Source organism: Apodemus sylvaticus, chromosome 18 (assembly GCF_947179515.1).
Source record: "Apodemus sylvaticus chromosome 18, mApoSyl1.1, whole genome shotgun sequence".
In the NCBI taxonomy this organism is placed as follows: domain Eukaryota; kingdom Metazoa; phylum Chordata; class Mammalia; order Rodentia; family Muridae; genus Apodemus; species Apodemus sylvaticus.
In genome coordinates, this window is record NC_067489.1 from 42,747,320 (window position 1) to 42,811,661 (window position 64,342).

The 64,342-nt window shown below is 42.8% G+C and overlaps 2 protein-coding genes across 2 annotated transcripts in view; both read right to left on the reverse strand.

Moving 5' to 3' along the window:
- Positions 1-4,378, reverse strand: part of LOC127668628 (cytochrome P450 4V2) — a 26,934-nt gene extending 22,556 nt beyond the window's left edge. The window contains exon 1 of the mRNA XM_052162309.1: positions 3,803-4,378. Coding sequence (XP_052018269.1) covers positions 3,803-4,016 — 214 coding nt within the window. The 5' untranslated portion in view covers positions 4,017-4,378. The remainder of the gene's footprint in view (positions 1-3,802) is intronic.
- Positions 4,379-7,130: 2,752 nt separating this feature from the next.
- Fam149a (family with sequence similarity 149 member A) lies at positions 7,131-56,230 on the reverse strand. The gene is made up of 14 exons (XM_052162482.1): positions 55,497-56,230; positions 28,798-28,905; positions 28,425-28,563; positions 27,107-27,249; positions 25,322-25,465; positions 24,112-24,282; positions 22,715-22,905; positions 22,200-22,354; positions 17,886-17,998; positions 17,362-17,565; positions 12,706-12,829; positions 11,508-11,636; positions 11,336-11,414; positions 7,131-9,747 (listed from the first exon to the last, which is right to left on the reverse strand). Exons 1-14 carry the CDS (start codon positions 56,102-56,104, stop codon positions 9,674-9,676), a joined length of 2,382 nt encoding a protein of 793 aa, XP_052018442.1. The 5' UTR covers positions 56,105-56,230; the 3' UTR covers positions 7,131-9,673.
- Between the last annotated feature and the right edge of the window lie 8,112 nt (positions 56,231-64,342).

Here is a 64,342-nt window from a genome sequence, read left to right on the forward strand (position 1 = left end):
ATCAAATCATTAGTTTCAAAGCATTCTGGTTTACATTAGCGTTTTGCCTGCCTTGGTCTGATGTGATGGAGAGACAGTGGCTGTTGAATCTGTGGTTGGAAGGAATCAGATCCAAAAGTTGAGCCCCATTGGGAAAGTTGGTTATTTAACAGAGGACTGGACAGTGTCAGAGTTTAGATGCCAACTGGAGTCCTGAGAGTGAGGTCGCCCAGGCCTGAATCTGGACGTTAGCCATGCCATAAAAGGCGTGGCCTCTTGTATAAGGGACCGTGTCACTCAGACCAGAGGTTGTATTTTAGGTTCTGCTGACCGGCCCAATTTTGCTCGGCTCAATGCTGAGTACAAAGGCTCAATAAATGCTTAGTTGGCAATTAAAAGGCTTATTGTAAACAAGTACATCTTAGCTGGAGATCTAGAAATCTGGTTATTTTAATCCTAAAGTAACCGCAAATGTTATTTCTCTAGACAAAATGAGTAAGAAAAACAGTAAACCTCTTAGCTCGGAGTGCTCTTAGCGACTTCCCAAGCCAGTCAGTTTCACAACTGAAAGATGGGCAACAACGGTCCTCATCCTCCAGTCCAGTGCTTGTCGACCGACTAAGTGATCCCTCTGTGAGGGGTCGCTCATTTTAAGGAATCCCAGCAGCTCAAAGTTCCTCTCAAGTGGTCTTAGTCGTTAAAGACTTCTACACAATAGAAGACTTTCCGAGGTAAGGTTGGAGGGTGTTCTAAGGCCAAGACCACTGCAAATAGAATTTTGATCTCAAACATTTATAATCCCAAATGAGGAAAATCAGAAAAGACCAAAATATCTAAAATATAATATCCTGAAAATAAAATTACAGAAAGATAATTTGTGAAAATGTTATGAAAGACAGTTCCTTAAAAATATGGAAAGTGATTTACTGGAAAAACTATAGAAATAAAATTTAAAAAAATAAAATAAAACAAACACTAGAATGCTTCAGAGGACACTTTGTGCAATAAAATAAAGCAATAATAACACATGGTTTTACAAGCAAAATACACAGACATATTAATGAGGATCATGAACAGATTAAAAGTGTTCATAAAGAAATGTTTCAGAACTAAAATATATAAACACGTATCACTATCAGTGTAATTGTGTGCACTTCGTTGAATCATTGCTAGTGTCCAAAGTGTCATGGCGACAGCAGACAACAGGAATGTGATGGTGACATAGAATTCCCACAGTGAGGAAATGCAGATGCCCAGAGAACTGAGGCCTCTAAGTTGTCGTTTGTGGGTGCAGATCTCTTCATTCTTTGAGGGTGCTTCAATGTTCTTACACATATGAACACACAAACACATACATACATATGTACATACATACACACACATTCACACACATACACACATACACACATATATACACAGACTCACACATACATATACATATACACATATACATACACACATTCACACATAACACACATATATACACACATACACACATATACATACATACACAAACATATACACATACACATACATAAACACACACACATTTGTGAACACATTTATATATAAATATACATACATACATACATACATGCATACACACACACACACACATACATACACCACATACATACATACACATACAGTCAAGGATATACAGTGACCCCATCTCGAAAACCAAGCAAACAAGAAACAAACACACACACACACTCACACATACACACACACATACATACATACATATATACTCAAACACACACATTTCACACATATACATGCATGAACATACACACACACACACCTACACACACCATAGACAATGCTTCTTCAAAAGGCAACCTTGGGATAATGTATTTGTGCTGCGACACATGTGCAAAGACAATGTCTAAGCTGAATTAGAAGCCTTGAGTCTTTGAGCAGTCTAGCCTGCAGAAGCAGCAGCAGCTATGGAAACCGAAATCCTTGCATAGAAAACTGAGGAGGAGGAAGAGGAGGCCAGAAAGGCTAGGGTCCTGCCTAAGCAGTAAAGCCTGAAAGCCGGCAGGCCCGGACTTCTGACAACCAAGGGAGCTGAGGAAAATCTCAGAGGCACCAGTTTGCCTTCTGCGTTGTGCCATCGGTACTCAGGGTGCTGGGATTCTGCTCATGCTGAAGACAAGTTTTTTCTTCTCTGGGCTACTCAGATTCACTAACCTCCTTTGAAAAACTCTTTACCAACACACTCAAAATAATGCCTCACCAGGTCTTGAGATAGCTCATTTTCAGCCAGAGACACTGAACTGTTTCCTGAGACTCTGGTTTTCTACAGAAATCCCCCTTTTATTCACTGATGGACAGTTTGGGTTTTGTATTTTGTCTTCCGTGATTTTCACAGAGGAATGGTTAGGATAGAATCTCAAGTATCCGAGTGAAAGGGGGAGGTGAGCTTTCTTTTGAGTATTAGCCAGCTAAAAAGCATGGGTGTTACCAGCATGGTTTTAACATACATGAATGTGTTGTTGGATTACTTCTCATAAGTCACACGGATTGTTAGGTGAAGACAGCTTGATTGGACTTCTGCTAGATAGTATTTATTTTCCCATGATGTTCCATGCTGTTCAGGTTAAGTTGTTGTGACAGGTTTTGTCCGAGGTCACAGAAGTGATAATAAAGGATCTTAAGAAAATGTAATTGTCCCAGCATAGAGGAGTGCTAGGGCAGTGAGCCAGGAGTAGGTGGCGGGGAGGGGGGACACCCTCGTAGAAGCATGGGGGGAAGGGGGGATGGGATGGGGATTTGTGGAGGGGAAACCGGGAAGAGGGAAAACATTTGAAATGTAAATAAGTAAAATAACCAATAAAAAAAATTTTAAAAAATAAGATGAAATGCAACTATATTTTTAAAAAAGATTTAAAATTGATGGTCAGCCTGTAAAACAACTATTAATAGTTAATCTGGAGAGAAGAAAAGGTAGGTTCTGGAAAAAGTTCTTTTAAAATGGGCCATCTGCAAGACTCTTCTCAGTTCTGGCTGTCCCAGCTTATACAGCCATGAAAATTAAGTGTTAAGACTGAACACACTATATTTAATAGGGAACCACAGACAGCAGCACTACTTTTAATGACTTTCTGACTTAAGGTATTTTTTTTAAAGCAATAGAACAAAAATTTTCCGCATAAACCATATCTTTAAAAATTATTTCAAGTTTTAAAAAATACAAAAAAAAACCCAAACAAACAAAAACATCAACATCAACATCAATAAAAAAAAAAACCTTTACAATAAGTAAAGTTTTTGAAATTAGCCATACAAATTTACCTCAAGGCCCTGACAGTAGAGTCTGCTTTAGTGGCCTTGAAAAACTTCCTCAGAAGGATCGAAATACAAAGGTCAAGGGGATTTTAACTGCATATTTATCATGTTTTACTCAGAAATGTTGCAATCTGTTTTATACACACATGTTATATACATGTTATATACACACATGTACGTTTGCTATGTTCGTTATAGGATGGGAGGCACAAAGCAATTTGAGAGGCACCAGAGCGGGGGAAACCGGAATTGGGAGAATCAGGAATCTATTGGGGGTGAAGGGTAGCAGAGTGGAAACCGGAATTGGGAGAATCAGGAATCTATTCCCGGGTGTGTGGGGTGGGGGCTAGGGGGTTGAAGGATTTCTTCTTTCTCCTAGCAGGTCTGAGGGGTGTGAGGATCTCAACTGTGGCAGGACACATTTGGGAGGGAGGGGGAGCCATCCTTTAAACAGGCTTCTTAGACTGAGGAGGAGCTTAGGAGCCTTAGGGTCTAAGTAGACATTTCCTCTTACAAACACAACACGTACCTGTGTTGCCGGGCTTCATTAACAGCGCGTGTCCTACCAAGGGGTAGGCGCGGGCCACCGATGGGATTGGCCGCATCTGCTGCCATTTCCGAACATAGCTTACCAACATCTGCAGGACGTTGAGCAGGATAGTGGCACCGGCCACGGAGATTGCGCTCGCTGCACCCCAAAGCAAGAGCTTCTGCCCGCTGAGCCCTAACCACAGCCACAACATCTCTCTGACTCCCCTCTTCACTCTAGGCTGCCAGAGAGAAGGTGGCGATCAGCCGCTGGGGGTGCGGTGGAGGGAGGTCTTTCTCCAATTCAGGGGACAAGTTCGGGAACTCGGGATGTAGGAGTTCGGGGCTCAAGAGAGAAGAACCCCACCCCAACCCCACGCCGGGCCACACCAGGTCCTCTCAGGTCTTCCTGCTCTGGAGCCGGGTGAATCTGGAGCCGCCACTGCCAGGCCCTGGGGACAAACTTTCCGAGGCTGGCAGAGAAAGCGCCCGCAGGTTTGTTGCGATGCCCTGCAGGAGTCTGCGTAATGTGCACTATGCGCTAGCCTCTGGGGAGCAAGGCGAAAGCGAAAGACCGGAACAACTTCTGAGCCCTGAAGTTCAAAAATGCACGTGAAAGCTCTCGGTGTGGAAAGATGACGAGGGCAGAGGAAGTCGAATTTAGGGTAGCTTCGGGATGGAGAAGAAACGAGAAATTCACATCACCAGTTCCGACACCCTGCTAATGTGGGCTGTTAAGGATTTTGCAACTCCCTTGCTGTGTGTGGAAGGATTATGGATCTCGTAAGCGGTCTGTTTAAAAACTTCAAGTGAAGAGTCCTCGATGTCGAAAGGGCAGTCTTTGGAATTCTAAATTCACTAGCTCTTGCTCAAACGTGCATCAATTGCTGTCCTAAGGCTGGGCAGGCTGCCCAGGGACATGGGACACACTGTGGCGTCTGCTGCAGGGTCAGGCACAGCAACCACCTTCCCATGACCTAGACATTTAGGATAGCCACATATCCAGTGAGTGTCAGCTGACAGACTGAGTCACTAGAGCTAGAGGAGATTGCAGTCTAGCACTTCCCTAAGCACTCTCTGATCAAAGAACGCCAGAACTTGAGAGAACAAGGGTGGGGGTTGGGGTGAGGGTGGGGGTGGGGATGGGAGTGGGGGTGGGGTTTTCAGAAGAGGGCACAAGAAGGCTTGCTATGAGAAGGGTTAGAAACAATAATCATGGTGTATAATCAAAAGGAAGCTAAAACTGCCAAGCCTGCAGAAGGGAAAGGCCAGAGAGAAGGCACTAGAGAGGCTATTTTCTAGCTACCCATAGAGGTGTCCACCCTGAATACTAGCCCATGTTCTACACCCAATTCTCCTTACCAAAGGGCAGGACTAGAAGTGCCCTTGCCCACTGCACACTAGGTAGAGTGCTGAGAAAGCAGAAATCCAAAGTTGTCTTGGATTCCCACTTTCCTGAGTTATTTTTTTTTACAGAGACTGCATGGTTTGCCCACAAACACCTGTGTGGTGCCTTCTGTGACCTGGGGGAAATGCACCCAGGGCTTTCCTCAGTTGAATTTAAAAAAAAATACATTTTTTAAATCTGTCTGTGAGCATGGAGATCAGAGGACCACCACAACAAGCCACCATGTGGGTTTGGGGGACCAAACTCAGGTGGTCAGGTTTGGTGGCATGCTCTTTGGCCAGCTGAGCTGTGTTGCCTGCCCCTGCAGTTACTTTTTTAAAAAGAGCCATCAGTGTGTATTGTCTTGAAAAGTCGTTCATAAAACATTAACTGAAAGAGCAAAAGAAAACAAATAACAAAGCAAAATATACATTGTTACATTAACATTCCGTGAGTATTCAAAGTAGCATGTTACGTAGTGTATGTATCCATACACTAGTGTAGAACATTAATGTTTCACAAAACATAGTAATATAAATGTTTCCTATGCTGTGAATAATTATGAATATTCCTCCTCTTAGATATCTTTTGACTCAATTATTTCCATTCCATATATATGCCTATGAGCAGATATGCTCAATGATATGATAGTATATATTTTGCCTTAAAATTGCCTGTTTTCAAGAATTAGTTTACTGTATTAATTAAATTCCATGGTATATAATGCACATATACCAATATATCATGAGGATGCATAAATATAATGGAAGAAAACTTTTCTTTGCAACTACACTTGGCAGGTAATAGAGGGAGAAAACATAGAGTTGGTTTGCTGTTTTTTTTTTTTCTTCTGCATTATTGAATCCCTTTCAGACATCCTTAAGAAATATCATGTTTACTTCTGTGGTTTGGGATGTCTCGTGGGCTTTAGTTTCCTCCCCTCTAAAGGGAGTCCTAAAAGGACTCAGGCTGAGCTGTGGGCTCAATTACAGCTATAAAAGCAGAAGATCTGCTTCTGTGTGATTTGATGCTAATCTCTGCGGACAAAGAAGAGTTGTAAGATAAACCCATCTCTTCAAAAACAAGTTGGGGCGTGTCTCAGTAAGGAACAAAAAGGGATGCAGATAAAGGCAAGCTTCCAAACATGGAAAGGCGTGAGCTCTACCACACTTTCAGGGCCCCTCTGAAGAGCACTGGCTATTTTCAGGGAGGCAGTTCAAGGTAATTTCTGTATTTAGTGTAGAACAGACAGGGACTGGACGCCAAGCTGAGGAGCTTTGTCCGTGTTGCATAAAGAGCACAGGTGTTGAAGATCTGTCCTAAGGGTAGAGAAAGTAGTTAAGTTGTAGATGAGCAAAATAGATATCTCCCTTCCTCCTGTTCTCTCCCACTGTCTACCTACTACCTGTCCACTATGAGTTTGCTGGGGAAAAGTCTCCTGTCTGCTTGGAAATAATTAAATAATCTGGGAATGGTGGCATACATGTACAACTTCAGCATTGGGGCCATGGAGGTGGGTGTGTCAGGAGTTCAGAGCCATTGTCACCTGTGTGGAGAATGTGAAGCCAGCCTGCGATTTCACAAAGCCCTGACCCAGGCACCTGGCGCTGCTGGCACATGCCTTTAATCCTAGCACTCTGGAGACAGAAGCTGGAGAATCTGGGTTCAAAGACAGCCTCATCCACAGAGTGAATTCTAGAGCTGCCAGGGCTGCTCTGAGAAGCCCTATCTCAAAACAAAACAAAACAAAACAAGAAAGAAAAGAAAGAGAGGAAGGAAAGAAGGAAGAAATGTTTATGTGTTTGAAACTACAACAATGAGAGACAGTTGCAGAACTCATTTAAAATTGGAATGTAAGGATGATTTTATAAATTCAATGAAATTCTTAAAAACTCTTTTAACATTTTATATTTTATTAAAAATGAAATGATTAAAACTCCTGAACAATCATCCATCTTTATAAGAAACAATGATAGTAAAAATATACTGCAATCATTTATGGCATTAGAAATGAAACTCTCAATTAGTAAAGACATTCCATCCAAGTTTAGAGCAACACAAATATAAAGACGCATGATTCTTCATATGTCTATATCTATCTATATCTATTTAGACAGATTTTTTACAAATCTAGACATTTTCCATTAAATTGTATATTTTCTTTAATTGCTTTTAAAATCCCCTTGTCCTTTCTTTGGCTTGGGACAAATTAAAGGTATTTTAGTTCATGGAGTTGCTAACCTGTATTTGAATGTTTTTTCCTCAGAAGCAATTTTCCATTTTCCATTTTTACCAGACAGCTTACGATGGAAGTAGACTATTGTAAAATCATATCCCTGGATATTTTCCTTTTCAGTCTATACAGCATCACCATCACACACACATAATTTGCTAATGTGCACATCCCATTTCACCTATAAATGAAATACCTTTAACACAGGAATGAAAATAAGTTTCGGGAGAAGGCTGACTTTAGATTAAGCAAGTCCTCTGAGGTTTTAGATGCCATCAAACAGTATTTTGTTTTCCACTCAAAATGCCCAGATGATTAAAACCTGTACCTGTTTCCTATTTTTAATTTGCTACTTTGCTGATAATGAAAAATACATTTCCAGCTGAAAACCTCTGAAGGCAAACATAGCAAAGTTGCCGTTAACCGTGACTCTTTGCAAAGAATAATAATTTATCTCAGAGTCGCTACCTTATTGTTAGCCACCTCACTTTTCAGACTTTGGGTTGAGGAAGAAGCCACCGGATGGCTCCTAGGAATTGGTATGAAGTGAGCTGATTGGATGTGAGAGCCCAGTAGGTAGCTCTCTTAGCAATGGTGGACCGCAGAGCAGCCAGGCAGGCTGGTGAGCAGGACGAAAGCGGCTCTATCCAGAAGCTGAGAGCGGCTGTGCAAAGACTGATGCTCTGAAATGCTTCCACAGCTTATGATGAGAAATAGTTCAGAGAAAGCCCCAAACGCTTTGGCGTGAGAAACTGATCCCTAGGCACATTCCCTAGGTAAAGAGAGGTACATTCCTCAGAGTGACCAACTGGAACGGAGTATCAATACAGCAACTTGACCACTGTCCATTAGCCAGCGTGTCCCTAGCATGTCCCTAGCGTGTCCCTGGCGTGTCCCTAGCATGTCCCACCACTGCAGAAACTGGAGTAGAGAGAGTGAAGAAGAAACTGTCAGGTGGAACAAAGGTTTGAAGTCACGTCTGATTTCTCATTCTATGTGAAAGAGAAGGTCTAGCTCTTCTCCACACAGAGAGCTCAATTTCCAAACATCTCTACGTAGGCAATGATCCTCACTTCCTATAACAAGAAATGTCCTGAAAACAATTTATCATATGTTTAAGTGTTATATACATACATGTATATAGTAAAATTTCACTTTAGATTAATAAGATTCATATTGATATAACTAGCTGATAAAAAGGGGAAAGTATGCTGATTTGCGATATTTGTATATGAGAACGAATCAGGAGTAAGTACCAGGTCTGGCCTCCAGCTGACATTTCTTTGTCTTCTTCACTTCTCTGACTGATATAGGAGTCAGGTTGGACATATGGTCAGAAGAATCCAGAGTAGGGGAAGGGCAGAGGGTGGAGGGAGCTCCTGCCTTCAGCAGGGGTTCAGGGAGGCTGTGTTGAAGAAGTCATGTCAGAGCAGAGATAGGTTGGGAAGACGTAAGTAAGGATGCTAGTGTTACAATTTCCTCCGTCCAGTTGTCAAACAAGTCAACCTAAATGCCTATGTTGGAACCACATGCAAAGGATTTTAATTATGTTTATATTTACATTCAAATGTGGGATACTTTTAGGGTACTGTCTAAATTTGACAACGAAAACTAGTTTACTGTTGCATCTTAACATGATTGGCTTACAAGACATTTCTCAGATATTCACGACTAATCAGTCTATAACAAAGGTATGAGAAATCTTGCCATTATGAAACCCACCACTTTATGCACTAGATATGCAGTAATTATTTTAAAGTCAGCACAATGAATAGAAGAACTGGAATCATTTTTTTTTCAAATGAACAAATTGTCTCAGATATGACTGCTATTTAGCTTTGATGGAATTATTAAGAGACTGAGACCAAAATGTACCATGATGGGATAGAGTTAAAAATGGCATCTTCGTAGGGAATGCACTCCTATTATCTGTGTGCAAACACTAATTATAAAGATGGAATTTAAGGGTGTATTAGTGTCTTTTAGGAAAAGCAGGAGAGCCCAAGGAACTTCAGGCGTGCTTCCCATAAGGCTTAGGGAGTTCAGCTTTTATTCTCTTTACAATGCTTTACAAGTCTTCACAACTAAGTTACTTATTCTCCTGTGTTCCTCTCAGGTATTCTGCCATCTCCTGCTTCCAGAGAGATGACTGTAGACAGCAGCTAATACTTGTTCCTCTGCTTTTCACATGATAAATGGCATGGCCAGGGCTTCAGAGCTTCTAACAAGTCCGTAGTTCTGGAGCAGCGACATCACGAGGCCACTTGGAACCTCTTTCTTGCAGTCAGGGTTGCCCTCTGATAAGACTTAGGCAGATACTGTGAACCTGAAACAGGAGACACACGGGTATTTGTGTTCAAAGATTAAAACTCAGTCTCTAAAGAAGGCTGGTCTGTCTGTTCCTTGTGACAATGCTTTGAAAAAATAAAAATAGTTTATTTAATGTCACATTTGCATGAACTACAAAGTCCTATGCAAACATCAGCTTGTAGAATCCTGACTAAGGGGAAGGTATCCCTCCCTCAACCAAGCCCAGGTGCTGTTGCCCTCTCCCGTAGCTGAGGGGTTTGCAGAAACTTTGTCCACAGAGGTCTGTGTCTAGAGCTCAGGAAGATTGAAAGAGTGGTCCCTCTGAACTGGAGCAGTGGTGTCGGCCATGACAGATATATTTCATTCTTGGAGATAGTTATCTCCATTTATTTTCCTACCACAGAACAAACTGAAAGGTAAGACAGGAGCTCCCAATGGTCTTTGTTCTGGAAGTGGAGTAAATAAGGAAGCCACAAAATAAAATAAAATAAAATAAAATAAAATAAAATAAAATAAACCCTTGGAAGTACAGAAACGTGTCCCTTAGGAACCTCTGGTCTCGTGTCTGGAAATGCAAAAGACCTTTAAGCACCAATGAAGATAATGATAAAGAAAAATGCTGATTTAATGTTTGAAAGATTAGCCAAGCATATTTAAAATTAACCCAGAGCCCAGATCTCTCTTTATCTCAACCTCTCTGTGCCCTAAAAACCATTAGACACGTGTGCTTGGTGCGGTGCAATCTACACATCCAAAGGAGGCTAATTCGATCTTCCATCATCAGCAGAACCAGCCATCCAAGGCGCTGGGGCCATCCCTGATCTTCCTCAGCTTGTGGCAACAGGATGGAAATAGAATAGATCTGTACATCACATTGCTACGCTCCCTCTGAGGACAGAAATGTGGGTCCCTTTAAAAACCAAACCATCACCTTTTTTTTTAATCCCCACTAGAACTGTCTTTGGCCACTAGGCACACTAGGCACGGAAAAGGTTTTACTTTGATGTAAAACCCTGCACTGCAAACCAGTTAACAGGTCTATTCATTTTCTCAAGCACTGTCACATTAGCTCTTCAAAGAGGATCCAGAATAAGGGCTTCATTTAAAATCCGAGGAAGAGACAGCGGCCTCTCAGAAGACAGCTGCTATTTTGCTCCTTTGCTTTAGGGGAATGAGGTCTTGGTTAATTAAGAGCACTTCTTCTTTTGCCACTTGGGCCTCAGCAGCGGGCAGGTGATGGAGGTGATGGTGTGGTGTGGTGCTTGAACTTAGTCCAGCCATGGGACACATGCACCTGCCTGTTCTTCCTATGTGGTCAAAGCAGGGCCTTAAAGTCTCACAAAGAGCATCATTGCTTCTCTCTCTCTCTCTCTCTCTCTCTCTCTCTCTCTCTCTGTGTGTGTGTGTGTGTGTATGTGTGTGTGTGTGTATTCATGTTGTCCCCCTCCTACTCCTTGCCCCTCTTCCTTGACACCCTCACTGTGTCACCCAGGGCGCTCCCCATCTTTCCATCCTCCTGCCTCAGCCTCTTGAGTGCGAGGATGGCTGCAGTGTGCCGCCACACCCAGCTTCTGCTCTTGCCTTTACACGTGAAAGTTGCTCACCTGTCAAAATACTCTGACCCGTCCAAGTGTGAGCAACAAACTCAACGGGCGTCAGGGCGCCTTTTCTCGGCGTATCTGACTGTCGGGAGAAAGAGAGAAAGGATAAGAGGGGTGAACTGTATTGCTTTCCATTTTCATTTAAAATTGCAATCAGAACGGATGCAGAACCTACCCGGAATGTATGTGTTGTGCTGGGCCTTGAAAGCTGTTCCAGGATGATGGTCCTTTCTCGGAGGGGTGACCGTTCGCTGCTGTCAGGCATTGCGCTGAGCACACGGCTTTGTGGGTGCCGTCCCCTGTACTAAGTGGGAGATAATAGGTTCTTTTTAAGAAGAAACACAATCCTTACGACAACACAAAGAGACCTATAAATGTTTCAACCCTTCATTCATGTATTCGGTCACACAACTCGTTTGAACATTTTCATCCACACATTGCTACTGGTTGCTATGGAAACACCTAAACCCAAGTCTGTGTGTGGAGTGTGTATTCACATCACTACATTTAATAAAACTGTAATACAATAGGAGGTGAATGAGATCCAGAGAAATAGTGCATTTTTGAAGCATCAGACTTGTTTATGGGACAGTTACCATCACGGATGACTTTATCCTAGGAGTAAACAGTTTAGTTCCATAGCTCTTGCTTTCTGGAAGGGTTCTATGGATGCTTAAGGTGCGTGAGAGAAAAACATTGTTTTCTCCCTCTCTGCCTTATGTTCCTACAAGCAGGTCCCTTCTGTCCTCCATATACAAATTTCCTATATCAGAGTAAGTGAGGGGTCACTGTAAGCCTGGGAGAGCTCTGGAATACACACTGCCAATCCCCAGGCCCGCAATTGCATGGCTGAGCTGGGCTTGGGCTCTGCCCCGTGCGAGCACAGAAAGGATTAGCTATGAAGCTAATGAAGCTAATGAAGCAGGCGATATAAAGATCATCATTTACTGAGCTCTTAATTTGTGCCAGGCATTTAAAGTTTATGAATGCGTCTGACGCTTATAAGGACTCCTGGATAAGGGAACTGGCTGTTGCTCTTCTAAAGAAGAAAGGGCTAAGATTCAGGGCCCCTGAAGTGACTTGTCAAATCTCAGGCTCTGTGTGGCTACTCTGAAGCCCAGAGCTGCCTGCCTCTTGCCCTTTGTCCTCTTCAGTTTGCACCTGGACTTTCTAGTTTAGATCAAGCCGAGGTCTCACTTTACAAAACAAGGCCTCAGTCTCCTCACTCCCTCCAGCATCTCACAGGCCACTTTATTTCTGAAAGCCTGTTGAACACAGCTAACTAGCTCACCCTCACATAGGACTCCAGATGTGCTAAGATGTTTTCCCACAGACTATATAAATGGTTGCAATTATAACGCAATTCATCTTACAGAAACAGGACGGGGTCCAGAGGCTGCTGTGTTGGGCTCCCCAGACTCAGAGCCTATTGGGGGTAACCGGCTCCGGGAGGTTTGCACTGCTGCCGGGGAAGGCAGGCGGTCAAGGGCAGTTTGCCTGTAAACACAACAACATACAACTGAACACGGGAGAACATAGACAGGAAGGGCGCAATCTGAGCTCCTGAGTGAAACTGTCTAAAACAGTACTCAGGACAGCAGCTGTGTTGCCCGTCAGAGATGAAGCAAGGGAAAAAGCTCCCCTCACGCTGACCTAAGTGGATAGTGGTGATATCAGCCTCATCTACGGAGCGCCCAGCAATGCTGGGTGGTGTGCAGGCTCCTCCTCCAGGGCCTGACAAGTTAACACAGCGCAAAGCGAGATGTATGCAACACAGTGGGATCCGGCATTTGGCAAAGTGCTTTGGTAGATCCTGAACACAGACCCTGACATCTGCAAAGCCCCGTTTAAGATACTAAAGAACAATGTGGGATTTTCGACAAAAAAACAAAAACACTTGATGGGAGAATGCCAGCTACCAGGAAGAAGCGAGACCTGCTCTCTACATTTTTTTTCATTGATTTGATGCTGGGATGTGAAAGGGATGCTTTTGCTTTGAATCTTACATGCTGGCTGCAAAGTTTATTTGTTGGAGGGTTGAGAGGAAATCCTAATTAAGCAAACAGCAATGGCGGAAAAACATAGCTATCTGACATCAGTATTCAGAAGTCTGCCATTTTTTTCTTGCATAAAAAATAGGTAAACAACTTGAATTGATTTATTCATTTAGTAATAAAATGATGACCCCTGTAGTATGGCCTATTTTTGACCAGTAGAGGTCACAGAAAAAGACAGAGGTGCCTGTATACCAATGGAACTATAAACAGGCACGGCCATTCTAAAAAGAATTCTACCAAAAATATGAATATTAAAAATATTCATAGCTTTAAACCTGACGGTTTTGCTTCTAGACAGTTCTAGTAGAAAACAATTTAGGAATGTTCTTACTAAGAGTGATAAAAAATTATTATATAGATAATACAGATGGGAAAGTCTAGTAATAGAAAATACTGAATAACTATATAACCATATGATTATTTTCTTGGTCATTAAAATCAGTCTTTCAAAAATTTATACTGTGGGAAATACAGGTGCTATCATGTCAGATAAAAAATATGATGAAGTGATGCATTATATGACAGATGACTTTAGTGTAAAGGATAAATAGAAAAGAACCTGTGTAAGCCTACATGAGGTTCATAGGACATTTATCAACACTTAAGACTCAAGTGATCCTTAATTTATATTCTTTTTCTTAAATGATTTATTTTTATTTTCAGTTATATTTATTTGTATGCCTCCAATGTGTGTGTGTGTGTGTGTGTGTGTGTGAGTGAGAGAGAGGGGGGGGGTCAGATCCCCTGTCGCTTGTGAGCTGACGCTGCCCTCTGGGATAGCAGCAGGCACTCTTAACTGCTGAGCAGTCTCTTCAGCCTTGCTATTTGTATTTTTGATGCTGCTGCTATGGTCAACAACTTTTTTGGTATTTCAAGAAGCATTGGATGGTAGCAGTTTAATAAATGGTGAAGACGGGCTAAGGATATAGCTTAGTGACAGAGATCTTGAATGAGGCCCTGGATTCAATTACCAGCATCAAAACAACCATGATTATACAGAGAGAGAGAGAGAGAGAGAGAGAGAGAGAGAGAGAGAGAGAGAGAGAGAGAGAGAGAGAGAAACACACAGAGAGAAACAGAGAGACAGAGAGACAGAGAAAGACAGAGAGACAGAGAAAATATAAATAGATACAAAGTGTTGGCAGTAAGGGGAAGCAATATTGGATGTTTATGGGTAAAAATACAGTTCAGAATTAAGATAAGGGAAGGGGTGGTAAATAATTACATATAACCAAAGGGGAGGTCTCCCTAAAGGGGCAAAACTTGGGCTTACATAAGAAACACTGCTGTACATGCAGCTAGGCAGGCTCTGTGGCATTAACACTCCATAGGGGATCAATGAAGGGCAATGATCTAAAAGGACTCATTAGAAACAACAGAAAGAGTAACGCTACACAGACTCACACTCAGAGGCAGAGGTCAAGGCAGAGAGAACATAGGACGTGGGGGTCTGGAGTTATCTCAGTAGGAAACAGAGATGGGTTTGGGTCTAAGTCAGAGGGTGACTCTCAGACTGGAGGACACACGTGGAGCTGAGGGTGCAACACTCACATAGGCAGGGTATAAAGAATGCAGAGGGGTGGCCATTCTGAGAAAGGAGGGGGGGGGCATAAATGAATGCACACAGCCAATAGACCCAAACTGCCCAAGGCTGACATACAAAGAGCTGAAGGTACTTCCGTGGTGTAAATAAAATGCCCACAGGCTCATATAGTTGAATGTTTGGTCCCCAGTGGGCAGAATCATTAAGAGGTGTGGCCTCATTGGAGGAGGTGTGTCACAGGGGGCGGGCTCTGAGGTTTCAAAAGCCTATGGCATTCCTAGTTAGCTCCGTGATCTCTCTCTCTCTCTCTCTCTCTCTCTCTCTCTCTCTCTCTCTCTCTCTCTCTCTCTTTTATTTATTTACTTATTTTTATTCGATATATTCTTTATTTACATTTCAAATGATTTCCCCTTTCCTGGATGCCCCCTCCCCAAAAGTCCCATAAGCCCTCTTCCCTCTGCCCGTTCCCCAATCAACCCCCTCCCACTGTCCTGGTAATCCCATACAATGCTGCATCAAGCCTTTCCAGGACCAGGGCCCTCTCCTTCCTTGCTTCTTGGGAATGATTTGATATATGAGGTGTGTCTTAGGTATTCATAGCTCCTGGGCTAATATCTGCTTATCAGTGAGTGCATCCCATGTGTGTTCTTTTGTGAATGAGTTACCTCACTTAGGATGATTATTTTCCTGTTCTACCAACTTGCCTAAGAATTTCATGAATTCATTGTTTTTAATAGCTGAGTAGTATTCCATAGTGTAAAAATACCACATTTTCTGTATCCATTCCTCCACTGAGGAACATCTGGATTCTTTCCAGCTTCTGGCTATTATAAATAGGGCTGCTATGAACATAGTGGAGCATGTGTCCTTATTACACGCTGGGGAATCCTCTGGGTATATGCCCAGGAGTGGTATAGTAGCGCCCTCCAGTAAGTAGTATCATGCCCAGTTTTCTGAGGAACCGCCGGGCTGATTTCCAGAGTGGTTGTGCTTATGGACCAGGTGTAAGAAAGCTCTCAGTTACTGCCCCAGCACCATACCTGCCTGCCTGTCTCCTGCCATGACTGTCTTGGACTCCAGCCCTCTGGAGCCATGAGCCCTAATAAATGTTTTCTTTTATAAGTTGCCTTGGTATGATATCTCTTCATGGCAACAGAAAAGTAACTAGGGCGGGTACCGTGGACACTTTCTGCAGAGTTCAACTGATCAAGTGGCTCTTGCCCCCAGCTCCCACAGGGACCAGGGCTGGTTCTCTACAGTCTCTGGCTTGTCGGTAGAGCCTGTGGCACTTGGTCCAGGAAGTGAACTCCAAGCTAGGGCTCCAGTTTGGGGGCCCCAAGCTGAGCTTCCTGGTGCCCTGATGTTTGGTAGAAAAGACAGAATAAACTGTAGCACAGTTTCCTTGGATGTTAGATTTTTAGATAATCAACACACAGCTATTATTATTAAGGTATTTCCTGACAAACGAGAAGGTCGGCAGAACGTTCCTTGCAGCTCCGTGCTGAAGGGAGAAACAGACAACTTTCTCGTTAGCCTCTAATGTTATTTCCTGTGTAAAAGCTTTCTGTTCTAAAGAGAGTGAAAAACACTTCTTTAAACTTTAAAAACAAAATTTACTTTCTTTCAAATTTATGAATGTTTGTTTTGCCTGCAGGTATCAAATGCCTGCAGTACCTATGGCGGCCAGAAGAGGGCGTCAGGTCACTTGGAACTGGAGCCATAGTGTAAGTAACTAAGGCGCCCTGTGGGTGATGGAAGTGGAAGCTCTGTCCTCTGGAAGGGCAGCCAGTGCTCTGAACCACTGAGCTACTTCTCCAGGCCCTGCATCGTATCGTATCGTATCGTATCGTATCGTATCGTATCGTATCGTATCGTATCGTATTTGTTAAGCATTTTATGTAACCCAGGTGTAGCTTAATGACAGGGATGCTTTGAGCAACGCACCCCCAGGACATCCTGTCATTGCGTAAACACCACATTGTGGATCTCCACAAGCAGCTCTGATGCCAGGGTTCAATGCAATCGTTACGTGACCACTGTCACATATACGCTCTGTAATCTGGAGCATTGTTGTCCAATGCATGATTGTGTATTGCTTTGCTTAAACCTTTCAATAAGAAAGTGTTTTGTAATTTAGAAGCATTAATTATCAGTCTACAGATGGGGCCACTAAATTTAATGTAAGCTCACCCCACCTTCAAGTTTAATTTCCCTAGTTGCCTAAGCTGCAGCCATTTGAGTTTCTTCCCGCAGCGTAGGTAACTTTCTCTTACCTGCACTGCAGAAGCAAAATCAAACAAATGAACCCATTAGGAAAATCTGGTGTGAAGTCTATCGGAAGGTCCTTTCTCCAGAACCGTTAACCCTAAGCAACAAGCACCCCTGGCCTCTGCAGCCTTTAGACTGCCGAGAAAGAAACAAAGACTTACAGTTTGGTTCCTCTCAGAATCTCATCACTGTAGACAGTGGGGGTTTTCAGCCTCTGTGCATCTGAAGCAATTGAAGGCAGTCTCCTATGCACTGGTGTCTTCTTGGCAGAAGTCCGTGGACCCCGGGCGTCTAGAATTCGGCCGAGCCTGTGCCGCGAAGATGCTCCGACCCCTCCCCCAGGCAGCCTCTCATCTTGCTCATTTCTGGGGGAAGGAAAAATCCGGTTAGTTACTCGTTCCTAAGTCTCCTGGAGTAGGAGACACGTGACACCCGGATTCTACTCTCTCTGGGGAATATGTTGAAGGAGTGGACATCTCTATTGCTGTGTCCGTGAAAAGCGGAAGGGATAAGGGTTGGTAATCCAATAATAGCGCTCGAGGGATGAAGAACTCACATCTCTGCTCCTGTTTCCTTGTCTCTTCTAACCTGGTCCACAGCGGTGGTAATTCTGTGGCTGATAATATGATAGTAGAAGAATCTGTTTCTGCCCTCGCACGCCGGGTAATTCTTCCTTAATACTTACTGTGTTCTATCTGTGGTGTAAGTGGGCCTCTGCTGGAGCGGTTTGGCCTGAATCGTCATCACACCACTCAAGTCACTGTAGAAGTTGCTGGAGAAGCGGTGGAGTTGAGGAAACTGAAATCAGAATAGTCGCATTACCCAGGGCCCTTTCCTTGATGGATGCCTGTCAGAACTTAGCTAGCAAGAGGCAAGTGTAACCGTGTAGCAGTTCAAAAACAAAGCCATAGGTGCCATCGTTATAGAATTCACAGGAAACAAAGCAAGGAATATTACATGGGATGGATTGGAGACCAAAAGCACTGGCAACTTCGAAATTTACTTCCAAATGGGAAAGTCAAAGAAGAGTTACCCTAAAGGCCTTATACTAGAGAGCAAAGCTAGCCTGGCAGACCCTGCAAAACTTAACACCCCAAGCAGTTTAAATTAAATGGAATATATAAATAGCATGTGATTGTAACAGAAGCCAACACAGAGTGTCTACTTGATGCTACACCATAGTAAACAACTTTTATTAGTAGTAGTAGTATTATTATCTTTAATATTTTTTTACAATCCAGTCATTTCCCCCCTCCTGTTCTGCCCTCTGATAGTTTCTAATCCAATTCCTCCTCCTCTACCCCCCATCTCCCACCCCCTGTCTTCAGGAGGACATCTCCACACGCCCACACACCCGACACTCCACACACCCCCATACCCCCCACACTCCACACCCCCCACACTCCACACCCCCCACAACCCACACACTCCACCAGCCCTCCCCACTCCCTGGGCTCTAGTCTCTCAAGGGTTAAGTGCATCTTCTCTTACTGAGGCCAGAGCAGGCAGTCCTCTGCTTTCTATGCCTTATATTAGCTGGTGGATGCTGCCTGGTTGGTGGCTCAGTGTCTGAAAGATCTCAGAGGTCCTGGGAGGTTGAGAGTGCTGGTCTTCAGTAGTAAACAACTTAAGTCCCACTTTACTCTGAACTACAAACACCATTCAGGCCTGTCTCCATTTGGTCTTAGTTTTCTGTTTATGTTCTCCCAGCAAGATGTGTGGGTTTGCCTCTTGGTTGCTTTGCTTTGTTTTCTCAGTTTAAGAAATCTTATTCGTCATTTGGGTTTAATTTGTGCTTAGCCAGCTTTGTTAAATATATGGTATTTTTTTTTCTTTTGAACTATACAAATCTTATAATCTAAAGCAATTTAATTAAATGGGCTATACAAATAGCTGGTGGTTATAACAAAGACAACACCAAGTGTCTTGTTGGTGTTACGCATTAAAGAAGGCTTAAAACCATTACTTCGTAGAGCTCCCAACCACACAAATGTCACAGAAATGACAGTGAGATTTGCAAGAAAGGGGCACGTATCATGTCAGGCTCCAAACTTACATACAGCCTGTGTGTAAAGCACGGACCCTCAGCCACTCTGCCAGCAACTGTATTGTTTCTTCTTGAGTATGGGTGTGTGCGGGTGAGGCGTAATGGTGTGTAGCTCAAGGGCAAGAATGGTAAGGGATCTTTTTACTCTGCTCCCTAACACAAGATGGGCGGAGCTAAACATCCTGTTGAGACTCCCATGTGGGATCCCCCAAGACCTCCCACGAACAAGCCAATCCTCTCTAGCCTCACCCGATACTCCATCTTTAAATAAAGACTAAATTATGGAAGACTGCATTGAAGGCACCAACCAGGCAGCATACACTAGCTCATATAAGGCCCCTGACACATAGAAAGCAGAGGACAGCCTGCTCTGGCCTCAGCAAGAGAAGATGCACCTAACCCTTGAGAGACTAGAGGCCCTAGGGAGTAGGGAGGGCTGGCAGAGTGTGTGGGTCGTGAGGGGTGTGGAGTGTGGGGTGTGTGGGCATATAGAGATGTCCTGTTGGAGACAGGGGTGGGGCATGGGGGTAGGGGAGGAGGAATGGGAAGAGAAACTGTCAGAGGGCAGAACAGGAGGGGGATAATGACTGGATTATAAAAAAAAAGATTAAAGATTATAATAATTAAAAAATGTTTACTATAGTGTGGCATCAAATAAACACTCTGTGTTGGCTTCTGTTACAATCACAGGCAGATTCTGTGCTCTGAGCTCTCTCGTGTTTCTAGAATTCTTAGACTATATATCCTTATCCCCAACATAACTAATGTGTAGAAGAGTTAACAAATCTGAGACAATACTCCAGACAAGTCTCTTAACTCCAAAAACCCTGCCTTTGCTTCAGGGCCCTGTGGTTTCCAGTGTTCTGTCATTTAAGCACGCAGTCCAAATACTAGTCTCAGATACATCTGTTTTCACTGACACCTGGGCTGAAATGGCCTAGGACAAACCAAAACTCCACCTATCATGGTCATCTCTTCATGCTCCTGGTCAAGCTTCACCCCCCCCCCCAAAAAGCTCAACCCTCAGTCTCTATCGGAGATACACAATTCTCTCCTCCATCCTCCACCCTCTCCTTCCCTTCTTTGTGGCGGGTTGGCCTGAGGCTGCTTGTATTCTAACGCTAATGTTGGTTCCTCAGACTGTTTGCCCCAGAGGTGGGAGACTCCACATGTTGATCTTAAGTGACCCTGTCCCGATGTTATTTCTGATTGGTAAATAAGGATACCAACAGCTAATAGCTGGAAGAAGAGACGTAGGCAGGCTTGAGGTCAGAGGAGAACCGTGAGGAAAACCAGGTGAAGGAGGAGGAAAAGCTACCATGGGCTGAGTGAGCTCAGAAGAACATGGCCGATTGGAGTTAAGAGCAGCCCAGATAAAACATAGTAATAATTGGGGTTAGGGATAGAGCTCTGGCTGGTTTTGTGTGTCAACTTGACACAGGCTGGAGTTATCACAGAGAAAGGAGCTTCAGTTGGGGAAGTGCCTCCATGAGATCCAGCTGTGGGGCATGTTCTCAATTAGTGATCAAGAAGGGAATGCCCCTTGTGGGTGGTGCCATCCCTGGGTTGGTGTTCTTGGGTTTTATAAGACAGCAGGCTGAGCAAGCCAGGGGAAGCAAGCCAGTAAGAAACATTCCTCCAAGCCGGGCTGTGGTGGCACACGCCTGTAATCCCAGCACTCTGGGAGGCAGAGGCAGGCAGATTTCTGAGTTTGAGGCCAGCCTGGTCTACAGAGTGAGTTCCAGGACATCCAGGGATATACAGAGAAACCTTGTCTCGAAAAAACCAAATCCAAAAAAACAAAAAAAAAAAAAGAAAGAAAAGAAAAAAGAAAGAAAGAAAGAAAGAAAGAAAAGAAAAGAAAAAGAAAAAGAAAAAGAAAAAGAAAAAGAAAAAGAAAAAGAAAAAGAAAAAGAAAAAGAAAAAGAAAAAGAAAAAGAAAAAAGAAAAAAGAAAAAAAGAAACATGCCTCCATGGCCTCTGCATCAGCTCCTGCTTCCTGACCTGCCTGAGTTTCAGTCCTGACTTCCTTTGGTGATGAACAGCAATGTGGAAGTGTAAGCTCAATAAACCCTTTCCTCCCCAACTCACTTCTTGGTCATGATGTTTGTGCAGGAATAGAAACCCTGACTAAGACAGATAGGAAAGTAGATTCTAATAGCAGAGGGGGCAGGTATCTGCCCAGCTCAGGTGCTGTTTAAGGCTTGTTGTAAATATAAAGGTTGTGTGTGTCTTTTATCCAAGAACTAAATGATCAAAAGTGGAAAAGAAACCCAGGGATGGGGATTAAAAGTTTCTACACCACCTCCTTTCTTTTCCGTCCCTCCCTCCCTTTCTTCCTTCCTTCCCCATCCCTCACAGAATGTATGGCATCAGAGCCCGTGTTATAGTTTCACTGAATTAGCGATGTCTTTCACTCATTGTGCATCTTCCTCGAATCATCTAGTAGGGGACATGTCATAAAAGCAATGAATGAGTGTTCCGTGAACTCTGGGGATACTTGTTAACATCTTTGTCACCTTAGTGTAAGACGTGGGGATTATTTACAATGTCCGATGTGGCTAGAAAATTAGGAAAAAATACCATTTGGTCTCCTAAACTGTAGATAATAGTTCCATATCTCAAGGCAAAGCTTGCATGTCTGCTAAAGAATGGTGTGATTCTTTTAGACATCACACAACAACCATTTTGCATTTTAATCTTATTGACAACCCCCCAAGTGCTTTCTTTTTTGTAAGCTGTTTGCTACCTTTCTGAGGCAGCATTTGCTGTCTTAAGTGATTTTTTTTTTCTGTTTAAGACACCTTCAAACATGTCGATGGTCCAGTGTCCTCAAGCACAATAGAGCGTGAGGTTCCTTAGGGCAGGAGGTGAGTAAGATGACGCTCTCCACAAACAGATGCAAAAAGCATAAAACTGAAGGAGTGGAGAGGCCGAGGCCAGTGCACATACCTGGGGGGGGTTGAAGTGCGGAGCCAGGGACGGCTGGAGAGTTTCGGAGCTTCGGGATGGCGGCACACTGCACACCTCAGTGCTGAGACGGGACATGAGCACGTGTGGGGATCTGTTCTCAGCTACTTTCAATTTTTCTTTATGCTTTTTCCCACCTGTGTCAACAGAAAAGTCAACGAGAAATATGTGTCCTGGGTTACCGTGAGTTTACCTCATAGACATTGACTAAACACCCTGAAGCAGAAGGCAGAGACTCTAGGGAACAACTGGCTACAGCCATGGTCTTATTAATGGTAGGGGAACAGATTACATTGTGGGGCAAAAAAACGAGTCTCCAAACCAAGAATGTCCCTTCGTGTGACTGAAGAGTGCCTGTGTAGAAGGCAGAATGGCTGCTTCTCATTGCAGTCGTGTTCTGGGTCCAGCCTACATGAGGTGGGGGTGTAAGAAGAAGCTGTGGCTTGTGGTCTTTCTTTTCTAGTTTTCCCCGGAGGCCAAACTCTGTGAAGAAGTACCTGGGAGTGCAGATTCCCAGGTTTTTCTAATGAGATCTTCCAGGATTTCTACCACACTGGTCCAAACGTGATCAAACACTTCTGCCGCCACAGCATCTCTGATACAGTCATCAGGGGAAATGGGAGGGAGTCCATGTTGACGCCTCTTCCTGCCACGGAATGTTGGGTTTTGTTCAAGACGCTCGTCCCCACTAGGAGGAAACGCATTCTAATTAGTGGAATAGTCGGGGTTAAGGTTGACATAATTATCTATGTGTTTTTTATCTATCTACTTATCTGTCTGCCTATCTATCTATCATCTGTCTATCTATCTATCTATCTATCTATCTATCTATCGATCTATCTATATCTATCTGTCTAACTACCTATTGTCTATCTATATTTCGATCATCTATTTATTTATTACATATTTATCATCAATCTTGTAATTATATAAATTGTAAACATGTACGTATCCATATATATAGCAATAAATATAACATTCTCCTGTTAATGAATCCATTGTTATTTTAAACTATACAGTTTTAATTTGTCAATTATATGTCAACAGAACTGGGAAACACCAAACAGATGAAACAAAAATGACTCTTCACTGATCTCTTCTTTTCCTCTGAGTCTCCATTTCTTTATTTCTTCTGTGAACTCTGTTGTTTAACTCTCTGGGGACTGAGTTTATTATGTCTTTTCATGTGTAAAATCAGCTTACTGAAAGTCTGTCTTTATTTCTATGTATTCCTTTATTTCTAAACACAGACATTTAGTGCTACCTAATAGATGTAGTGCTACCATGCCTGCTTTATGAGCTGCTGTTCTTGAGGGCCGTCCATTTTACTGGGCTGTACTCCACTCTACATTTGCCTTGAGATGAACTGTTCAGGAGTATCTGTCTAATTTCTCCCTTGACGAATTATCTGGATTTCCTATCGATTTCTATCTCAATGCCGTGATGATCAGAAAAGATGCTTCAAATGATTTATCGTCTTTAGGACTTGATTCAGCATCTGGTTACTTTTTAATATATTGATTTTTTTTATCATGAGAAAAAATATGTCACTATTGTTTTAAAAATAAGCATTTAGCACCAAGATGGGAACTTCCTCTTTATCTCCAGGAAGCTAAGTGTAGCAAACCTGGAGTCCCAAGGCATAAGGCTCCAAAGTTCTTGTTCCCTGTCACTAGCATGCTAGATAAAACCCGTTCTTCCTATCTACCACATTGTTGAGAAGAAAGAAATGTCTAGCTCTAGCATTTACATGTCCTACAAGATCTAACCTCTTTGGGGTATATTTCCCTCAAAAGGATAGGAATCTCACATAAGTAACAAATACACAGAATATTAAAAGTATATGATGAGTTGATATTATGCTATGAAGTATGGAAAATAAAATTCAATTTACTCCTGCTTTCTGTCAAAGGCAAAATATTCTTCAATGTTTCCATCCACGTGGTACACCTCTTCTTTCAGGGCTGAACATGATGTGAGGTCAGCCAGTTCAGTGCCATCGGCGTCCGTCGGGGCAGGAACTGAGAGTACTTCCGGGACTATCTGAGAGCCAGAGATGCACAGCCTGGGAGCAAACACATTCTCCATGGGAGTTTGTACAACACGAGAATGTAATGCTTGCACGGCAGCGATAGACTTCTAAGTTAACTACAAGGCACCACAGTCTCTGAAACATCTCCAAATAATACATTTGACAAAACACCTATTTTCTGAACCAGTAAGTGTGAGTGTGTGGGGCGGAGGAGGGGGGGGTTGGGGTCAAGAGATACCCGTCTTGTTCTTTGAGACAGGTTCTCGAATTAGTCTGGAGCCTGCCGAGGAGGAAGGGAGGAGGATGGGCTGCCTGCCCAGTGAGATCCAGGGACTCCCTTCCCACCTCCTCCCCAGCACAGGAATTACAGGTACCTTTCACCACACCCAACTTTCTACTAAAACATTTAATGTTTAGAGATGCTTTAAAAGGTTAAAGGCTCCCTAAAGTCATAAACTAGTACATGTGACTCCATCCTCCTTGCAGATCTGAACCAATGTGACAGCACAGCCCCCACAGGCATATGTGGCCTTAAAGGAATTCATCAAAATACCTTAGTGACAACTGGATGAAGTTTTTATTTCCTTGGCTTGTGCCTTGAGGCTTAGAACCTACCACAATGTGGAGTTTGATTTTGAGTTAGGTTTTACCTTTTTATAGTCTTTGAAACCTGCGCTGACATGAATTTCCCTGTGTTTATGTGTTTATTCAATGTATGTTTTGCTTATGTGCACACGTACACACAAACATACCTAAAGACAACAATCTAGTATCAGGGCATTTTGTGAAAAACATTGTGCCTACCCCCAACCCCCATTGAAATCTCAATCTTCATGTAAATTAGTTAGAGCCAAGGCTCATGGGAGAGTTAAATAAGAGGAAGAGAGCTACCTTAAAGTTAACTATTTTGGGGTTAAGTTTTTGAGTCAGAGTCCATGTAGCCCAGGTTTGCCTTAAGCTTGCAAAGTAGCTGAGGATTAACGGACCCTTCTGCTTATTCCTCTCATGCTGTAACACTACCATGCTGGTTACAGATATTTTTTTTTTGCACAAACAACACGTACAAACTTACTCTCTGCTGCTGCTGCTGCTGCTGCTGCTGCTGCTGTGGTCAGGAACATGAGGTAAAGGTTTGTGAGTAGCAGAACTAGGCAGGCTCCCCTGGAAATGTTGGAAACCTTCATCAGTTGATGGGATGAGCTGTCTTCCTAACACCCTGAAAGAGAAGAAAGGCTAAGAAGCTGAGTTTCTTTTATCAGACAAGGAGAAAATACTTCATGATTTTAAACATAGGATGCAATACTTGTTCTGAAGGGCACAGAGGATGGGGTGTAATGGGCACTGGGGTGACTCATCATAGTGTTGGAGAGCAGTAGGATGTCTCTGTTCAGTCTGGACTAAAAGAGCAAGCAGAGACTTCCAGTCCCTTGGCCTCTTACATCGTTTGTTGGTTGATCAGGTACAAATCAGAATCGTAGTTAGCTTGAGAGAGTAATGAACGGCTTAGAGAGAACGAGTGATTGACCTGAAGATCTAGGGCAGTGGTTTTCAACCCATGGGCCATGACTCCTTTGGAGTGGGTGCATCCCAGATATCTACATCATGATTCATAATAGTAGCGAAATAGCGACAAAATAATTTCATAATTGGGGGGCCACTGTGACACGCAGAACTGTGCTAAAGGGTTTCAGTAGCATCAGGAAGGTTGAGAACCACTGTCCTCTGGCAAGGAAGCTCAGAGAAACTCACTACAGACCGACATGTGCATAGGCCTAGTGAGTAAAAAAATCCATAAACCTACACTCTTGGCTTGAGTTCTTTTTCTTTGTCTGTCTTCCCTCCTTTGTTTTCGTAGGAAAATGTAAGATGATGGTGAGAGAAATGGACCTGAGCTCCTGACACTGGGGAAGTGCACAGTGACTTGCAGCTACTTCTGCCCTGCCCACATCATGCTCTAAAGGGCCGAATGAAGAATTGTTTAAAATTGCCTAGGGAAGACTTCTTTGGCATTGGGTATTTGGGTGTTTTGGGCTTTGGTTGTTGTTTGTTTGTTTGTTTGTTTGTTTGTTTGTTTGTTTGTTTCTAAAGCAAGGTTTCATTGCAAATCCAAGGCTTGCTTTCAACTAATAGTCCCCCTCCTGCCTCAGCCTCCTAAATGCTAGGGTTACAAACATCCATTGCCTTACCTAGCCAGGACAATGTTTTTTTAAGTTCCCATGCCAAGCTAATCAGAAAATCCAATATTTTGTGTGTATGTTAGTTTTCCAATCCATTCTGATCAGCTCAGAACCTGAGAACACTAAACTGGATTTCCCCTTCCCCTGATACCAAGGCCCAGTGAAGAAAACAGCTCCTCCCACCCAATCTACATACCTTGGATATAAAAAATAATAAATGTCTTCTATGCTGTGAAGAAAAGTAATGAGGGGTGGATAATCTGGGCCTATCTAGCAAGTTGTTCAGCATGCGATCACTTACCCCCTGAAGCACCACCATTACCATCCCTCCACCCCACAGCCCCACCCCATCTGCTCTGCCCCACCCTTGTGCTGAGGCTCCCAGCGATGACAGCTGCCTGCCACTCACAGAGTGAACCTGAAGATGAAGGGACAGTCCTCAGACTTTTGCAATTATCATGTATATGACATCTCTCTGAGAACAACCTAGATTTCCTTCTGACAAGTTAAAAGGCACATGCCAAGTTTTCCTTAGGACCTAAGACTAAGTTTTGGATAACTACTCTAACTGGGTAAATGTTCTCATTTACCCAGTTACAGCGTGTGGGTGGGACAAAGAAAAATCAGCTGTGTGTAGATCAGAGACCCATTCCAGAAGGTGTTTCTGGCCATTTCTGTACCTAAGATGGAGGGATCTTCTTGCCCATTCACTGCACTCGGCCTGGAGATTCTCGGTCTGGGGACCCACTTTCCCTTCAAATAGCAATTCCTCGACCTCCCAAAACAGCTGCTGGACTTTCTGTGCATTGACTTTGTCAAATTCCTGAAACAGAAGTACATACCCCGTTAATCCATGCACACACCACGGTCATCCACCTGATTTCCGTTCATAGATACCTCACTAAAAATTATAGAACACAGGCTTCCTAATCAATATTTATGAATCAGAGAACACTAAATAAGAGGAAGTAAAGCAAGGTAAAACTGTTGGCTCTGTAGTGAGATAGACCAGTACACTAATTTTTTATCTTTCTGATCAGTGATATCCCATATTAGGTCTCACTTTTATTAACTGTTAAATAACAGTAAGAGTTACAACATCAATTATGAGATCACTTAAGGTTCTTCATAGATATAGATACATATCTTTACATAGCCAGCATCTTTGAGAGTGGGGGTGGGGGGATGACAAAGACAACTAGAGATTCTATAAGTCTTAGTGAAACCAAAACTGTAGCTAAACAGCCCCTACTTGCCAGAGAAGCTCACAGTCACAAAATACCCAAAGTAGAGTCAGTGTCTACTTGATAGCTTGTCTCAGGCCAAGGCTAAAGTCAAACACCTGGCTTAGACTTTTAGGGTCACATGGTACAGGTGGGGGTGCTAGGGTCCTCTAATTGTGGAGATTTCTTACAGTGTTTGCTTTTCCAGAACTTTCTCTTACTTGCATTCTTCAGTGTGGAGGCTGTACCTCAGGCTTTTAGCCATAGGATACGATTTAAAAGTTAGGTACGGTAGAATGGCAGGCCGGAGTGTAGGGTGGGAGAAAGAAAATAAGACATTTTGATATTTTCAAATGTAATAGTATAAATACATAAATATATACTATATATGATGTAAGTTGTAATGCTTAGATAAATGGTAAATAGATTCTTTTTGAACATAAGAAACATTCATAGGGATGTGGAGACAGTTCACTGTGTAATGTGAGGCAGGTTTAGATCCCTGTCATCTAACTGAAAGCTGGAGGGTAGGAACATGCACCTGTAATTTTGGGCCAGGGGTGGGGTGACTTCCGCTTCAGTAAGAGAGTCTGATTCAAAATAATGGTTTTTGAGGAGAGTGGTAGAGGAAGCTATTCAAAGTTGACCTCTGACCTCTGAATGACTTCACAGCTAAGTGAGTGCCCTCTGGCACAAACACACAAATCCATGACTGGAAAGTAATTCTCCATAAACCACCCCCACGAGGTTGTTGAAACTATCAAAAGACACATACGTCATCTCTCCAAGAAGAAACTGAGCTCCTCTCCGTAGACAGTCCAGTCGTGGAGCTCGGCGTGGACGAGCCAGGCCAGGAGTTGCGGGCCTCCGTGGGCGTGCGGCTCCCACTGGATGAAACAGATGAGGGGGACTCGCTGCAGGAAGGAGCACGGGGATCGATCTTGTGAGCTGGGAAGCGAGGCCCGCCTTTCTACCCACGCCTGACTTCTCTGCTCAGTCCCGCTTCCTCGTTGTCCCCTTAATGTATTTGCCGAGTTCACAGCCATTTTACACGATCAAAACCAAAACGACATTACTGATCCTGTCCGGCCCCCATAGTTACTATGCACATCTCTGCTGGGTCAACATTAAAAGTGATTGTTTCTTACCTCGCGAATTTATCAATGGCTTTCTGCACGTTTCTCGTAAAATTCGTAGGTAAAGGGTCTTTGCTCTGTTCGGAGCTGTGCTTCCTGAGTCCTTTCGAAAGTCCCCTTCTGAGAAGGAAGGAAAACAGAGAAGTCTATAATGTGATCGCATTGGTTTATAATCCCCCACTGTTAGAGGTCACTCCTCTTCCTCGACGGAGAGGCTTCTGAACGCCTTGATTTTATTTGTCTTAGACTCGACGTTGCCAGTAGACTTCAAGAATATTTACATAATCTGAAAATATAATAACAATCGTGAAAAAGCCAAAAACCACAAACTTGTCCATAATTGTTGACTATACTTCTGACAGTTCTTTTCCAAGGCTTAAGGCTTGGTCGGCAAGCAGAGCGTGGGTTAGGTTTCTTATCAAACCCAGGGAGCATACCAGCCAGCGATCATTAACCCCATAACAATTCTGAAACCCACCGATTCAGCCATCTGAATCACTTAGAAGCCACTCAAACATGTAACTTTACTACTGTCGGTTGTGCATTCTCCATTTTCAAGGGCTCAAAATGTTAAAATTTAACGAAAACTTAAAGTATCTACAAATCTGAGTAAACTATTAAACCAACATGGCACGGTTCATGTTAATCATTAAAATGTCCTGTCAATGAACCTTCCAAAAACATTTACTTCCCCTTGACCAAATTATCTTCTTCATGTTTAGCAGTGAGCCATTCGTGTTTGCTAGTAGAAATCATAAATTCCATACAAATAAAGCATGTATTAACTTGATGGTGGGGGTGGGGGGAAGGCTTGAGCTTCCAGTATTTCAAATAAAGGCACCATTTGGTGTGCTTAAGACTGGCTTTGCTTTTAATTAAAATGGTAGCTAACTTTTAACATTTGTAACTTTTAATATAAATGGACAATACCTTGCCTTTGCATACCTACTTAAAGTTCGCCAAAAAGAAGGGGATTCTTTTAAAGATGAATACTATCTGCAGTGATTAGCCAAGAACATCTGCCTTATACTGATGTTTTTGTATAATGATTAACAGAATGGTGTTATTTTCCATTCCTACTACCTGTATGTCTTAAGTACAGTTAAATAATTCTGAGGCAAAGATGTTAAAAATAAGCAGAAAACAGAACTTAGCATACTGCAAGCTTTTATGCTCTCTCTCTCTCTCTCTCTCTCTCTCTCTCTCTCTCTCTCTCTCTCTCTCTCTGATGTTGCTTGGGCTTGAATCCAGAAGCTCTTTGTATAAGGCAAATGCTCTACCACTGAGCCACACCCCCCACCCAGCTCACATACTAATAAACCACTTTCTATTAGCACAGTTCAGATGTTTCTAAGTTGCCTTTAAAATCGCATTGTGATTCAACTTTTAGGTAATCATAGAAATTCTTACAAACCAGCGTCTCAAAGGTCAACTAAATATTAGGTCAAGAAGCTGTAATTTGAACAGGAAGGAGCATAACTTAGATGTGAGCTAACGTACCATCCAGACGGATGTGCTGTGACGGAAGACTGTGATGGTTTTCTCTCTGACACCTTCTTCATAGTGGACTTACACACTAACTTCTCTTCCCTGGGGCTCAACACCCACCTCTGCAAACTGACAATGCAGCAGCCATCTTCCCCTGGTCCTAGGAGCATGGATCCCAAGTGCATGGAGAAGACAGGATGCAGCTGGCAGCAGGATGGAGACTGCTGACCTGGTATCCAAATCAGTTTATAAAGAGTGTTCTGTTTCTTGTGTTATGATTAAGGTTTAGTTCTTAGGTTTCTCTGATCTTGAGCCAAACACTGATTCCATGCATAACTTTGAACATTTTAATCCCCTGTGAATTGTCCACTCCTTCAAATTCTACTAAGACTAAGTGGGCAAACATACAGGACATATCCTATCCTGTAAGTACTTTAAAACTTATGTCCGGCGTGATGTCTGTTAAAGTCATGATACCCAATACGTAGACATTTGATCGTTTTATGTTAGCCCTTTCTTTATGCTTACATTTTAGAGATAGTAACAATTTTCTTGTGTGCACATTTGAAACCAAGATGTGGGGTCCCCTGGGGTGGGCTGAATGGAACCATATCACACACACGTGAAAGTTAGGGCTGAAGAGCGATCTCCGGGGGTTCCTCCGGAGACTCCACTTAGTTTGGTTTTATTTATTGATTTTTAAAGTGCATTTCTGAGAACTTGCAAACCTCAGGGTTAAACTGCCCCGTGGAAATACAAATGTTAAATAGTCCTTATAGCCTTCCAAACACCATTTCTCTGTCGGAAAGGAGTATTTGAAATAGGTACAGTCTTTAGATTAAAATACAGGATAGTCAAGGGTGTGTGTGTGTGTGTGTGTGTGTGTGTGTGTGTGTGTGTGTGTGTTTTCTTGCTATGACTGGAAGTTGAGTAAGGGCCTCCTCCTGCAAGCCAGGCAAGCACTTTACCCCTGAATTAAAACCAGCAAGGACCTGGTTTTCGACTGTGTGACAAACACACCCAAGGGGAGAAGCTTCACCCAAGGGGAGAAGCTTTCTGGTACTCAGTAATGCTTCTCTGAGTGAAGAAGCGACATCACTTGGGAAGGCCTGCTGACGCCAGCATGCTACAATTTCATGAATGAATGCAGGAAGGAATGCACACACCAGATGGATTTCGCCTTTGCAGACCTGGGGGTGGGGTGGGGGGTGGGCGGGGGAAATCATGCACTTCTCACAAAACCAAGCCATAATCTAGAACTCATTGCACCCAGCCTAGGTGAACTTACCCAATTACAATCAGCCCCAGGCTCTGGCTCTTGTCCCACAGGCCGGGCCGGGAGTCTCGGGGCCTGGGTAGCACGGTGCGGTGGTTTCCCGCGCCGTTCCCACGCAGGGCAAGGACTGCAGCGTGCCCCCGGATCCCCGGGACTTCAGCTCCGCATCCGCCCAGCCCTGAGCCCCGAGCCCCGCTAGCGCTGCGCCCGCGGGGTGTCCGGGACCCATGAGCCCGCAGAGACGCAGCCAGCGGTGCTGGCGGGGCCCATGGGCGCGGCGGTTCCCGGGGCTCCAGGCACGGCTTCCCACTCCAGACCCTCAGTTCCAACGGAGGCTGGATGCCACAGCGAGCTCTCCCAGTCCTCCCATCCTTCCTGCCTCTTGCCTTGGCTGCGACTGGAGTGGGCAGAAGAATCGTGGCCGGCACTCCCCGCCCCTTCCCGCCCTCTCAGGCCTGGACCTCCGGAAAAGCTGGCCACTGCTTCTGCAGATTACAGATTTCTGTATCCAGAGACTAGAGTTTTTGGTGGCTTCCCAGGGCCAACCGCCTCAGTACTCTCGAAAATATTGATTTCCCAAGCCCTGAACCTTCCAGCCTAGCTTCTCCAAAAATAGCATTTAGATTCCTGAGAGAAAGGCAAAGAACTGTACAAGATTTCACAGCCCTGCTGTCAGCATCAGTGAGATGTAAGGTTTCAGGTGAGAAGGCAAGAGAGGTTTAAAATAATCAAGGCCTAGATCTAGAAAATGCAAGATCAAGTAATCGGAGCTTTAGGTCTGATAATAAACAAGATCAGCATCCTTTGCTGTGCAGTCTCTGCTTCTGAAAACAGATCATCGAAGTCACGCAAACCAGTCATTTTACTGTAAGTCACAGAGCATCAGTGCTGTTCTACTCACTGGTTTATTGCATGCGTGTTTCCGTGCGTGTTTTTAGATGGAATCTCTCTCCTTGTAGCCCAAGTTGGTCAGGGACTGACTATGATGTAGCCAAGGCTAGTTCCAGCCATAACAATCCCATTTCTTCCGTCTCTTGAGGGACCACTGGGGATTCCGAAAGTGAATTATCACAGTCATTTGTGAGTGTGAGCACAAGAGTGTATGTGCAAATGCATGTGGGGGGGGGGGGCGCGTGGATGTGAGTCTGTGTGTGTGCCAGATATCTACTTTTAAATATCGATGTATCACAAACTTCTTCCTGGAATGAAACAATGGTTCTAGATGTGCAGCTCTGTGGTAAACTGCTTCTCTGGAGGCCTGAGTGCACCCTCCATCTACACAAAAATCAAACAAAACCCCAAGGTTGAGCACTGTGAGACCCCCCCCCCACTTCATGTTAGCCTGACCATTGTTGGCACCCTCAAAGAGCTACAGGCAACTAAGAAATGCTGAGAGTGGGAGAAATAGCCTTCCCCAGGGAAGAGCCACCAAATGGTTACCCAGTAACAAATGGTCAATCTTAAAATCATATAAGTAACATTATATGGACGGAGCATATTTTATTTATATAATTAGGAATATTTATACACATATGTGTGTGTGTGTGTGTGTGTGTGTGTGTGTGACAGCAATTAGAAAACAGAGTGGTCATAAATTTGAGAGTGTACGTGGGAAAGGGGTGGGGGTTGGGGGAAGAAAGGTATGGAGGTAAATGGTGTATGTGTATTTTAATTAAAAATTATTTTTAAAAGACTAAAACCTCATTTCCCCATGTTCACAATTGCAGAATTCAGACATGCTGTTCCTTCTGGGGCCACTCAGATTTTTGCCTGGTGGCTGATCCGGTCTGGAGGATCCACACTGGCGTCGTGCAGGTGTACACCCAATTAGGTCGAGAAGTGACTCGTACGTGGCTAAAAGCCTGGTTTTAGCTGGGCATCCCTTTTCCGAAGTCTCAAGACTTCACATAGTTCCTCCAGCAGGATGGTCACCAAACACAGTCACATGAGATGCCAAAGAACTAGACCCTGTCCACTCCATCAAAGGCCAGCCTGAGACAGGGTAGTGACACTTCTGCTGCACACTGTAATTAAAGTGGTCATGGAATTAAAGGCATGGCAATAAACCGCACTTCTCATCGGGAAGGGTGTCCCAGTTGGCCGCCATCTTGAATCCACAGCAGCCCTGCCAGTCCTGGCTCCTCCTGCACGCGTAACACTCTCAGCTTGTCCAAATGGAACAAACGGTTCAAACAGGAGCTCACAACTGTTGCCGCTCATGAGTATAGCCTCTTCCCTTGGGCCCAAGGGCCGGTTGGTGAAAACTGACTTCATCTCGTGCCTTTTGCTTTAGCTGAAGTCACAGATAAGCCATTGTCCTAAATGTTGGATCTCTAGAATGGCCTACCACAGGGAAAGTCTTGGGTCTAGCTCAACTCCTTCTGTTTAAATCTGAAACTCGTGTCAGGATCCAGATGATGAATGTGGGGTCTCTGGACCCCTTTCTCAGGTTCCCTTCCCATTGTGATCATACTGAATTAAATTACTCCCTGATATATATTTTTAACATTACTCATTTTTATGTTTACTGTTACTCCTTTTAATTGGCAAATGGGATGGGATGGTTCCAGAACCCCTCCTTGGGTCCCCAAAGCTCCAGTTTCAAGAGGAGCCATCAGCCTCTACACAGACAGTGAACACGGCTTGGTGGGACAGGGATGGGACAACTGTGTTGACTTTCTCGCTCAACAAACGCAGCAAAGGGAGGCCCCGGCAGGCACATGCTGACAGTTCCCCATGACTATTTCTTCTCTCTGCCATTGCCCTGGCCCTTAACGCACTCTCTGTTTCCAGTCTCCGTTCTCATCATCAATGCAAACGTTGCTTGTGCAATCGCAACCTATTCAGCAGGCTCGCAGCCCGATTGCTCTGGGAGGTTTGGGTGAGAGATTCAAATGCCTGCTTCCGTTCAGTCCAAGACAGTGGCTCCCTCCACACCACCTCCAACACAAGGTCCCTGTAGCACATTGCCGTTTATTTAAAACCCATCATGTTTCACTGTGTTACCCCTAAGCCATACCATCATCTGTGAGTTGGCCCTCTGGAGAATGTCAAGGCTTCCAATAGGACTTTTAGGATCATTGAAGGTCATGTGATATAAGAAAACACTTCAGCTCTTTCTGAGGTCTTTATAAGCCAAACCTTTGACTTGAGCTTCATGGCTGTGTAGAACCTGATTCCTGAACAGAGCCAACCTCCTAGTATTGCCTAGGGAGACAATTTTATCTCCAGAGACTTAGACAACCAAAGTGCAGGATCTGAGCTGAAACGATGATCATCTAATGCAGGCCTGGACCAGGACTGCTCAATTATGCATAGCTCTTGCCCTGACTCCTATTTCCCGAGGATTCTGTTCAACACCGGAATAGTTCCATTTTCCTTTATTTCTATGGTATTTAGTTCACATCTATCTTTGTTCCAACTTCAAAATCTAGAACAAAGGTTCCTGCTTAAGTCCTGAAGTGGTAAAAATCTTATCGGGGGACCTAGACCATCCACCACTACCCAGAAGACAATGAATACATATTTATAAATGACTGCTCATTTATAAGCACAATCACACACACACACACACAAACACACACACACAACCACCACCACCACCATCACTAACACACACACACAAACACACACACACACACACACACACATTCTTCCCATTGGTTCTGTTTCTCTGAAGAACACTGATTAATACCTAATACTCTGAAGAAAACAGGGGGGAAATGAGTTCACTTACTAGTAACATCAGTGGTGAGTGGCTCATTGTGACAAATGTACCTTAATAATAGATGTTAAAAATAAGGCTTCCTTAAGTATGAAATTATTGTTAAATTTGAAAACTATACTTAATACTTGCACTAACCTTCCTTATTCTTTTCCCCAATCACTGTTTATCCAAGACTCTGATATGAAAATATAGAGGCCCAATGCTCAAAATATCCAATAGATGGTGCCACATCCCTTTTTGTCACAGACTATGTTTTTGTTCCTGCTTTACCTTTTGAGATTTTGTTTGTTTTGTTTTGTTTGTTTTTCAAGATTTAGGATTTACTTGATTTTCATTCCAGAAGGGATGGAGAACCTTATTTAGATCTGAAATCACTCTTTCTGTGGCAATAATCTGGCACACACAGCACACAGGAAGTGCCTTCGTATTAGAATCTCTCTACCATGGGTGGGTGGAGAGTTTGCAATTTGTCAGGCAAATAGGACCAGAAGCTTCACATCCTGCTTCTTATCATGAAGCCTATCCTGAGTGATGCTCCTCTCCTGTACAGAGGAGAAAAGCAAGGTCGGCAACACTGTGTAAATTGTCAGGGCCAAGCTGTGTTACACAAACTGGCCTCGTCTGAACTCATATAGAGATTTATGAAGCCTTTATAAAGATTCATCTCAAATTCATTAATTGAATTGCACTGTAGTTCTTTCCCCTGTATGCTTCTTTTGTTTACATACAACAAATATGTTCTACAACATTTACTAACATTTTGAAAGCATGTCTCGTATGTCAGGCCCTGCTATAAATGCTTGGCATAAGAGTATGCTCAGGTTTCACAACCGTTCATTGTGAATGAAACAAAAAGAAATAAAAAGGAAAGGAAAGCACGTGGCTGCTCCTTGGTATGGCTGAGGAGAAAGTTTAGTATAGACATGTGGGAGAGCATAGCCAGAGACAGACTCATCTGAGAGAATCCAGAGTGATCATGAGACGAGAGGTGGGAGGGGAAGGGATGGAGAGAGAGAGGAGAGCGAGCTGCTACAGCAGCCAAGAGGCCAAAGGTACAGAAAGGGCAGGTAGACAAAATGGCTGCACTAAGTAGGGAAGAGCCTCTAAGCAACAGGCAGCCCAGCCTCTGGGCTGGAGAGTTCTGGTTAGAGGGCAGGGTAAGAGAGCCACACCTGTAACAGGTAGGAACTGGGGGATGCTAGGAAACCGGCAGCCAGGTCTGTTTTGATATGCCAAACAGGTACCCCAGTTGTTTGTCTGGCTTTGAAACTTAACATTATCGTCCTCTGAAGAATCAGGACAAATAGGTTCCCCGGGTCTTGGTCAGGCTAGGAAAACCAGAAGTGTTATGGTCCTTAGAAGGAGGTTTGGGTGGCCTGCTCAAGACAGGTCCTGGGTCTCATCCATAGTTGATACTCATGATTTTTCTGGTCCACTGTTTGGGAATTCAGCTCCTTGCAAAAACTTGTGACATCCAAATCAAGCCTCAAGTATTTTATGCCCATTCACACATAATATTATTTACTAGATTTATTGTACATATTTATACCAAGGACTTCAAACTGGGCCTGACACGTGTAACATGTTCAAGAAATGTTCATAAAAACTGTCACGTGTGTATGGGGCACAGGATTCCAGCTGGGAGGTCATACAAGGTGACATGATTCTTGTTTCTGCTCTTGTCTTGTGAATCCTTGTCTTAGAATGATTCCCAGGTATAGACTTCAATGCTATATTACATTTGTAAGCATAAGAAGGATATGCTGTGGTGTGTATGAAGAAACCTCAGTGTCGGGTAAGTTTTATACTGGCACAAGCTATGTTGCTATTAAGGAAGGTTAATGAGTATGTGATAACAATAGACACAAACACACATAGATAAGATTAGATATTGATCAAATCATGAAAATGTTGAGTCTAGGGTCTCATGAGAACCAAATTGCATTGTTCCTAGGAAGGAACTTCTATGTTCTGTGATGGCAGGTTTGTACCAAGAAGACCAGTTCCCAAATTCACTGTTTTGCGGCAGCTCTGTGGAGCACCACTCTAGGACATTAGGGCACTCACTCTGTGCTTTTATGCATACTTATTCATACCCATTGCTCTATCATCTCTTTGAAAAATGTATTATTTAGCTTCAAAAGCCTGTTGACAAACATACAAAAAGCTTCCAAACATTAGGAGATGGCTTCCTGAGTCCAGCCATCTCTGGAACAAGTTCTATTTTGCTGGCAGAGCCAAAACTGGTCCCTTTCCCAGGCCCCAGAACTCTCTCCTACCCTGCTTCTTTGTCTGTTGCCTGCTTGTCTGATAACCAGTAAAGAGGGAAGTTGCTGATTATCTAAACTCAGGCACACATGTCGTAAATGCATTGCCCATCATGACTCAATTGATTATGTGCAGCTCACCCACTCCTTTGTTCCCTCATTAGCTTGAATTCTGGGCCAGGAGGGGACCCGACTGCAAAAGCTGAATCAAGAACCCTGAAAGCAGGTGACCCGGATGAGGTCCAGTCACCATCGTTAACGTCCTTGCTTAACCCCATGTGCCAAAATACGATTAGTCAATGCGACAGGTCACCCTGCTCCCACTTGCTCTGTGTTCCCGTCGTGTAAAAATGTACAGTCCCCCTTCGGGAACCCAGTTCAGATCCTGAACTTGCCACCTCCCTGCATACACAAAAGCTTCTGTCTCTGGAGTGAGTTTTCTCAGTTTCCGCCCGTAACCCAACACAACAACCTGTAAACGGAGGTCATTTTAAGTACTGTAGTTCTAAGTCTAGAGAACCTTAGTACAGAAAGATGCTATACTATGCCCACTGTCTTCTGTTCCCACTGATCACAACTGAGATCTGTAGATCTTCATTTTAAAGCTGCACCTGTATCCCCCGAGTAGTCATCAGCAATGCAAGTCATTAGACCTTGTCTTTCTCTTTCCATTTCAGCAGTTACAAGGTGAGATTTTTGGGTTCCTCACAAATCTCAGGGGTTCTGTTCTCTATGGACCCAAGCTGAGACCGTGAGAACCACGGCACCCATTCATATGTTTTATGATTCTATCTTTCTGTCCGGGTACAGCCACACCCTACTCCTCAAAGCACCTGATCCCAGGAATCATGCCATAGCTAGCCTTGTATTCAAACTTCAAAACATAGTAGCTATTTCATTATTATATCTTGTTGGCCTGCTTATTAATTGGTTGATTGTGTGTGTGTATGTGTATGTGTGTGTGCACATGCATACACACAAGCATGCACACATTTGCACATATGCATAATCATCTCAGGGCACATATGAGGAGGTCAGAATACAACTTGAAGGAGTTGGTGCCATGTGAGCCCTGGGGTCTAACTCAAATCTTCCGGTGTGGCCGCAAGCACCCTTACCTACTGAGCCATCTTGCCAGCCCTACTCCCTTGATTCAAGGTTGGTGAAGAGGACCTGGATGAAGCTTTCCTCTTGCAGAAGAAGAAAGTGAGGTCTACAACCGGTCACTCCCAACCAGACACACGGGCCCTAGCTCTAACACATGGAGTGGTCAACCCAGCTTCTTCCCATAATTCCCTACCCTAAGTAGAACCTACTCAGTCGTTGGGTGGGAACATGAACTGAAGAAGGCTCTTTCCAGCCACAGAACAGAACCACTGGATTCTGCATTAGGTCAGGATAGTGGAGGAATACTTAGGGCTGAGGGAAAGTATCCTTGACAGAACACACAAGTTCCTCTTCTTGTTGAAGGGCCGTGTTTTGGCTGAGCAAAGATGAAAGGAGAACTAAGTTTGCAAGACTCTAGGTGTGACTGTGCTCTTGGTCTGTGCTTCCGGACTCAGGAGAAGCGAGAGTCTGGACTTCTGCATTGTGCACAGACAGTACTTAGCAGAAAAGCCAGGCCTGAGAATGCTTCACGTGTTCTAACTTCACGTACAACTGGATTTTACATTGACAACCAGAAAGTAATCAAAAGGTTGGAAATGGAAAATACAGATGACAACTTCCCATCTTTTATTTAACTCAGAAGTTGGGGTGTGCCCACCATCGATAGCATCTCGGGGCAGCAGTCACCTGGGTGAGGACCTTGAAGTGCTTGTCGTGAGACAGAAGAGGCATCACCCCCTGAGTCATATTCATTAAACTGGTATGTTTCTGTATAGTACCTACAGTAAATACAAACATGTAAAATAAAGTTTAAAAAGCACGATGCTAAGTAAACTACATGAGATATAAAAGAAAGAAAAAAGACACATAGTTCTACTTGTATCTGCCAACTCCAGGAGTCACATCCAGAGGAAGGAAGCAGAATGGTGCTTCTTTTGGGGATATGGGGGTGGGAGGTGGGGTGGGGAGTGGGGGTTGAGGGGTGGGGTAGGATATGGGGGTGGGAGTGGGGTGGGGGTGAGGAATGGGGTGGGGGTGGGGTGGGGTAGGGGATGGGGTTGAGGGTGGGCTGGGGGTGGGGGTGGGAGTTGAATGCAGAGCTGGTGGACTATAGTTTCTCTTTGGGAGGGTGAAAAGACTCAGGTGAAAATACAGAAGAGATGGAGAGCACAACATTAAAATTGACCCAATGCCCTGATTGCATTTAAAAATAGAGAAAATGACATTTTGATGTGTGTTTATTACAATTTCAAACCATGCCTCCTCCTGTTTTCAAGAGTATCTCCAACTTGAAAGAAGTCTAGGAACAATGCAGGACACCTACTGTGGTGGCTTGAATAAGCACAGACTCCACAGGCTCCTGGGTTTCAATATTCGGTCCCCAGTTGGTGTTACTCTTTGGGATAGATAGGAGCTGTGGCCTTGTAGAAGGAGGTGTGTTCCTGGAGGCAGACTTTAAGTTCAAAAGGTTTGTGCCACCCACCATTGTCCTCTCTCTCTCCCTCCCTCCCTACCCCCTTCCTTAACCCCCCCACCTCCAACTTGCATATCAAGATGTGATCCCCCCAGTTGTTCCCGCCATCATCATGAACTCTAACCTTCTGAAAACATCAAGTTCAATGCTTTCTTTTATAAGTCACCTTGGCCATTGGGTTCTTTTCACAGCTATACAATGTGATGTAATTAAGACACCCATCTAGTCTTTACAAATACACATGCTAGAAGCTAAGTGGTGAAGAAGGTAGCATTCCTCAAAACCCTCAGCGTCAGCACATGTACCCTGAGGTCACATAGCTGCAAAGTAGGTATGACTCTGATCCTCAATGTATTCTTATGATACTACCTTACAATATTAGTACCTTACCATATTAATATTTATCTTACGATAGTGTATTTTACCAGCACAGAACATAATGGTTAAAAAATAAATGCATTGGCTTCAAATGCCAAGCAGAGAAAGAATTCATGAAATAACTTAATAATTTTGAGGAATCCATTTGGGTTGTACTTTTAAATAAACACTAGGCTATTGATGATTTCTAAAAAGCTTGAGCAAATCTGCAAGATCTATAATAATAAGGAAAAATTCAAATTCCAAGTGACAAAGTATTAGAAAAATTGCAGTTTTGTTTTTCCTAATAGAATGTAAAGTAAAAGCAAGTTTTGCTGGAAGCAGGGTCTCGCACACATGCGTCTAACTGCAGCACGTCAGGAGGCTGGGACTAGAGACACTGGCTTGGGGCCCATCTTGGAAACAGACTGACATCCTGACTCCAAAGCACCCCCACAATGGGCGCACCAAAAACAAATCAAACTTTATTCATCTATGTTGGCCTTAAGCCATATCTTAGCCTCAGCCTCCCAAATGCTGGTCTTGGAGGCAGTGCTACCAGACCTCCTAATTCCTGAGTTTGAGAAAAGAATTTTTTCCTCCTCCTGATGACATACTGGCTTAGACATATGTCTAAGATCATCCTAATGATGATCTTAGACATACATAGTATGCCTTTAAAGCATTCCCTTTTATTAAAATGTACCATAATAGAAGGACTGGAGAGATGGCTTAGCAGTTAACAGCACTGGCTGCTCTTTCAGAGACCAGGGTCTGATTCCCAGCATCCACATAATAGTTTAAAATAGGCTGTAGCTCTAGTTCCAGGGAATCTAACACCCTCTTCTGGACTCCTAAGGCATAGCACAGGCACGTGGTAGGAAGATGTGCTGGCTAATTTATGTCAGCTTGATACATGCTAGAGAGTTACCTGAAGAAAGGGAACCTTCATTGAGAGAATGCCTCCCTAAGATCCACCTGTAGAGCATATTATTAATTTGTGATGATGCGGGAAGGCCCTGTCCGTTGTGGGTGATGCCATCCTTGGTCTGATGGTCCTGGGTTCTCTAAGATACCAGGCTGAGCAAACCACAAGGAGCAAGCCAGTAGGCAGCACTCCTCCATGGCTTCTGCATCAGCTCCTGCCTCGAGGTTCCTGCCCTGCTTGACTTCCCACCCTCACTGCTTTTGATGCTGAACTCTTATATGGAACTGTGGGTGAAATAAACCCTTTCCTCCCCAAGTTGCTTTAGTCATGGTTTTTCATCACAGCAATAGTGACTCGAAGACAAATCGGTCCCAGCATAGTGGGATATTGCTGTGACAGATCTGACCATGTTTTGGGGAAGATTATGGAAGGGCTTTCAAACTTTGGCATAGAGAAACCTCTGAGTGTTGAGAACTCAGTGAGGTGTTCTGTTAAAGCCTGAAAGGTAAACATATTGAGGGCAGTGGAGACAATGGACGCCTGACTTGTGACATTGCAGAGGAAAGCAAAGACTCTACTGGGCCTTATATGTGAAGAATCTGTGGTGTCTGGTCAGCTGAAGCTGAAGAATTGCCTGTGATTTACAAAAGACCAGAACTACTCAAATAAAATCTTTGCTTTGCTGGGACGATGGATGCTGGTCTGCTGGAACTGAAGAATCAACTGTGACTAAGAAGAGACCAACAACAGTGAGATGAAGTCTTCTGGGAAGTGTTTCCTCCGGGACAGCACACAGAGAAGCAGCACACATAAAGTTGAGCCTTATGTTGGCAATGGAACTTGATGGGGTAAGAGTCACCCAGGTGGTATGGTTCTGAAGGTAGGAGAAAGGGTCATGAAGAGAGCAACTGAGCCCTGATACCATGTGGCAGGACAGGAATTCCCTGAAGGAAGCCCAGGAGAAGCTATAGGTGAACATGCAGCCCAGTTGCAGCGAGAGATCCCAGCATGTTTTGAGACACCAGTACCATGGGATGACCAGCAAGGAGGGCAGCATTGGTGTCATGGAAACAGGCCTAGCCTAGAAGACAAGCTGTGTGTACTGCAAAGAGCAGAGCTGGAGAAGTGACCCAAGCTCCTTGGAGAAGCCTGTACAAACGTGAGTAAACCCGGATGATTAGACATTGAGCTATTTCCACTTTTGGAGTTTGGTTTTGATTGAATTTGATTATGACTGTGCCCTGTTTCTTCCCTTTTGAAAGCTGATAATCTTCATTTATTTATTTTTTTTTTATTTAACACAGGGGCCTACAGTTGAATTTTAAGAGTGGATTCTAAAAGAGATTGGCTATTCTTAAGAGACTGAAATTGATAAGGGTTAGAAATTTTAAAGACTGTGAGACTTAAATTTTGGAATGTTTCTATTGTAGTGTTGGTATTAGTGCATTGTTTCAGGGAAGTATAAGAAAGGAGAGGTTAGCAGTGATGTGTTGTGTGTCAAGTTGACAAAGGGCCAATTGTGCTGGCAAGTTCAGTGTCAACTTAACACAAAATAGAGTCATCAGAAAAGAGGGAACCGCAATTGATAGCATGCCTCCATAAGATCCAGCTGTAGACCACCCTCTAAATTAGTGATTCACGCGGGAGGACACCGCCCATTGTGGGCAGTGCCATTCTTGGGCTGGTGGTCCTGGGTCCTATAAGAAAGCAGCTGAGCAAGCCACAGGAAGCAAGCCAGTAAGCAGCACCCTCCATGGCCTCTGCATCCACTCCTGCCTCTGGGTTCCTGCCCTGCTTGAGTTCCTGCCCTCACTGCTTTTGATGATGAATTGTTAGACGGAACTGTGAAAGAAAGAAACCCTTTCCTTCCCCAACCTGCTTTGATCGTAGTGCTTCATCACAGCAGTAATAACCCTAAATGAGACAATGGACAAAACATCCATACACTTAAAAAAAAACACATGTTTATAACTAGTAAAACTGGAATATAATATTGTACTGAGATAACAACTTCAATGAAAATATTAATAAGCTCCTGCTATGAATGGTGCCTCCATCTTTGCTTCTAACCTCTTCCTTACCCAGTAACAAATTATGTTTCTGTCGTTCACAGAGATAATAGGTAAAACTGGAACAAATATTAACTCAAAAAGAAATTCTGGCCGGCCTTGTTTCTGGCAATTAATTACCGTTGCAGGGCTAGCTGTCTTTACAACGCCTGTACGAGATAGTTAAAAACCTTCCTGTAAGAGGTCTCTTTCATGAAAGGATTTTCTTCATCTTAATATGGTGTAATTTATAAATCTTTCATGTTTTTAACGAGGAGTTATTTTGTCCTGTTAGTAAAGTGATCTTTAACTATCCCAAGGGATGGTTATTTTAAGTTTTCTTGTAGAGCAGTGGCCCTAATGTGTCAGAACACGGTCAAAAGAATGACTAGGAGAGAGCAAACCTCAGGGAACTGTGAGAGACTCCAGGAGAAATGCAGAGGGCCCTTTACCTCAGGTACATTTTGTTCCCTGGATTGTTCTTAGGTGTGACTTTGTTCCTCTTACGGCACACATTTACATTCAGTTTAAAAAATGTTTATTTTTGTTGGATGTCAGATCAAAGCTGGCCAGTGTACCCTGAACCAAGATATGGTCTCTGCCTTGCTTTGTGCTTTCCCAGATAGAATCTATTCTGCATGTCAGGCAATTGTGTTTAAATTGGTCTGTCTTGAAAAGGTTCTGGGGAAAAACTGTTCGGTTAATATTTAGTATTACTTACTGACCTTTATTTACATGGTTTTCTAATCATGATGTTTGGGCTCAAACAGCCTTCCTGGGATATCTGCTTTCTTTGACACATTTGTATATGAGCACACTGAAACTGCAGTATGGTTGTCTATAACCTTAGGCTGATGTTCACCCAATTCAACCTGCACAGGTTGGCTTAAAAGTTGACACTAACATTGTGGTGTGACCTATTAATATAGTTCCTTACATTGTGGTGGCCCCCACCTATAAAAGTATTTTCATTGATACTTCATAACTTTGATATTGCTAATGCTATGAATCACAACATAAATATCTGACATGTAACCCCAGGTTGGCAACCACTGTTCTAGAAGATTCATAATATAATCTTTCCTGCTTATAATTACAACCCAGTTGAACTTGTCTTGAGTATGAATGGGTGTAACATAGGCAACCAAGTTTGTTTTAAATTTTAAAAGATATCCAATGGACTCTGAACCATTGATAATCTTATTGATGGGTGCATAGAAAAGGTGATATATGTATGTATATATATATATATGCATGTATAAATAGTAGAATTTTAGTCAGCAATTCAGAAACATGAATTCTACAGGACATGGATAGAACCATTAAGCAAAATAGTTAGGTTCAGAAAGAAAAATTGTATACTTTTTTCTCATATGGAGAATATATGTTTAAGACAGGAAAGTAGAAAGAGTTAGAAATTGGTGGGGTGGGACAAGAAAAGATCTATCAGGAAGAGGAAGATAGCAGTAGTGGGTGGCTGGAAATGGTTAGAGTGCATTACATTCATGTATGAGAGATTAATAATGACGTCTACTATTTTGTTCAATTAATCTACAAACAACAGAACAGCCATTGTCTTAGATAAGGCAGTGTTATGAAAACACCACAGGAAAGCCTAAAAGGACCCTTTGCCAACAGTTCTGGAGGCTGGAAATCCAACACTGAGGTACCAGTGACTTGGTCTCTGGTGAGAGTCCACATCTTAGCTCGTGGAAGCTCACCGTCTTCCAGGACGCACACATGTGCTCTTCTCTGTGTGCAGTAGAGAGCAGAGAAAGATCCCCATTTCCTCTCACGAACTCAGGTCCCATTAGGAACGTAGCACCTGTCCATCCTTTGTTATTTCCGGTGAATCCAGTTTAAAACTTCAAAAGGTTGGGGGTCAAGGATTCAACGTATGCGCCTGCAGCTGGGCATCCAGGCACTTTGTTGGCAGTACCCACAGTGCTGTCTTTGCAGCAACCAAGCATCCACGTACGTAAACTGCTTTCCCCTCACTCTTACTGTCCATTGGCAATAACAAGCCCCCTTGTTCACTGTTACTATAACTTTTAATACATTTTTCCTATTAAAGTAACTATTAAATTGTTAATTTCCCCTAAGAAACTGTTATTATTTTCCAAGAACAAACTGACTCCAAGTGCTTATAAGTACACAACAACCCACTATAGTTGTGGATTTATTTCTCCTTTTAGTTCTGTTGATTCTTGGCATTAGTCTTTTATTTATTTTTTAATTAAAATTTAATTTTTTAAATTTTTTTTTAATTTTTAAATTTTAGGTTTACATTTTCAACTCAGTTTTGACTATGAGACTAATACAGTTCATGGTTCTAAAAATCCATAGGGTGTCACCCTATGTTTTAAAATCCTTCTCTCCGTCCATCTGATTTGATTACTAGGGTCTGGTGGACAGAAAACACAGTTTCCCCCCTTGCATCTGTAGAGGAAACTTTAGCAATGAGTTTGTTAAGTACTACATCCGCATGTATTTTTTGGTGTATGTTATTGGTGCTTATAAATGAGCAATTTTTACATCTTCTCTGAGACTGGTCCTTTTAATTTTGTGAATTAGCCCATGTGGCTTGGGCTAAGGCCTCCTGTACGAAAGTCTACCGTGCTGTGACCTTCTAAAGCCCACACAGGCTCTCTTGTATTTAGAATGCTTTTAAATACCAAAGTTTCACCCACACACAAACATTCTACTTCCTTGTAAATAAGCGCTACACACTGTAAACAGCACTAAATTACTGCTTGCAGCTCACACTCACGGAGGATTATTACATTCATTTCTGAAAGCGGACTGAGCCGAACCCTGGCTACCCGCCCCCCCCCCCACGCCCCCCACTCCTTAATCCAATCAGGAAGTGAGAGGATCGGAACCAACTGGGGTCTCCAGGCTCGCTGGCTGATTTCCAGCTCACCTTACCTCCTGAGTACACTTAAAGTTCCCGAGCTGCAGCGATTGCTCAGCGGTTGATTGCTCTTGCCTGAAACAACTTCCTCTTTGGCGGCTGGAAGCAGAACAGGGAAAATTTTGTAGGAAACGCGTACAGGGTGTGATGAGAATGCCCTTCACCTTCCAAAGGAATCTTTGCTAATGACGCAGTCTCTTCTTCATGATTTAATGCAAGAGTAACTCATTAATTACTTATAGAGGCAGCCAAGTTGCCCCCTGTGGGATAAAATCTAGCATTTTCAGCAAGGATAGCAAGCATTTGGTTTCAAAGTGTGTTTGTACCACATGCATGTGCAGTGCTAGACTCAAAGTGGGCTAACTACATTACCAGCTGAGGTGTGCTAAACAGGAAGGAAGACATTGAATTTGGTGTTGGTCTTGAAAGTCACAAACATCACGAGCTGTGGAACATGGTAGATGTGTTTCCATTAACAGAGATTAGCTCTTAATCATGATAAAGATAAAAGTGTGATATTTATTTATTTGTTTATTTGTTTGTTTATTTATTTATTTAGCTATAAGAAAAGTAACAGCAGGTCCCCAGGGTTTCCACAGAAGATTCCGGGTTTGTTTTGGTTTTTGTGACATTCAGCAGAATCTCTTTAAAAGACAGAAATTTCTAAAAATGACTGCTACAGGGTGCAATTTCTTCTTACCTGTGAGTCATCTCAAATCACAGTTCTTTATGTCAGTATCAGGCATAAGGTGTGACCTGCCCCCTACCCGCAAAAGTAGAAGTAACTTTACCCATGAGTTATGTAAGGGAATCAACTATCTAGTGCCTTTGTTACTTCTAAGCCCTTATCCTTCTGTGGAGAATAGGGATTTGAATGACGTGATTATGCTCATGAATTGCTCATGCACCTTCACACAGGTGTAAGTGTGGAAGCTGCTAGGAACTGAGTGCCTGTCCCCGACCCGTGTCATTCCTGAGAGACTAGCCTCATTTCCAATGCTACATGTTGGCCGTTGTTTTCAAGTGTTTGGTACTTTCTTGAGTTGCAGATATCTTCCGTAATCTCATTTTGGGGGGTGGGGGGCAGCCTCGTGTTTCAATGATATCGTGGTGTCAAGAATGTTTTAGGGATTAAACAGGTTAGCACAGTAAAGACATACAACAGCAACCATCTACTCCTAGGTCACAGAGGAGCTGATGCAGTGGGTTAACTCTATCTGTCCATCTAGGAAGTAAGACGGTTGAGACGAAGTGAGTGGATCAAGTTATCCCGATTGGCTGTGAGGAAGAAGCTTTCCCCAGTTACCCCTGAGTAATGCTTACTGTATACGAGGAAAGTAAGGCAATAACAGTGAATGATTCCTGCGTTGTGGAAACTTTTAGCGTGGGATTACTGAAAATAAAAGTCCAGATTCCAAAGGGCAAGGCCACCCAAGAAATGTTATGGTCGGAAGTTTTATAACTTCATTTTTCATCCTTTCAGGGAGCTGAAGAATGGGCCACCATCTTGTCTGTTGAAAATAGGGTGTTTAGAGATCACAGTGAATGAATCCTTTAAACTTTAAAACTTTGTTTGTTTGTTTGTTGGGGTAGGGATGTAGAAGCTAGAGAATAATTTGCAGTTTTGGACAAATTGCAATATCAAGTTGTCACGCTTGGCAGTAACTATACATCCTTATGGGCTGAGCTGGCTTATCGGCCCAGCAACCCTTTATATACAGGAATATAGCAGGTCTCTAATGTTGCCTCTTTGGTCTCTTTCTTTATCCCATATTACTTCTTGATCTTTGTATCCAAGCATCCAGTTACTCTAGACGCTCAAGTCAGCTCCTGTTTGACTCTGATTTGCCCCCACAGGATCTGGTGTTCAAGCACTTGGTCCTCAGCTCATGGTGACATGTTGGGAGGCTGTGGGATGTTTGGAACTTAGGGCACAGCCAGCAGATGTAGGCTACTTTGTAGGTCACTGAGGACTATAGTCTAATCTTAGTCCTGGCTTCCAGCTCCTAATTCTGTCAGAAACTCTGTAACAGCCATGAGAAAAGTAGCTAATATGCCTCTCAAAGTTTCCTTCAACTATTAACAATAATATTAATGGGTACCAGACATGTATGAAAGCCCTATGTTCTAACAGTGCTGTGCTAAGTCCCATGTGTGGTGTCCTCACTTCCACCTGACAGCAGCTCCCTAAGAGGCTCTCTAATAATTCTTGTCTTCCTCCCATGAGAAACATATCTCTCTATATTTATATCCTACCTAGGATAGAGTCACCTTCACTGGCCAGCTGACAGTCTTCCTCGTGTTCCCAAGGTTTCCTCCACCAAATGCAGAAAAGTAACATCACTGCCTAGTGTTAAAAACATGGTTGAGCCTGCTCTCTGTGAGGACTGTGGCCACAAGAGGCCTGGAAGGGTGGGTATACATGCACGGCAGGCGCCAAAGCATTGTAAGAAAGAACAGAAAGAAAGAACAGTCTCTCGTGAAGTAGCTCATGTTCTGAATTCATTCTATATTTCTTTACCAATAGGTTTGTATTTTAAACTCATTCAGAACATCTTTCTTTCTGCTAGGGGTATTGTATCAGAAAATTTCACATTTAAGATGAAGGAATTTAAATAAGCATTTAATAAAAGGGAGAAGGAAAAACAAGCTTTAGCTAAAGCTATTTATATCTCCTAAGTAGGCAGGGCAGATACAGACGGTGCCAGCCAGACCAGTGTCTTGTGAAGGTCACTGAGCTGGATCTGGATTGGTTAGCATGGTTAACAGAAAATTTAGCAATATTAAGTCTAGGGTTACATGAGTCTAGTTCTCAGACATGCAAAGGATTATATCAGGAGGCAAATGTAGTCAAGCCCAAGGTTATAGTCCATTGCTTAGTCAAGACAAAGACGAAAGGTCCAAAGTAGAAATTTAAATGGATCCAGAGGAGAGAACTCAGGAAAACAACTGCTGGACATAGAACAACAACGGCACACACGTTATTTTAACCAAAATCTGTCCATGAGAAGCAGCTGCTACAGCATCCCAGATGTAATTCTTGTACTTAAATATTTACCAGAACTTAGGCATTGTCATCAGGGTTTGTTTCTTACATCTTCATTTCTTTTGAGGTAATTTTGACAATGTTCTATTAAAAATAATTATAAAGAAGTGAAGTTATTTGCCTTTGTAATCATTAGGTAATAAATATTTGAAACTTTAAAAAAAAATTAGACCCTCAAAACTGTTTCATTTATTTTAGAAATCAATGGTCAAAAATGGTTCTCCAAATTAAATGTTAGGTTAAAGAAATATCCTCCTTAGGGATGTCTATAGGTGCCTGGCAGGATACAGTTCATCAATATTTGATTATAATGCTGCTGCCTCTTTAAGTGAAACCTGGAGAAAACACTAACCCACAAAACAGCCTTTTCTCAGCCTGTGTTATATCTAATTGCTTCTCCTTCCCCCTGTCCCCTAGAAAAAGTGCTTTCTCGCTCTCTGATTTAGTAGCACAATAAATGTTTACATGTTATATGTACATAATCGTAAAAAAAAAGGAGGAGTTAGTAAAAGGACTTGGGGAGTTGAAGGGGTTTGCAACCCTATAGGAAGAAAAATAGTATCAACCAGCCCGAGCCCCTAGAGCATGTAAGGACTAAGCCACCAACCAAAGAGTACACATGGAGGGACCCATGGTGCCAGCCACATATGGAGCAGAGGATGGCCTTATCTGACATCGATGGAAAGGGAAACCCTTGGTCCTGTGAAGGTTCAATGCCCAGTGTAGGGGAATGCTAGGCTGGTGAGGAAGGAGTGGGTGAGTGGGTGGAGAGCACCTTCATAAAAGCAGAAGGAGGGGAATAAGACAGAAGGTTTGCAGAGAGGAAACTGGGAAGAGGGAATAGCATTTGAAATGTAAATAAATAAAATAACCAATAAAAAAAAAGAAATGTTATTATACAGTCAGCCAGGAGTGGGTCTATAAAATTATTTATTTTTATTTTTATTTTTAAGAACATATGACTGTACCAGGGCAGGTATTTAATTCTGCTCTTCTACATGGACAAAACTAGGCTCCTTATATATGTCTTTGTTGACATTAATAGCAACATTATTTTGAGAAGTCACTTTTAGATCACTACAGTGGGGTTTTGCTTTTCAGGGCCTTTTCCTCACTAAAATCAGTTTGTTCCAGGAAAATTATTGCACATTCCTTTATAAGTGCCAACAAGTAGAGTTTTTTTCCACCTGTAGTAATCCATTCAAAAATTATATATGTATCTGTATATACATGAATACATGTGTGTGTGTGTACGTGTGTGTGTGTGTGTGTGTGTGTTGTGGGGAAAGGGCTTCTGCATGCATGAACATCTACAGATTTGAATCTACAGATTTGAATAAAAATCTACATTTTTATTAGTTATATGCAAATAGAAAATGTCTTACACTTTCTGAGCCCCAGTCTCCTCATCTGTAAACGGGAATAAATCATTGCCTTGTGTACTTGAGAACTCCTGGGAACACATACAAAGCACCCTGCAGCATTTGGCAACTGATGGACAGCAGAATTCTCACTGCTATTTCAAATGTGCGTACAGTATGTCTTTGTGGGATGTTCCCGTCCGTCAGTCATCATGCTTACAAAAAGGTTAAAACTGGTGAGCGCAGCAAACATCTGACAGGCAAATCTTTTCTTGGGGGGGGGGGGTGTATCATCTACTTTCTTAGAATGTAGCAAAATGATAGCGCTCTATGCTTTAAGGGACTGACCAAGCAATGAAGTGATTGGGTTCATGTGTAGGTAGTGACTTATTCAATGCAGATGTTTTCTTTCACTGGATTGTGAAGAGTCCCCAGACAAATGCATGGTTTTCTAAGACAACACATGGATGGTCATTGTATTTTAATGTACCTAGAGACCTTGCCTAAATTCAGTCACTAATATTAGCTGTCTGGTATAAATTATTAGCTTCTAGAGTGTTTTTCTCTTCATTTTAGTAACACTGAGTAGAAGGTCTACATTGTTTGATAATAATTCCAAATGTTACAGTTGCAAATTTAAGAAGACAGTAGTTCTAGAAAGAATTTGTATGTACATTGGCACATTTGTTTATGTGTGTGTGTATTTATATTTCCACCTGAAAAGATATCTTCACTCTAGTTATCCGCACCAAATACCAATAGAGAAAGCCTTTGTGACTTTTTTTCATTGCCAAAGACATTTATTGCTCCAGCTTCATTTAGCTTTAACATAACAGAACAAAAAGAAACAAACAGAAAACAAAAACAAAAACAAAATAAAGTGTCCTCATTAACTTCTTCTCCAGAATCAATGGGCAGAGTCTGATTTTTTCAATTTTTATTAATTGTGTTCATTTGCTTGAATGAACACACTTGAGCAAATTGTAATTCCTATGTAACTCAGGATCCTGATTGCATATCACCTGGTTGTTGTTACATACTAACACAGCCAGGTGCCATATATGGAAACTGTTACAAAGAACCTAAACTTTCTCTTTAAAGATAGAGCAGGGGACTCACCACTAGCTCAATCACAAAGATTTTAAATAAAATAACAAGGAGAACAATTTAAAGTTAATACCAGCTACTGCTTAAGTGGAAAAGAGAAAAGTGTTTTATGTTTAGGAAAAGGTGACATGTTGAAAATCTGTAAGTTTGTGTGTCCATGTATTGGCAAACATATGTGTATATTTGTGACTGCATGTGCATATGTGTATGTGTGTTCTTGCATATGCATATCTATGTGTGTGGACACATGTGTATATGTGTTTGTGTGTACATGTGTATATGTGTATGTATACATTTGTGTGTGTGTGTGTACGTGTGTTGACCAAAGGGACATTTATATTATATGTTCCCTCTTTTAACTCCTCAATATCTTTGACTGTGAATTACTATTTCTAGTTTAACAGAAAATAAAGTGAATTTATTGGTGCAAAGTAAAGTCATTTTGTTTTTACAGACAGGGTCTGATCTGGTCGATTCACTGATACATCTGGGCTAGCTGATCACCAAGGCCCCGGGCATTGGTCTATCTGCGTCCACCTCCCTGGTGCCGAGATTACAAACACATGCCTCCACTCCTTAGTTCCCATGGACGCTGGCGATGGAACTCCAAGAGCTTATGTGGCAAGTACTTTACTACCTTGTCTATTTCTCTAGCCTGGGATTATGACTTTTAATGAAAGGCATGATCATGTGATTCTAAGAGAATGTAAAAGCCACTTAACACTTGTAGGCTGAGCTCACCGAGTCACTCCTGAAGGAATAGCCCTTCCCAGGAGAAAGCATTACTTACTCTGAGAGAATACCAAGACAACCAAACAACAACAACAACAAAACACCCAAGAACAATTATTCTTAAAGAAAGACAATTTAAATTCTTCATGGTTTTTGAAATTAAGTGGACCATATGAGGAAGAAAACATTTTTTTTATTCCTTTATTTAATGTGTTTTTACTGATTGCCTTTGTGGGCCTGTGTTGCCATCAGCATCATGGTTAAGTTCTAATAAAGAACACAAGATGGACCTGGCTCACACTATCGTGGGGTGAGAGTAGGACTCATGCTGAATGGTACAAGGGGTGGGTGATGGCTAGCATTCTATGTTCTCCTTAAATTTTTAAAGGTTGATCCCAGGATAAAAGATACACTTTCTTCTTGTGTTACATGCTAACATATGTGCTATACCACTTGCTAGGAATTCTTTCAATTCCCAAACAAATCGATAAGCCCTTGACAGGGAACCAGAATTACAGAAAGAGGCAGTGAAGGGCTAGTGGAAAGTGAGGTAAATGGACTGCAGTTTAGAGTGAAAATGCAAAGGGAAGTGAGGGCGACCATCAAAAGTGATAGAACACATATCTAGGGGGACAAGGCAGCAAGACAAAGAAAGAAAACTCATTTTCCTCCACTTCACCCAAATGTAGCCCTATCTCCCTATCCAATTCTCTCTATTTATCATCAATCTATCATCTATCATCTATCAACTCTCTATCATCTCTCTATCATCTATTTATATATATATCATCTATCTGTATATCTGTGTATCTTCCTGTCTATTATTCACTTATCTTCTACCTACTTATCTATGTCTCTCTTTCTCTATCTGCCTCTCTTATTTCTCTCTGTGTATTTCTCTCTGCTCTCTCTCTCTCTCTCTCTCTCTCTCTCTCTCTCTCTCTCTCTCTCTCTCTTTCTCCCTCTCTCTCTCTAGTTACCTATGTATCTAAGCCATGGTTTCAGATTTTCTTCTATAACTGAGAGCTGTGGTCTAAAAATAGGGTCTGTGTCTCTCAAGGATGTGTTTCCATTTTTATATGTTCACATTCTCTCTGGCCACTTGCCCCCATTTCCACATTAACAGTGTCTCTCTTCCCATGCCAGTTGGTTCTTGGAAATTACATGTTCAATTTTAATATCAGTCAAGCAAGCCAAGAGCAATGTACTAGCCAACAGGTGAGCTGGGAAGGAGGTAATTTAAATTCATTTTCTGATAATATTTACTTAGTCCATATTACCAACAGCATAAAGGAAAAATGCATACTACTTCGGCCTGGTCCTCTATCTCTACTTTTTAATGAGAAGAGAATTGAGTGCGATGAAAAGAAAGAAGTAATTTTGTACCTGCAAAGAAAATTACCCACTCAGGCTCATCAGTCATCTGCTACTGTGAATGCCTTTGTGAATGCTCTAAAGTGTAGGCGCACACACCATCAGGAAGATTTATGGAAAACACAACGTTCGATGCATTGTTAGTTCTGAAAGCAACTGAAACTCATTTTTTTTCCACTTTTCAGTGACATTCGATGCATTTGCTAATGCAGATTAGCTTCTGCAAATAACACCAAATGCACAATTATTCCTGCTCTACAGAGTGAGTTCCAGGACAGCCAGGGCTACACAGAGAAACCCTGTCTGGAAAAAACAAAAAAATAAATAGATAGAAAATAAATAAATAAATAAATAAATAAATAAATGAAGTGTTTGGAAAATACTAACTAACACGTGCAAGGATGGAAGTTAACGCCATTTTCCTTCCTGGCTATTCTGCCTGTTCTAATATCTATTTGCTAAATAAAAGTGCTGAGCCTAGAGTTTACAGTCACTGTGAAGATCTGTTTGCTCATAAAACATTAATTGTACAATCGTTAAGGACCAGTTGCTAATAACAAAGGCCCAGTTCCTTAGGTAATCAGAGCAGCTTTCCAAGTGCAATTGATTTTCCTTATTAGTGGGTAATTGATTGACAAATTTTGAAACATAACATGTCAAAGGAACAGCTTAATTTGACTTACTATTATGCAACTCCCAGTACTGACAAGGATACAAGGCACTTTCGTGAAACTATACATTCATACCTTGAACGACTTTCTTCTATATGTCGTTCTGTAAGCATTCAAAAGGACAAAGTTTGTACACGCTTAAAAACATCTAGCAATATGCTCTCGATAAAAATAGAATTCACTGTCACTGTAGAGTCTTGAGTTATTTGGTAAAGATAATGTGTTGATTTCAAAGGGTAGGTGTATGGGGTGTGTGTGTGTGTGTGTGTGTGTGTGTGTGTGTGTGTGTCTACTGAGAAAAGTGGCCTCTGTTCTGGTGAAGTCAGTCCCTGTTTCTGTAGTAACACGGGGTCCCAAGACAGAACTGAAGACCTCTGGGAGGTGTACTCCTAAGCACCACGGGTCTCCTTTGCAACAGATGAGGTGATGCACATGTAAATTAGTTAGGTGTCACAGAAAGGAGAGCCATTCCTCTTGGGATCTCATCCTTAGAAACTGTGGAAACCACTCAGCCATTTCTTATCCGTGGCTGCTCTACTGTGGAGTGGGTTGCCTGGACACCTGGTGTATTCTGTCTCAGAGAAAAGTGCTTGAAAAAAAAAGAGTCTCGTGAAAATCATGCTCACCTTCTAGCGTTCAGTGCTTCTGATAGCAGAGACCTCCCCTCTTTTTCTCCCCTGATCAACAAGAAGCTTACTCTGAGGATGTTAAGGAAAAGTTTCTCATCATCTATGTTGGGAACGACCAGAAAGCCTGGGAGTGGGCGGAGTGAACTCGGGAAGAGATGCATGGCAGGCAGAGGGTGGGGATCAAAATGGACAGACTGGTACTCACCCTTCTGGGTCATCCTGGGAGTCGCTGTCCGAGGTCCATTCCTCGCCAATGTCTGGCAAGGTGAAGAACAGAGTTTTGGGGACAGGACCTGGGGCCATCCATACACTGGGCTCTTGCTCTCCAGGAGCTGACAACTGGCGAGGGTTCCGTGGACTTGAGGCTGCACTGCTGTTGCTGACCAAGGGAATGGTGACAGAAGGCAGGGTCGCCCAGACAGCCCCTGGGCTGGGCAAGGTCACTGAAGCCACGGAGCCTGCAGAGCCTCTGTAGGGGGCTAAGGACTGTGCTATAGATGCTCCTGAGCTGCTGGGCAGAGATATGGGACACCCTGCTACTTCTACCCTATGAGTAGCTGCCGAGCTCCTGGGGTGCGAGGCAGGGAGCGGAGTGTGCACAGGGGTGAAGGGCTCCCGTGAGGCTGTGGTGTCTGGAGGCAGAGATGGGAGCAAAGTCACGGTTTCAGCCTCTCTAAGCGACGTGCTGGCGCCGGAGTCTCCTGATCCTGTGGCCGCTGCGCCTCCAGAGTGGCTGGAGACCGCTGGGGATGCTGTTGAGATCTTGAAGATCTTGGCAAACAGAGACCCCAGGTCCAACACAGCGACCTTCATGCCTTGGTCCTGGAGAGGCTACTGTGACTGTCGCCGGGAGGACGCCAGGTGCTGGACTGCAGGGCTCCATCCACCGCCCTCTGCAGCGATCTGGATCAGGTGGCCCTAGGGACGAGCAGGGGTTCCTGGAGTCCTGGCGCACTCTTCCTCGAGGCTTAAGTCTTTTTCTGTCCCCAGGAACCTGTTGTTTCAGCGTTTATCTCTTTACGGGTCTGATAGATCCTCTCCAATGGACCCACAGATTGCTGAAATTATAAAAGGCGACAGAGGTAGGCAGGTTACCCTCTGCAAAGAGAAATCTCTCCTCTCCCACAGTGTAGTGAGATGTCCAAGGGACCAGGGACACAACGCTCAAGAAAAGGACTAGTGTTTGATTGCACAGATTATGGGCTCAACTCGCTGGAGATTCTCTGACTGGCCCCTAGGGCTGCACAGGCGGTTGCTAAGCTAAACAAAAGCCCTGCTAAGCTCTCTGCTAATTGGACTCCAGACTGTAGCTGGGCTGTGTCCACAATAGAAACACCAGCTCCCCTCCTTGACTCCTGCCTTAAAGAAACAGTTTCAAATTTCTCCATCATCCTTACAGCTTCAGGCTGCCCAGGAGCTAGGACGTTGAACATAAGCCCTGCAAGCATACACAGCGGTTTCGGAATGTTCTGGAACTCATTCAACTTAGCAAGGTCAAATATACTATGCTCATGATCAGTTCACCAATATGGGGTAAGGTCAGTGTTGAGTTTTGCAGAAGACATGGGTGAGGTTCATTCACTGACATGAGGAGTGTTCACCTTTGACCTCTGTATCCTGGGGTTCTGAGCTATGGTCATTTTACACCTTCTGATCAGTTTTGTTTCTCTGCTTGCTGTAACCATGACAACATTTTAAAAACACTTTAAACGAGGAGATCTTCACACTACCAACTGAAGACCAAGCCTCCAGCACATGAACCTGGGAGGGTGTTTCTTTTCAAGCTGTAACATAATAAGAACACAAGGCTTTATGTTTTCCCAAAGGTAGCTCATTTTCTACTTATCCTATTGAAAACAGCCCATGATGTTCTTAGTGCATCCTACTGCACTAATAGACACGTCAGAAGCACCTTTATAGAATTTCAAAACTTATTAAACACTGAGAGGCAAGGAGATATATTGCTCTTGAAGAACAATAAAATGAGCAAAACAAAACAGATACTTATCTATCTCACATGGTGACAGGTATAAGCCCTTAGACACAAGTACAGCACGTGACCACAATTTCAGTCAGCATCAGCTGGGAGAAAGCAGAGCACCTGCATAGAAGTCTGTGTGTGTGTGTGTGTGTGTGAGAGAGAGAGAGAGAGAGAGAGAGAGAGAGAGAGAGAGAGAGAGAGAGAGAGAGCAATAAGTCTCCATCTTAATTAGATTCTGGGAATAGGAAGAGTATGCACTCATCAGCATGGAAAGCTTGGAAGTAAGGATTGGGATGAGGGAAAGAAAGAGTGAGTTCCAGACAAACCAAGGTCAGCAGTGGTGGACCCTAGAGACAGAGGTGCTGGGGCCAGACCAGAGAAGCTGTGCCAACTGTAGGACCATGAAAAGCTACCAGAAGGAGACTGGCATTGGCCAACCACCATTTGCCATGTTCTTGTCATTCCCCTGTGCTGTAACTTGCCAGGTGGTCCCCAAGCTAAGGAACATATATCAAGACATTCAGATATTTTACATAGTTCCTCAGGCTTGCAGTAAACGTTATGTGAATGGCTGGTCCTTTGCCCTTACACTATCTATCTATCTATCTATCTATCTATCTATCTATCTATCTATCTACATATATATGTATATAGACTATATATATACATATATACATATATGTACATGATATACATAAATATGTACATGTATATATGCATATATACAGGTATGCATATACAGATTCATATAATTCCTACAGTAATATTTTTGCATCAGTTAACCTCAACTGAAAGCATGTGACAAAACATTTGGGTAACAGGACTATAGTATAATCAAGTTCAGACAAAGTCATTTGTAAGGACCCTAAGCCAATAAGGTGGTATAATCTGAGGAAGAAAAGGTTTCAAGAACAGTGACACGGGGGAAAACACCCCAACCTCTGCGGTGACAGATATATGTATGGACAGTCTAAATCCTACTGTCAAGGTGGTAGAGAGAGAGAAAAATCCTGACTTGCAGGTTTCCAGTGGATCAGAGCTTTGCAGATACCCAGTGTAAGATTTGTAGCCCACAGAAATGTGCTATTTGAAGCCATCTTGATGTGGTAATTTGTTATGATAACCCTAGGAAACTGTTAGGGTGTTAATTAAGTGAAGAGGAGCCTCTCACCACCACAGTATTTCACTTGTGATTCTAGAAAAGTATTCAGGGGCCATATTGGCTCTAAAGAGCTGGCTATAAATTCAAGTAATGATATCAACTGTCTTTAATTCATAGAGAAAGCGACAGAATGAAAGATGGTCGTGGGGGAAGTCCCACTATCGGTTAACTAATGGGTATAGCTTTCTGAAAAGCTAGCGTCATAAACAAGGGACAGTGGATGAGAGATTGACCCTTCTGTTTTTGCAGATACTGCTTTGGAAAAATGATCTGTAATTGTAACCATAATAAGCCCTTCTAAGGAAGACACTGGGTCTTTCACAGCCATTGTTCATCTATCAACAGCTTTTCAGACACATGTGAGATGTGACCAGGCTAATCCTTAATTACCAGCAGCATGCAGTCCTCATGATGTGAGCCTTAAGTGATGGACTGTGATGCTCTGGCTGAAGTCATTATTTCAAGAATAATGCAATGAAAATAAATGATTCCTGTACAGGGGCTGTACCAATTTTAGACAGGCTATTAGTAATGTTAAAGCATTTGGTTTTAAAATTCTTATTTTGATTAGCTAAGAACTTGGCTTATTTTTCTTCTGACATTTATCTCTGACATGGAGAAAATATTAGGGAACTATAATAATGTTTCTATGAACAAATTTTATGTTTTGGAAATTTAACATTTGATCAAAAGAAACAAGTGTTTATGAAGAACCTGTCTCAAATAGGGACATCTTCTGGGAATTACATTTCTTTATAGAGATCACTAAGCAGAGCTTAAAAAGTAAAATAAACAAACAAACAAATAAATAAATAAAAACCTCCCAGCTTTTGTTGAGTTGATTTTCTTTTTTGTGACACCAGGTTACCTTGATTAATTAGAGACAAAGCACTGTAAAGAAATTATAGCTATGTTCACTTCTAAGTTCATTCAATGTTGTACAGCTTGAATGCTTTCAATGGATGCATCTATTTTCCATGATAAACACAACAAACGTAAACTTTAACAAGACCCTAGGATGATTTGCTTAATATTTGATTAAGTTTGTTCTCCTAAGAGGAAAATATTAAAATAGGAAGAAAAGAACAGGCTTCCAGCCCTCAACAAACTGCATTCAGATAGAGCTTATCTGTGGATTACAACAATACTCACTGGATGCCGCCATAGATACTTATGTAGCAGAGAGGACGAAGGACTAGACTGGCAAACAATGCAGGTGCATTGAGTCTCACATCATAAAGAAAGCCCTTCCTAACACAGCCTTAAGCAGCATGAAGCTTAAGTTGATCACAGAACAGAAAACCCATCCTTTTTCATGTTTCAGAAACTGTTGAAGTAAGTTTTCATCACCCTCGGAGACCCAAGACCTTTCTCTCTTTTGTGTTGGCACAAGGTCTGGGTGTTAGGACACGACCCATCTTTTCCTAAATAGCTACACTGAAGGTAAGAAGAAGATTTAGTTTACTGTATCTTTTGGGGAACAAAATACTTGACCAGAAGTTTCTTAAGCTTATGTCCATTTAAGTCTCACTGTCAAGAAAGAGACCTAAGCCCTTCCTGAATGAATGGCCAGTGAAGAGAGCTGACATGCCCAGCCACTTCCCCAGGCATCAGAGGAGGACTATACTGCTGCTGCTATTGTTACTTGTACAGTCTAAGAATCACAAATCAAGAGACCAAGAGGTTTGTAATGTTGCGAATAAACAAAATCTGCTCTAAAGGAAAACACCTTCAAGGTGCATTCAGTCTGATGATGCACCAGAGAAAACTGTAACCAACATAAGCGCTAAGCCAAGTCAGATGGTTCTTGTCTTGAGAAACTGTTACTTAAACAGTGAGTACCTGGTCATCTGTTATTATCACATGTGAAGGGAAACCACCAATTCACAGCCCCTATTTTCGCTGTACATGTCACTTACACACAGAGAATATCCTCATCCTTTCAAATGCTGTCATTAAATTTTCTCAAAGTCAACTATGACAGTGCTGGATGCTACTGGTCATGGTATACACAGGATATCTGCCTGATCTTAAAATAAAAGAATAGTTTCATATGACTATGCCTAGGGTTTTTCCTAAGATTTGCACAACTTTTAGTTAACTAAGATGGAATGGCTTTATAAGAAAAAGATTTATTTCACTCATGGTTTTGAATATTGAGAATACAAAGGGCATGGCGGAGACTCTGATCCTATTAAAGATGGCTGCCGGAAGAGCATCTATAGAGGAAGGCTCCTTTCTCCAGGAAGCAGATAGCACAAAGAGCTGGTCCGGTTGCTTGCTTCATCAGCCTCCTCCATATAGAACCACAAAAGGGTTGTATAAGAACCACATTATTCCCCATTGAAAGCCAGATCCCAGGACCTTCTGCCAGGACCTCTCTTAAAGGTGTTACTTCATCTCTTAAGGGGCAAAAGTTTCTGAATACTTAAAGACACAAGCCATGCCCAAGTCATAGCAGCGTGACTCCAGATGGAAATAAATAAATCCAGGAACCAGAAGAGGAAAGAAAAGAGATGGAAAGTGGGTGTGTCCAAAGGTACAGTGGAATCCACTGTGCCAAGACCAACATGAAACCCAACATCCCGGACACAACCTAGAAGCATCCCTTAAATAACATCATCCTCTCTTTTATATGCTCCCTGCTGTGCCGAGAAGTCACCAGTGCTTTTTGCAAGTGAATATACGGGGAGGGGACATCCTCCCGGCTCCATCCTCCACCAGGCTAGTATAAGATAGACGAGCACATAATGTCACAGAAGCCACCTGCGATGAATGTCATCAGAAGAAACTGTAGTCACTGAGCTGCCAGGTTGACTGTTATCAGCAAAGTTCATAGGGACTGTGCTTCCTACAAATGCCTTGGAAACAGTTTCTCCAAGGTAGGGTAATCTCACTTGGTTTAGTGTTTAACCTACTAGAGATCATTTTCCACCAAAACAGGCTGAGCAGAACATTCCCTTAACCCCTTGCCCAAACTTGTTATTGGCTGGGGGGGGGGGGGGAAGGAAGAACCAATGCATGGTCCCAGAGTCTCCAAAGTCACATAGCCAAGGTAAAGCGTAGCCAGGGTTTGGCGGTTTCTTGCACTAGCAACAGCATGTCTCTGATTCTTGCCCGGTGTTAAAGTCTTACTGATCCATTCCCCTAGAGAACAGGTGTGATTCAGGATTGGAGGAAAAGTATGAGTATATACACCTAAACTCACACTTAGAACTACACATTTAAGCAAGCAAAGACAGGGAGAAAGGCCTGGAGTAAGAGGATCATGCTGAGAAAGAGTCATGGATAGTTCTGAACAGCTGTATCCGTGTGAGAGAATGGGAGACAAGAGGAAAAAAAGAGGGAGGTCATGCAAACCTTGGGATTTAAGCTGAAGTTCTAGAAACTGGAAACCTACAGCTGCCGCATGTAGACCTGGCAAGTCTCCGGGTCGAGATTACAAGGCTGGAGGACGTCAAAGAAATCTCTAGAACACCATGGTTCTCTTCTGCTTGTTTTTCTCTACCATAAATTGAATTACCAAACAGAAGCTATACTGATAATAAAAATGCATTTTAACAAAATCTGAGTGTTTTCTTTTTCCTTTATAAGCCAACTGTCAAAAGTTCGATCAACTCTTTACCTTTCAAACAGTCCGCTGTTTGAGGATTAACCATGATCCATTCATTCCTCTGAACACTGGGAGCGCCAACACTGCTGTAACAAGATGCTCCAAGTTCTGGGTGGTCAGATTTCAAGGAATGGGGACGGTCATGCATGAGCAGTATCGCAAACACATTGTTGTGTCGTACGGCTGAGACTAAATCCCAGGGTTGCTGTGAGGCAGGCAGGACTCTCATGAGAGTTGATCCAGCTGTGGAAAAGGGAAGAATACGAGTCACAAGTCTCCCTCCTCCACCTCAGAGCCAAAGTGTCTGGAGTTGGTAGAAAGCATGGAAGTATCAAGAAAAGTCTAGCTAATGGATAACAGTGCTTGTGGATATGGAGAGTCAGGAACGGAGTGTGGGAAGAGTTAGAATGGAGAGGGGTGCTGAAAACATTGTAAATATAGTTCTCATAGATGAGATTCTCCAAAATAATGAATTAAAATGTAAGACCTCAAGGAAGAGAGATAATTTCCACGAAGGTGTAAAAAGCCCAGAATGCCTTGCTCTATGACAAAGTAAGCCATTTGAATTTTATTATGTGTCAACTCTAGCATTTGGTCCAACAGTGCAGTCATCCTACCTTTCCTAACAGTTAGCTGTGTCTTTACCTTTCTACGTGCCTTCTCATTTCTAACTGATTCTGGGTAGCTATTTCAATGCTGGAGGACATCGTTGAAATCTCTGGAACACCATGGTGTCCTAGAACTCCCTCTGGTCTGAACCAGGCTGGCCTTGAACTCAGAGATCCGCCTATCTCAGCCTCCCAAGTACTGGGATTGAAGGCCCATGCAACCACCATCCAGTTCTGACTGCAGTTTAAGTTACTTTGCCTTTGTTCCACTCTCTTCATTTTGAAGTTACTCATCCCAAGTCTTAAGGCTAAACTGGGTTCTTTCTGGCACCATCTTACTGATTGTGACCATTAATCTCCATTGCCAGTTTAACTAGGCTTACTAACGCCAACACGATGCGATGCATTTCTGAGCACATCTCTTGGGGCGTTTCCAGAGAAGTTCAACTGAAGAAGGACGTTCCACCCTGATCTTAGCTGACACTATCCCCTGACCTGCAGTCTTCACTCAGTGCAGTGGTCAAAGGGAAAAGAGAACAGAGCGTCTGTATTCATTTCTCTGCTTCTTGACTGGATGCAGTGAAGCCAGCCGCCTCCCACCCCCACCTCCATGCCCTCTCCACCATGATGGGCTGTATTCCCAAAGCCTGCCATAATAAACTCTATGATCCCCAAGTCTCTTCTTCCAGATATTCTGTTACAGCAATGAGAAGGATAAACACCATAGGAGGTTCCCACAATGCTCTTCCTCTTTCACTGAAACAAGAGTCATGATTTATTCAGCTATGTTGATAATCCTAATTTAAATAGAGCAGCATAACACTGCTAAATATCCTCACTTTAAAAAACTTAATCAAGAGGCTGGGAGTGAGGGGAAGGGGGAAAGGGGCGATGGTGTCAGGCTGGAGTGAGGGGTGGGGGAGGCTGGAGCAAGCAGGGGTTGGGGAGATGGGTCAGGGGGGCCAGAGCAAGAGGGAGAAAGGGAAGGGGGAAAATATTAGAAACTTAATCAATAATGAAGTCATTTGTTTTCCCAGAATTTTTGAAGAAAGACAGTTGAGAGAGGACAGGGGTTGGGGAGAGATTAGTTGGAAGTAGGTTCCTGGTAATTTGCTAAAATGATGAGACATTGATCAGTAAATACTGTTAGTGTGGTCTCATCTCCACTAACAAATTTGTTCTATTGTTTTTCAGCCCATTTGAAAAAGGGTATCATTTTTTATGCAAAACATTGAGAGTTATTTGAAACTCCACATAAACCCAGGTGAGTTTTGTTTTCTCGAGTGCAAAACAAAAAGAATCTGGAATGAGCGGATAGGATGGAGGTGGCAGGTAGTCCTGATAATGTGAAATAAGACAAGTTCTCTATGGAAATCGAATAGGAAGTCAGACAAACATCCTTTCCTTCAATCCCTTTGTCTTAAACCCAAGGGATATCGACTCCTCCTGAGAACAATTAGGAAAGGCAGTCTACAGAAGCTAAAGTTGTCGCTTCCTGTGTGGGTCAAGTACAAGTCAGAGTTTCCATCTTTTACTAGTTTTATTTGTATTTGTTTAAACAAGCCACTCTGTGTGACTCAATCTATTAAATATTAATAGAACAGTAAAAAGCTATATTTGAATTCAATTTAAGTTTGGCCATTTGATCAGCCATCTTAAAAGCAAACAAGCAAGAAAATAAAAGCAA

What these genes read in the sequence shown, in the direction of transcription:
- Fam149a (XM_052162482.1), bottom strand. Translation starts at nt 56,104, where the DNA reads ATGAAGGTCGCTGTGTTGGACCTGGGGTCTCTGTTTGCCAAGATCTTC. An exon ending in GCCATTGATAAATTCGCGAG is followed by an intron (nt 28,564 to 28,797) that starts GTAAGAAACAAT and finishes TCCTTCCTGCAG; the next exon opens with CGAGTCCCCCTCATCTGTTT. An exon ending in GCACAACACATACATTCCGG is followed by an intron (nt 11,415 to 11,507) that starts GTAGGTTCTGCA and finishes TTCTCCCGACAG; the next exon opens with TCAGATACGCCGAGAAAAGG.